General features: G+C 39.7%; 1 protein-coding gene across 3 annotated transcripts; it reads right to left on the bottom strand.

Moving 5' to 3' along the window:
• Nucleotides 1-7,120: 7,120 nt before the first annotated feature.
• Nucleotides 7,121-53,118, bottom strand: CXADR (CXADR Ig-like cell adhesion molecule). Of its 3 annotated transcripts, XM_067466693.1 has the most exons (8): nt 52,341-52,556; nt 32,010-32,170; nt 31,610-31,808; nt 28,816-28,983; nt 25,054-25,176; nt 24,802-24,940; nt 23,593-23,779; nt 7,121-7,607 (listed from the first exon to the last, which is right to left on the bottom strand). In XM_067466693.1, exons 1-8 carry the CDS (start codon nt 52,543-52,545, stop codon nt 7,566-7,568), a joined length of 1,224 nt encoding a protein of 407 aa, XP_067322794.1. In that variant the 5' UTR covers nt 52,546-52,556; the 3' UTR covers nt 7,121-7,565. The 3 variants fall into 3 exon arrangements, with proteins under 3 accessions (XP_067322794.1, XP_060626477.1, XP_060626480.2); XM_060770494.2 differs by lacking the exons at nt 7,121-7,607; nt 52,341-52,556 and adding an exon at nt 52,678-53,118 and having other exon boundaries at nt 19,255-23,779; XM_060770497.2 differs by lacking the exon at nt 7,121-7,607 and having other exon boundaries at nt 19,255-23,779; nt 52,341-52,554.
• Nucleotides 53,119-62,694: the final 9,576 nt, after the last annotated feature.

Here is a 62,694-nt window from a genome sequence, read left to right as displayed (position 1 = left end):
TTGTAAAGTGAGAAGGGGAAAAGGTGCCAAGCTAACTGAAAGACTTTCTAAGTCTAAGAAATGCATGCACAATTGGTCACTCTCGAGTGTGCCTCTGTATTTTCCTGATATTGCCTACATAGGTTCTGCTGTTAAACCAATTACTGTTTCTGACAATGTTGAAATTCTTACCTCATTGGATAAAAATTGGGTTTTGTGCACAGAATTCCTGTATTGTGCATAGAATAGTACAACACAGATAGCCTTTTCTCTTGCAACCTCTTCACCTACAAATTGGAGGACTTTCACTTCAAAGTGAACTTGATAGTAAATAACATCATCATTATCATCACATATAGGAAAACCCATGGAACTAGCTCTCTCTTTTTTTCAGTAAAATGACAAGGAAAGAGAAAGTGGGAAAATACTTCAATGTGATGTGATGTTCAACTCCTGCCATAGTCGACCCAGGAAAATATCATCCTGACAGTGAATACACTGTAGAAGAAGAACCTCTAGGAGAGACCAACAATGAGCAACACAGGGATAGGGCTCCTAACAAGAAATATCAAGTTTAAGCCAGAACTGTGTTCGGATCCAAAGGAATATTTCTACAGATAGAATGAAAAGGTTATCTTTAGAGATTCCATCTTCTATCTATTGTTCCCATAACAATAGATAGAAGATGGAATCTCTAAAGATAACCTTTTCATTCTATCTGTGAAAAATGTGGAGAGAAAAAAAGATTTGGGAGAGGTTGTGAGAGGCTGAAGGAGATGGGGGAAAGTCACTATTCAGAGCATTCTAGACAGAAGCACTTTCACTATGAAGATAAAATACTGAATCACCTAGCAATCATTTGCAATTTTTTCTGTTTGAACTAAACCTGGCCACAACGTTATTGAAATTAATACCAGTGATTGCTAGCTCAAGCATGTGTGTGTGTGTGTGTTGTGCATTCCCATCTCTTTTGCTCTTTCACTAGGCCTGGGTAACAACGCAAAAATTTGTTTCTAAAATCGATTTGTAATTGGGGTTTTTTTTTGTTTCGATATTTAAAATAATTACAAAATTTTCCAAAAAAAAAAGTTCGGTATTTACGAAATTTCGTAAATATTTACAAAACATTTTGTAAAGATGGCGCCCTTTTTTTTTTCAATATTTTTAAAATATTTTTTAATTTAATTATTAATTTAGTAGAATTAAATTATTATTAAGGAGGGAAGGCAGGCACTCACTCTGGCGGGCCCTCTCGCGAGCCGCTCGCTCACCCCTCTCGCGAGCCGCTCGCTCGCCCCTCTCCCTTCCAAGGAAAAGTAAGCTCGCCCTCTCAGCAAGCATCGGCAGGCGGAGAGACCAATCCCGCACTTTCCTGGGGGGAGAGGGAGGAAGGAGTGGGGGGGGAGGTGACCCTGCTGAGACTCCCCAACGCCTTCCTCATGGGGAGGCTTCAATCCAAAAGGGACCCTGAAGGAGAGAAAGTGCTTGACAGGCGGCATCCCGGCCTCAAACTTCCCTCTGTATTTTATCTTGCAAATCAAATAAAATATGCAGACTGGTGGAAACTAAGGCCCCTCTCTCAAGCACCCTCCTTCCCTTCTTTATATTTAATTAGGAACTCCATTGCCTTGTCGCATTGGGAAACCTCTCTCCTTCCTTTCCTCATCTCTCTCTGCCTCCCAAAGTGAAAGGGAAGCTTGCCCCCTCTCGCGAGCCGCTCGCTCGCCCCTCTCCCTTCCAAGGAAAAGTAAGCTCACCCTCTCAGCAAGCATCGGCAGGCATCCATCTTACGTATTTCCGAAATGGACGGAAATACAAAAATTTTTGGCGCCTGCCATTTCGATATTTAAAAACACTTCCGGGTTAAAAAAAAGTTTTGTAATCGTTTCGTAATTACAAAAATAACGAATTTTTAACGAATTAACGAAACGAATGGCCCAGCCCTATCTTTCACTCCGTGACTTCATGGTCACTTTATAGTTTACTGAAATTTGACTTTGATAGGAAGCCTTGGAGTTTTCATATTTTCCACAACTCTTTGAAAAGACAGTTTCAAAACAGAAAATAAAAATAAAAAGCATTGATTCCCTTAGGAAGATAGAGTGCTTTTGATTTCCATTCCACGCATCACGTCATGACAAGTCAGGCAATGAATGCCTATCTACATGGATATCTTGGTTGCTGCTGCTGCTCAATTTCATTACATCAAAGAAGAGGGAAGGGAAGGTCCATTCACATCTACAGAAATCCAGACCTAGTTTCATTTTTACACTTCTTTCCCCCTCTTTTCATGAGCAGACTCTCTGAAGTATTCAGTTATAAATGCTAAATTACAAGCCTGCATTATTTAGCATTTGGCCTAATTTAATAATAGGTTTTCTTCTAAATGACCATTGTGCTGGTTCTTCTCAATGTTGATTGGTGTCTGACTGCTCTAAGTAGTCCTCTTATCTCATTAGATTATTGGTTAAATACTATTAATCAGGTTATTATCCTACATATTAGCACAGATCCTGAAGGATTAGCCATATGACACTCATTTAAGAACAAGATTCCAAATATTGAGTTGGACCATGCTGTCCTCACATTTCTGGACAGCATATTTAGTAAAATTCTTGATGTAAACTGTGCCATCTTGTGAAGATTTTAAATTGGCCACCCACTTTTTGTAAACCCCCTGCCACTATTGCATGCCACTAATTGGCTACTTGTAGTGTCATTCACTAACATGAAAACTTCTCAGATTTACAGTAATTGACAAATTATGTTGTCGTGGACTATCAACACTGCAACTACTCAGATTTGCATACCTCTTCACAGACACACCTCTATGTCTCTCTAAGTCAGTCTTGTGTCAAACCTTTCCTTTTCATGCCAGTGCCCATTCTTACCTTGTCACCCAGAACAGATATTGCAGAAAAGATACTAAGTCCCATAGTTCACTTCATATGAGATTATGCTATACTTAGTGAAAAGAGGGTCAAAATGACAATTCTAAATATTTCCTATTCAGCTATTTCAAGTTTCCATGTACTGTATATTTCTTTGACTATTTCTTGACACTTTTCAGTTACCTATCTCCTGATAAAAGCTTCTATTTTATTGCTTGCAAGCCAAACTAGATGCAAGATAGTTCCCACTAATTAATAATATTCTAATATTGTCATAGAAAGACAGTTAATAAAGTCATTTGGACATACATACAATTTCCCCTGCAATATACTATACGAAGTGTAGATATGGGAGGAAGACCCAGAAGGCTATAATTAAAAATGGCTTTGTCTTAATCCAGGATTAGGCATAGTGCAACCCATGAATCACATTTGACCACCATATCCACAGGACCAGGATCCAGTCTCATTTGGCCACATCTGACAAAATGTGTTCTCTCTGGGCATTTTAGAACCTTCAGCACAACTCTATTTTGGGGCCAGAAGGTTTTTATTTTCAATAGGATTAAGTATTACCCATGGTTTGGTGTATCCATGCAAAATCCAGAAATAATACCTCCCGTAGATTGGGGGGGGGGGGGGTGATACTGTATTTGCACAAGATTGTGATCATATAGTGGTTGTATTTATCTTGACACTCTCATTCAAACTCCTGAAGACATCCAGATAATTTTTTGACTTTGTCAGTTTTGTTTTTATAGGTGATCCCGAAATCTACTGGTTTAGAATCAGCATTGCAATGTGTATAAGCAGCACTACGGCACTTCCCCTCTGTAATACATCCATCCAGCAGTGCTTAATACTCTGCTAGTATACATTGCATAGTCCATTCTAAGAACTTCTTTAAGTAATAAATGTTACAGTCTTGTTGTGTCTTACATTGTCAGCTAGTCTCATCTTTTACTAAGAGTCACCACTATGAGGCACGTGTGCCTTATGGCTAGCAATGAACTTTCTATTCTTGGTGTGGTGCTTGATGCCTAGATCTATTTTTATTTCTAACTTCTCTCTGCAAGAGAGTACATGGAAAGCATCAATAGAAGAAATAAACACATTGGATCTAGTGGCTCCTTCCTTCATTGTTGTTCATTAGCTACAAAGATTTTATCTCTGCCCTCTCACAACACAAAGCGTCAGGGTAAATATCAATGTACTACACATACAATATTTATTTTTCTAATCACATATGCTTTAATTAACTATAAATGAACATTCACATCATCAATGCCTCTCTTGAAAGTCTATATAAAATTGTCTGTTCTAACTGGAGTTAAGTCCACTGAATCAATGGGAATTAGAAAACACTTTAGCAAATTCTATTTATTCAGTGGGATAACTCTAATAAGGATTAAATTCAATTGACTTTAGTCTTAAATATCTTTTTAACAATATTGAAGAAATATCTATAATTAGAAACTATTAATAACCACTAGAAGGAAGGAATACTTAAATTAGCTTTGACTAACTTCAAGGATTAATATATTGAATATTAGATAAAAACATAATAAACATGTCACTCTCCCGCTCCCTGCCATCACACTTACTTTGCTGGAGTATCTATATTTAAAACGAGGACTGAATAGAGTTCCAGCTAGACTGTTGTGTAGCAGTACACCAGGCTTCTCTCTTTCAACAAAGCAGCAATTAATGCCAGAATCTAATGGCAGCACTGTCTGGAAAATTTCTTTTTAAAGATAATTCATTCCTGTTACTTTTATAGTGTTGATGTAACAAATGTTTGCAATATTGGAAAAGCATCTTCTGTAATTAGTTGCACTCCTTGCTATTTTTTATTCCTTTTTGGGGAAACGAAAAATACAACCTTAGGATTGATCAGAGAATAGTATTAGAACTCAAAATATTCCTCCCATTAAAATGCTGGCAATGGTGGCAGCACAGCCCCCAGATCTGCAGTTTGATTTATCCAATTCCAACAAAATATGCCCCCTCTAGGCATTTTCACAGACCTCCAATATGACTGTATGGTAGTCCTGGGCCAGAAATTTTTCATTTCAATAAGGTTAACTATTATCCACAGTTTCATGTACCCACTTCAGGTGGGATCATATTCCACACGAAAAGAGAGGTCACGCTGTATCAGGTCAGCAGTCCAATTTTTGACATTTTTTCTTCCACAAGCGCAGTAGAAAAGTAGAGCCCCTGGTGGCGCAGTGCCGGCACCGGCACCCCTGTGCCGGCAGGACCGAAGACTGACAGGTCGCAGGTTCAAATCCTAGGAGAGGTGGATGAGCTCCTTCTATCAGCTCCAGCTCCTCATGCGGGGACATGAGAGAAATCTCCCACAAGGATGATAAAAACATCAAATCATCTGGGCGTCCCCTGGGCAACGTCCTTGCAGACGGCCAATTCTCTCACACCAGAAGCGACTTGAAGTCTCTCAAGTCGCTTCTCACACGACAAAAAAAAACGTAGAAAAGTAACTTTAAAAAGTAACATATTACACATAATTCTGGATTTTTTGTTATTTTCAGGATCTGACTTGAGAACATCTTTCCAGTATGTAAACTTTGTATTTGGCAGCAGTAAAACTGCTAGGAGCCTATATTGGGAAATTTAATAAGTTAATTGTAACCCATGTGTGAGCTTTCTTAAAGGTTTTCTCATTCACATAAGATTTTAACTGATACAAACCAAGTCAGACCAATACATGGCACTTTAAATCAGTTATGGATTGGACTAAAAAAAAAACTAACTGAAGCTTGACCTGGGCAAACCAGAATTGATCCTGGTTTGCTGACCACAACCTGGGTTTCAATATATTTATCTTTAAGAATTATTTTATCCTAAAAAATTAGGATTCACAATAAAGTTTCTTGGAATGCATTGCCACTGGTGTCTAAGCTTGCCAGAGTGAAAATGGTAGAGGCCTCCTTGTTGCTGTGTGCCTCCAGGATAAGGAATGCCTATTACAGGATTTCCTTGCCAAGGTTTTTCCAGAAGAGGTTTGACTTTGCCTTCCTCAGAGGCTGAGAGAATGTGACTTTCCCAAGATCACACAGTGGATTTCCATAACAAAGTATGGATTATAATCCTGGTCTCCAGAATCTTAGTCAAGTACTCTAGACCAGTGGTTCTCAACCTGTGGGTCCCCAGATGTTTTGGTCTTCAACTCCCAGAAATCCTAACAGCTGGTAAACTGGCTGGGATTTCTGGGAGTTGTAGGCCAAAACACTGCTCTAGAGGGATCTGTTGCTGTTTTTTTGTTCTTGTTGTATGCCTTAAAGCATATCAAACCCTTGACAACCCTAAGGTGGACTGATCATGGGGTTTTCTGGGGTTGAGAGCATGTGACTCGGCCAAATCCTGTGGGTTTTCATGGCTGAGTGGCAAATCAAACCCTAGTCTCCAGAGTTACAGTCCAATGCTCAAACCAATACATCATGATAGTTCCTAGAAATTCCGTTTTCTACATAAGGTTCTATGGGAGTCTACTATTAAAGGTTGTATAGGGGGTTCCTATACAACCATGAATATTTATTTATTTATTTATTTATTTATTTATTTATTTAGTATCCCACCCTCTCTCCCTCATCGGAGGACTCAGGGCGGCTAACATATGGGAATAATTCAATGCCATTTCACAAAGACCAGTTTTGCTGAATAATTTTGCTGAAGAGGAAATATCAGCAGGTGTTGCTTGTTGAACAACCGGGGATAAACAAAACATGCTGAAGTTTCCTCTTCTACATGATAACAAAAAGTATAGGTGCCTTCTTCGCTTTTCATTTTGGCACTTCAACAAGGTGTCTCAGCAGTGTGGTATCTCATCAATGTAATCTATCAGTTTTCTCTGGAAAGTCATCCATGATCATGACTTAGATAAGGATTTTGCGGTGAGACCAAAATCACCCTTTGATGATCTCAGCTTCAGCTACAACAGAACTGTTTGACTCATTTTCTGACAATGAAAGATTCTGGGAAGAGACTTCCTAAGTTGGTCAGAATTCCCTTTTGTTACTCAAGATGACATAGTGCCAACAGCCATAAGGAGACATAGCTTAAAAAGTTCTTAGGAGTGCCATTTATAGCCTTTGAATTAGGCAATATGTGTGTAAATTATACAGAATGCAATGATCTTACAAGAAGAAATTTCTAAACTTATACTCTCCTTTTAGTACGAACATTCAGTATAATATAAGACATCACATCTTAATGGGAAATTTTATTATTTTCCATAATATCTACAAAGTACAGTGTTTCAAAAAAGGCATGTTACTTAACAAAACATCATTTCAGAAAATAAGTAAGACAGTACCAATATGTGCAGCAATAAAGGCACAGATTGCTCAAAACATATAATTCAATCTAAGTGTAATTTATACTTTTACAGTTGATGCAATTAAAGCTGAATTAATTGAGCATCAAAATACAATCTATGTGCCGGGTTGACTGGTTCAATTTGCACTGCCTACTCAATGCCTGTGTTGCTTTCATATTTTCACCCTAGTAGTCTTAAAAAGCAAGAAGTATTAAATGACACATTTGTAAACATTTGAGAGGCAAAACCTCTAATAAATGCAAGTTCATTTATCATTGCAGGCTCTGAAAAACAATTGCTCACACAGTCCTTCATTTGCTCCATCACTTCATGTTTTACCTATTGTTTCTTCAAGTTTATACCACTGTTATGTCACCCATCCTGTATGCGTTGTCATACTACAATAGAGAAAATAGTAATAAGCATTAAAACTATGAATACATTGAGGATAAATAATCAATTGGAAAATGAAGGAAAACACTATGGGTTTATTCCTGAGTTCCTAACTGTTGAAGCATTTGGATGGATAGTTCATAACACTAATCAATGGAATATAAATTACATATGTGACCCAAGAGCCAAATTCAACTTGTTCCAAATGGAAATGGTCCATCTGGCTATTTTAAGATTCTAATTTTCACATGCAGCATATCTTTACTCAAGAGATGTCAGATGTTTTGAGCCCACATAAAGAATATGTATATGAATAATTTTGCATTTAACTTTTAAAACAATAAACAAATAACTGAAGCTGATGCATATTATAAAAATACAGATGTTACATAATTGCTTGAATCCTCATTTCTAAAGTGGCAAGCCTTTGGTAAGTTAAAATGTTCAGGTGCTATTGGAACCACAGAAACAATGACATCCACAAAACCCCATTTGAGATATTCTAGCTCCTGTCAACATTCATAAAGCGAAATGTTATGCAAGTCATGACTGCCCAGTTTCCTTGTGTTGTGTGATTCTTGGTTTCTTTCTATAATCATGTAAAAAAACATCCCTGTGCTGCTTTTTCCTCCCAGTTTATCAGAATTACCTACATTTTTCTATTTCTTATAGAATTTTACAGACAAGTTTGCAAGGACAGCTGCACTGCAGTACATATTAAAGTTCTTTGCAGAAATCTCTGTAGAAATTGTATTACCAGCATTTTCAGATGGCCTTTAGTTAAAGCATTATTTACAAAGTAATTTACTGGTAACTCTGGTTAATTCCATGTTTATACCTAAATCTTTTGCTATTTTACTTTACACAAGTCATTGTGTATTAAAAAAATCTTAGCATGTACGGTATGAGCTCTTGATATCCACTGGGGTTATAGACACACCATGTCCCATGAATACCAAAATCCACAGATGGTGAATTTCTGCTTCATACAATGGTGCTGTAAAATGGTAAGATTATAGTTTGCTTTTGGGGATTCTAAAAATATATATTTTCAAGCTGTGGATGGTTGAATCCATGGATGCAGAAACCATGGATACAGAGGGTCAACTGTATATTATAGGTTTCGTGTGAAAGAGTCAAGAACAATCTCTTATCACCTCTTTACAGCTTCAACACAATGGCTTGAGTCCAAAGTTCCATTTATGGAAAAAAATTCCTATAGTTGGAACACATCAAATTCTTGGGTGGAAAGGGGTTGTGAATGGAAAAAGTTTAAGAAGCAATGGCCTAGACCAGTGGTTCTCAATCTTCCTAATGCCGTGACCCCTTAATACAGTCCCTCATGTTGTGGTGACCCCCAACCATAACATTGTTTTTGTTGCTACTTCATAACAGTCATTTTACTACTGTTATAAATCATAATGTAAATATCAGATATGAAAGTTGTATTTTCATTCACTGGACCAAACTGGGCACAAATACCCAATGCACCCACATGTAAATGCTAGTGGAGTTGGGGGAGGATTGATTTTGTCATTTGGGAGTTATAGTTGCTGGGATTTATAGTTCACCTATAATCAAAGAGCATTCTGAACTCCACCAGCGATGGATTTGAACCTAACTTGCCACACAGAACTCCCATGACCAACGGAAAACACTGGAAGGGTTTGGTGGGTATTGACCTTGAGTTTGGGATTTGTAGTTCACCTACTTCCAGAGAGCACTGTGGACTCACGCAATGGTGGATCTGGACCAAACTTGGCACAAATACTCAATATGCACAAATGTGAACACTGGTGGAGCCTGGGGAAAATAGACCTTGACTTTTGGGAGTTGTAGTTGCTGTGATTTATAGTTCATTACAATCAAAGAACATTCTGAACTCCACCAACGATAGAATTGGCTCAAACTTCCCACATGGAATCCCCATGACCATCAGAAAATACTGTGTTTTCTGATGGTCTTTGGCGACCCTTCTGACACCCCTTCGTGACCCCCTCAGGGGTCCCGACGCCCAGGTTGAAAAACACTGGCCTAGAGGGTGTTTCAGGGCAAAACCAGACTTTTTATAAGGCTGCAGGGAGCTGCTCCGTTTAAACAGCAAGCCTCAATACTGTAATTATTTTAATCTAACACTCACCTTTTTTTGGATAAATCACCTTGCTAAAATTAGGGTGCACATTAGATTTGCGTAATATGGTAATCTTAGTGCTGAGCCAATGCAATAGGGGAAGCTGCTTCAGGAGCATCTGGAACTCTTATTTAAGGGATGTCATCTCTAATTTAATGGTCAGGGCTCAATGCTGTTTGTCAAACTGGCATTGAATGTTTGCCATATATGTGTTTACTGTAATCCGCCCTGAGTCCCCTGCGGGGTGAGAAGGGCGGAATATAAGAACTGTAAATAAATAAATAAATAAATAAATAAATAAATAAATGCTATGTAATCTTGGGATGTGTAGTTTGATGCGGTATCCATACTCTTTGGTAAAGAAGGCTCAAGGCCTTGTAAAACTACATCCTCCATGACCCCATAGCATTGCACCATCACAATTAAAGGGGATTCATTATACATACATGCACCCCAAGGTTTTATTTTCCATTGCTGGAAGCTTTGGTGCTCTTCTAAGCAGGCAGCAACTGTAATGGCCATATTACAAAGAGTGTACCTTTTGCTGCTGTGCATTACATTCATCAGCAAATACTTTTTTTGGTTTCAGGGTTTTGAAAACTGAGGTGCACGTTAGATTCAAAGGTGCATTAGGATCTAGTAACTACAAGTAGTTGGTTGGGGCAAACAGAGCTTTCCATGGCCTGCTTACAATTTCGATTTTGAACTGGATTGGGCAAGGGGCAGCAGGCAAACATATGAGGCTCTTCTGGGCTGTTTTGTGGCCCGCAGTAGTGAAACATTTTTCCTTCTGTCACACTGTAGGAAGCAGGGGGACAATTTTGCTATGCATCCCCACCCTGGTGGACATTTAATGTAAATGACCTTGGGTCCTCTTGTAATGGTACAATGGGTATGTGTGATCCCAGTCAAAATTCCTGATGTGTTTTCCTATCCATTGGCAGTTACGCACCTACTAAGTAATACAAGGCAGGACTTGATGACTTGAGTGCAAACAATACTCTGATGGGTTTTGCTCTACAAGAGGAAAGAGCATATATCTTTGCACAGGCTTATAACTTCATGATCCCTTTCTACATTGTGATATAGCTCCAGGTACATTGTGGGGTGATGTCTTTTATAAGTGACTTGCTAAATAATGGTTCTTTGGATCAAAATAAACAAAGCTGGATCATGACACATTAGTCACATACAATTGCTGGGTTAAAACTCATCTGCAGTGTGCGGCATTTCAGGGTTGCTTTATTTCACCGTAGGCATATAACTTGCTTTAGCCACTCAACTTCTAACTAAAAATTGAGGTGAAATCAGGACAATAATAAGTACTGAACCTCTAAAGCAAAAGAAAGCAATTTTATAAGTGATAGCAATTACATAAATATAAACAAATGCTAGAAAAAAGATCAAATATTCAGTAAACATTCATATTTACTTAGTACAGAAGCTACAAAGTGAAAGAGGCACTGAGCATGAAAAACAGCCAGCTTAAACCTATTCAAGGACATTCGTGTTACAAGTATTCAGTTACACTCACTGTAAAAAGCCAAGTGCTGGAAACAAATTAAGCAGAACACACTGGTTAGCTTGATTTGGGTTTTCTAAAAGATTACCTGACACAAGGAATTTTACGTAACAGCTAACAAAACCATCTTTCCTTTATAAACATAGCACTGCTGAAAACATGGAACAGTCAATGACTTAAACTTTTTGGTATCATCAAAATCTGTGTTCCATGCAAAAGAAGAGTAAAATCTTGTCATCTGATGCATTAGGATCTGTCTCAGGAGTTTATATCTTCCTACAAGAGCAGTGAACCAAGAAACGTTATTTCTAAGAGCCTTAGTTTGTGGCTCTAAGCTTGGCATTAGAAAAAGAAAAAAGAAACCACAGGTCAGTGATTTCTTCTTGCACATATTAAGTGGATTGCTGGGGTTTTATGGCTCAGGCAAAGAGTACAATACACCAGTTTCCATCTGAAGTATTCATTTCCCTTATTTCACACATTTTAGATGGTCTATCGCTTCTGGCCACTCTAATTATCCCTCCATCAAAGACTGGGATATTAGGCAGTACTTACATTTTCCATAAATGTCTTTCCATTCCATTTTGATGTGTTTTATTAAAAGAATTACATACTAAAGCTTTTTCATAAGACAACATATGGAAAACATTATTACTAATATTTCATTAACTGAAGATGATATATTTTCAATACATACAAGTTTTTAAAATTAGCTAACTAGTGTTTACATGAACTCTACAAGGGATTGAAAGGAAATTGATCATTAAATAATTGAATGGAACCAATGAAGTTTTTAGCTGGATCAGCTCGCATGATCTAATCATCCAAAAATTGAAAATAAAACTTAATAATGGCAAGTCAGAATAAAATACTTGAGGCTGTGTATTATGACTTAATGATGGAAGTATTTCCTAAGCCCAGATCCTTACGAGTGAAATAGAATACTTCAGGTATGGGATACAATGGCTAAAACATACATTTGTAACACAGAGAGACATATATTGTCCCCCACCCCCCTGTCTTGACAACTACAGAAAGTATACCTGCAATAACATCATAAAAATGTAAACATATAAAATGGTTGTGTTGTTGGCGTGTGAAGAAATGTTTTGCATTTACTTACATTTTTAATAATATGACAACACTACCACTCAAAGAATCAAACTCTGTCCTAAATTTTATTTTCCAGGATTCATGGTGCTACAAGCAATATTTTTTCCTAAATGTATTCCAGAAGCTTCTGTATGTATTTCTGTTTTTAAGAATGCTATTACTATTCTACTTTCTGCCTTTGCACAAAAACAGCAAAAGATGTCACGAGACTCACTTTGAAAATGATTGATGAATATTGTATAGGAAGAAGATTACTTTTACAACTTAATGGCTCCTCTGTTTCAAGAGGCCTTAAACAAATCTCACTAAAAAGAAGTCTTCCTGAGTTCACTAAAAGCAAAAGCCATCAAGACATGTGAACACATGGTCACATTGCAAGAAACAAGGAACAGTGAGCAACATCAGGAGGCTATGATTAAAACATTATTTTCACAAGGGTTGTAAGAACTTTTACATTAGTGTGGTCTACTTTCCAGAACCGGTTTAGTCCCTGGTCCTAAACATCTTCATTGCCGGAGTTGTTCTTCAATCTTATGGTTTGGATGCTGCAATATATTCTCTACACTCTGAGGTACAATGTTGACTGACATCTTTAATGAGTGACTTACTAAGCCACAGTTCTTTCGATCTAGATGAAATGTACATTTTCCTGCTGCCTTATGGATAGAAAAGTTGAATAGCTGGCTAATGAGACACTAGTAGCATAAAACTGCTGGATTAAAACTCCTCTACTATGGTGCAACATCTCAGGGTTTGGCTACCTCTGAAGGCTTTGAAAACCAGGTCTATCTAAATATGGCAAACATTGATACAAAGCTTACTGACAGGATAGCCCAAGTAGGTGTCTCTGCATATCTTCCAACACTTCACAGAAAACCAAGCCACATAATGAGGCCAAATTTAGAATGTGATCAAGGTGGCAAAAAAGAAAGAAAGAAAAGAAAAGAAAGAAAGGAAATAAAGAAAGAAAGAAAGAAAAAGGAGGGAGGCACACAGAAACCAGAAGAGGTTGAACCAGTTTGCTTTGCCCGAGTCAAGAGCAAGATCCAGTCCTTGCTCAATTAATGCCGACTGTTGAGTTCATTTAGAACAAACAATTTTTTGCACTTTAGTGTCTTCAGGATAAGAAGGAAACTGATAACAACGGAAGAAATTGAAAGAAACTGGAGCATTTTAAAAGCAGCTGGTGGAAAAAGGGTCATAGAAAATTACTTAGGACTGACCCAGCCAGTTGTAGTGCATGTATTTGTTACCAACAGAGATCAGCTTATTAAAATACCCTGCTGATTCTGATTACAAAGTGTAAGTCTCAGTTCCACTTATATAGAACTACAGATAAACTTTGGGATTAGTTGCAAATAAAGAACAAAAATATATAAACAAACCAAAATGGAAATCACAAGAATAAAGACAGCTGCCATACCATAACTTAAGACTCAATATATTTCTGAACCACAATTCCAGTTCCCAGTGGGTCATGCTCACTTGAGTTGGTGGGGAGTAGCACTACAAAAAGTATCCAAGCTATGCTCACTATTTAGCATTTGAGTTCCCCAGGACAATGTCTCTCACAAAACTTGATCCTAACATAGACATGTAAGTATTTTAAATGCTGATTATATGAGTATCACCTAATCCTATGATTTTGCTAGGAAGCTCACTGTCTGAAGTATCTTCCCTCACTCCTTAAACACGAATATGGAGCTTTTATGTATTCAGATTTAATACACAGAATTCAAAAATCTAAGTTTAAAATATTCAGAGAATTGCTTCATACACATGTATTTCTCACATTTTAGCTTACAGAATACTGAACATCCAGTTCAGTTGTTTCCAAAAACTAAAATCAATATTAAAGCATTTTCTAGCCAGTGTTAAGCAAACAACATTCCCTACAGACCATGAAGAACTACTCACTTTATCAGAGAGGTTAAGTTTCTGGTTAATATTTTATTTAAGCCACGCCATTCTAAAAGCAACAACCTGTCACCTAGTATTTTTTGAAGCTATGCAGGAGAGCTTATTTGTTTTCCTGTTTCCAAGGAAAGATTATTTTAGTAGTGCAGTGTTGTCAACTTTAGACCCAAGCTCAGCTTGAAACATATCTCATGATATTAAGAGACTGTGCCCAGAAGAGAAACAAACAAGTTATTCACAAGGAAAGTAACCAGATTTTTTTCTTTCTACTGGTATTTATCCATCCTTCCATCCATTCATATAAATCATTTTTGTCCACTGTTTTAATATTTAAAAAGCAATTTAGGCTATATCCAGCACTGTTGCTATTCTTGAAGCAGCAGTTTTTGTAACCACTAGCAGGGGGGCTACAGAGCCCACCTTGTTGTTATGTCCATTCAGGTTGATTCTTGAACATTAGCCTTGGGGTTTTCTTGGGGGGGGGGGGATTATTCAGAGGCGTCAGAGAGCGTCAGAGAGACCAAGGTCAGCCAATAGCTTTCTATGACTGGACAGGGTTTTGGACTCGTGTGTCAGAGTTCTATCAATCAAAACCACGACTGTAAACTAAAATTCTGCTGTGGACGACTGGAAAAGCCCTAAAGCACATTTGCAAGTGGCATGGGCAGTGGTTGTGGGAAAGAACTTGTAGTTATCCTTCTGTATCCATGGATTCTGTATCCATTTATTCAACCATCTACATTTTACTGCTTGGAAAACTACTGAAAAAAAAATCAAAAAACCAGGTCTTGAATTTGTCATTTTATATAAGTGACACCATTGCACCACACCAGTGGTTCTCAACCTATGGGTCCCCAGACGTTTTGGCCTTCAACTCCCAGAAATCCTAACAGCTGGTAAACTGGCTGGGATTTCTGGGAGTTGTAGGCCAAAACACCTGGGGACCCACAGGCTGAGAACCACTGGTTGTTGAGAAACATTGAACCACACCACTGTATATAGTGGGTTTGGTATCCATAAGTGGTCTTGTAACTAAATTCCAGGAGAAACCAAGGGATCACTTTATATTGTTTAGCTGCTTTTTCATCAGGATCTCAGGTACAACCATTTTTTATCATCTACTAGTATTTTTTCTTTTTAGACTGGAGGTAACATTCAGAGGTATCTTCAATAAACTCTCCCTCCCACTTTTGATTATAGTAACATACTTGGAAACACAGTGACTGTTTATTAGAACCAGTATGTTTAATCAATTCTAACTAATGGATGCTCTATTTGGTAGCTTAGCTGGTGCAATTGTAATTTGCAGTATTCATCACTCCTACACTACTTGTGCTTCTTAAAACTTGCAAATGCCCTTTGAACCAGAGAAAACTAACTGCACCACAGAGACTGCCAAAAATGCCTCACCACCATCAAAATCAGAAGAAAATGAAGTTCACATCTGATTTAGAAAAATGCCTGTTTAAAAATAGGAACAGTGCAAACTATTTAAAAGGTGCAAAAATGTCCCCAGCTTCGCAGAAAGTTCCCAGAACTTCCTCACACCACTGAAAAACCCTAAGTAAATTACAGGCAGGGATTGGACATTATTACTCTAGGCACAGAAAACATTATTTTCTTCACAGAAAGGTTGGTTTCCGTTGACAAAACACTGCATTCATCACAACCTGCTTATGTTAGTACACGCACACAGAGACACACAATTTTGTAACTGTAAGAGCTTGATGATTACAGAAAAAGCAATGGAAAAAGACAGCCTATTCACTTTCATAAAGCAGCAGCTAACATAGTGAAGACTGGCAGTTTTAACGCAGGCTCTCAGCGATGTTCCAGAAATTACCAGCTGTGCCCAGAGATGTCACCTTGCTTATAGCTCAAGAATAGATTTTTGTCATCTTTGCAGTCTCAAATAGTTTTTCAATTATATCTATCTAGCACCCATGTGATGTAATATAGACTAAATAAAAGCCATTGGTGGAAGATAAAACAGAAAGGGAAGACCCTTTCTTTACAGAGGACAATAGTATACATTTTTTTTAATTTAGGAAAATGGCCAGACTATAGATGGATTGATTCAATCAAGAAAGGCGGAACCTGATTTTGCAAGATGGGTTAATTGATGTCCAGGGAGATCTCTCAGACAGAATCACAATTAAAGCCTTAAAATCAATGTCAAATAATAACAATAATGCCTTTCCAATATCTAAAGTCTGGGTGAACAACCTGTTGAACTGCAACTCTCATCAGCTCCAGGTAGTGTAGCCAGAGGTGAAGAATAATGTCTGGGATACTTGCCCACTCCAAATCTGTAATCTAAATCTAATTTAAAGTTCATGATTTAAAATGATTTTAGAAAATAAAGACTGATCAACATGTTTAAATAAAAAATTAAGAACTATAGATTTAATCATAATCATTATCATCGCAATCTTCAAACATTTACATCTTCTTCAAATCAAAATCCCTGATACTATTTTAAGGTTTGTCAAAGCCCTGAGAAAGTTTAGGGAGATGCAAAATTACTACATAGGTGTAGAAATTTTGTGTCTGATTCTTTACAGAGGACAATAGTATAGACTTTTAAAATTAGTAATATAAGGCTGTGATTGCTTCCAAGTTTCAGTTCTATTCCCAAAGTGCAGTTCTTCCAGATCCCAAGTTTCGCAGTCCACATAGAGTAAAACAAGCTTTTCACTCTCGTTTGGACCCTAGTCTTGAGTCTTCCATCACAATTATCATTTGAATTCTTGGTACTCTTTATATATTAATCTGAATTGCATTTTGATTGAGATCACAAGCCAAAGATACAGTACAGTGCTTAGCTGTAGTGAAATTGGATTTAATATTAAGATATGGATCAGCATCCTTCCTATGCAGTATTGGCAGATAGAGAAGGTTTTGATTTGTCACAGTTGCAACATATATCCCTGAAATTAACTACAGATACCCACAAATTATCGACAAAATTGTATCTCTTGACAACACTGAGGAGCGGAGAGTTTAATTTCTTGTATTTCAGGTTTTGTTCTAATAACTTCTCACCGTTAGCTTAAAGGGTTTTACTTTTACCCATCTGACCTTGCCTCGGGTTTTGCATTGCTTTCCAAGTGGCCTGCTTTGGCCTAATTATTCTTAGTGCGTACCCTGAGAGGTTCTGACAACATGTAACAACCACTCTTTTTCTCATGTCTATACCTTTGACAAGTATTGGATATAATGTATGATTGTCTTCAAAGTTTTGGTAAATTCAAACGAGGCTGATACAGGGTGTCGCAGCATAACTTCCTTTTTTCAAAACTTAATAAATCCCATTGTATGAATCAGAATTTTTTTTATAATGTAGGCGCATACCTAAAGTTTTGTTTTTTGTAGTTTTGAAGATCAAATTAGGTAGGTGATGTCCCCCATTCTCCATACACTGAGTAAACCGATTTCTGCCGTTTGTCCTGACTCTTACCAGCATAGCAGGCGTTATGTTGGCAATTTCTTCCTGGATGTTGGTCTTCAAATCTTGTAGGGTCCTTGGACAGTTCACATAAACACGGAATTAAAAAAAAAACCCATACAAGATTTGAAGACCAACATCCAGGAAGAAATTGTCAACATAACTCCTGCTATGCTGGCAAGAGTCATGACAAACGCCAGAAATCGGTTTACTCAGTGTGTGGAGAATGGAGAATGGGGGACATCACCTACCTAATTTGATCTTCAAAATTACGTAAAACAAAACTTTAGGTATGCACCTACATTATATATATATTTTCCTTATTCATACAATGGGTTTTATTAAGTTTTGAAAAAAGGAAGTTATGCTGCTGCACCCTGTATTTTTACTATCCTACTATTTACCGATAGCTGTTTTTAAGCCTGACATCAGTCGATCAAATTATCTTGAATCAAGGGTAAAGCTGTATACAAGTATGCATAAATTCATCAATATATTTTTAAAACATGCATGGTGAACTTTGGCCCTCCAGGTGTTTTGGACTTCAATTCCCAGAAATCCAAACCAGCTTATTGAATGTTAAGATGTGTGGGGGAGTTGAAGTCCAAAACACATGGAGGACTGAAGTTTGCCTATGCCTACTTTAAAAGATCGTTTTTATGAATATTTAAATGTCTACAGTGCCACACATGCTATTTCTAGGTCCCGAGTTAATGTTATTTGCACTTTTATTTTTTAATTATGTTAAACTCAAATGTACCATTATTTGAATAAATAAAATAACAAACCCACTTTGATGGTAGCTTGACTATATTCAGGGTATTAACATGGAGAAGAGAGAGTAACTTTTGTCTCCTCTATGCAGTCAGGCTATGCTACTTTAATTTCCCTTTTTAGAATAAATACAATGTTTCTGTAATGTAGTTGTTTTGGCTATTTTTTGTGTTTACACGTGAAAGAAGCACAAGGATAACTTCACTCAGGTGTCAAATGAGAAGAGAGTGGAGGGAAGCAGAGCTCAACACTATGTTTTGCCCCCTTTATTATAGTAGGATACTATTTAAAGACTTCAGGTTCTTTAAAATTGTGAGACAAATATGATAGAACATCTGAAGACAATTTCAGATTCCTTCTACTGTCTGCCTTAATGTTAGAATACTTCTGCAAAGTATAATTTGAGTCATTATACATGATAATGGTGAACACCATGCATGTTCACCATTATCCTGTATAATGACTCAAATTACATGTGATTTATTCATTAAACACCAATACCCATAGCAATTGCCTATCTCCAATATAATACATGGAATTAGTGTGTTTCTCATAGTCCCATTATGTTAAGAACTGTTCCAGGTATGTCTTACCTTTTTTGATTTAACCAGATTTAAAAAAGAGACAAGCAGAAAATGAAGAATAATTAAGATTCATAACAAGAAATCATTCTTTTGAAATAAGTATAGAGGACAGAAGGAAGACAAAAAGAAAAACAGACACACTACACAAGTAAGATCAAAATAGTTGTTTTTGCTAATAACTTTATTTCAAGTAGTACATAAGTTATGAAACTACAACGGTTTAACTTGTCCTACAAACATCAGTGCTTGTATTTCAAATATCTGAAAACTGCATTCACTACCAAATTCAAACATCATCATGATGTCTCATGAATGCCCTCTATTACTGATCCAATTGCTGAGTTTGCATGAACACAGCCAGGTTCTAAGACGCCCAATAATGAATACGAAGTAGGAAGGTCTCAATGGTCTGAGGGCCTTTATTTTCAGCTCTAAGAAATTCATCAGTATTGTCAGGAAGAGGGTTTCAAGTACTAAGAAAAGAAGTAGCTTCATAATAGCTACAATATAGACAGTATCATCATAACTAGAAAAGCTAGTTTTAAAACGCAGTTGGCTTTGTCCTATAATGAATAGTTTATGATAGTTCCAATTTTGAAAAAAACAAACAAACCCCTTTTAAAGTCATTATTAATAAAATAAAATGTCACAGTGATGTGTTCTTTTAGCTACTATTAAATATCTACACATTCACATTAGATTCCATTTTTGGTAAGCCATAAAGATGTTAAGATTGTGATTTGTATGTAAGATAGAAGATCAGTAATATTAAGAACATATTAAACTAATGAACATGCACTACCTGATCGTGCATGGACCTGATTTTCATTGGCTTTCTTAAGAAGAGATTTTTTACTTGGGTATTAATGCTGTATGAGGTCTTTTATTTCCAATAAGTACTGCTTATGTTTTTATGCTCTCTTCCCAATTGGATGTTATTAATACTTGCAATTGGATGTTATTAATACTTCTAAATAAACTAACAACTTCACTCATACGGTGCTTATTTTAAAAAATCAGTAATTTTAACAAAATACCATAGCACTTTCACACTGAGCAAATCCTTCCCTATCAGTTGAACCTTGTCCAGCAACCCCATGAGCAACTGTTGAACAATCTCTCCCTGAATCAGAGGCATAATTCTGAATTGGAGAAGATACAGATGGCAGGGGGTGTACCAATGATTTGTTCATGCTACTTCTACCACCATGTTGGGTAAGGAATGTCCAGCAGTTTCAACACAGTGCCATCTAAGGTCACAACCTCTCTCGTTTTACTAATGCACGACAATTGCATTTTCCAGCTTCCTGCTTTATCAAAGCAATAGCAGCAGGTGGGGGCACCCTCAGCCTGAAGAAAATCTGACATTTTTCCAAAAATGACATTTTGGAATCTTATTGAGTTGTCCTTCAGACTGGTATTTAGTCATTCTGTTGGGTCTGCAAGTTAAATGCTTGAAGCAGAGTCTGTCCAAAGTGAGTTCTTACTTAAAATATACAGATCTGTTATGCCAGTTCCTATTACTACAAAAACCACGCAATTTTATAAACAAGTAGACATTGTCAAAGTTCCAAAGCCCAAGAGCTGTTTTTCGAAGGCACACTGGGTTATCCTTCATTCTATCCATTTATTATTTTCATGTGAAGTGACAAGCTTTAAACATTTTGGACATTTTCCTGACTGCTGTACTTGACACAACTGGGTATATTATCCACTTTTACTAGATGCAGAGAGCACTGGGGCAATGCCACATAGATACACTTCATCTTCATAAAGCACAAAACATACTACTTCTGAAAAGTTGTTCAGTGAGAGTCACTCTACCCTTTATGAAATGTGGTAGGATTTTGAACCGTACCACTTAAGAGTACAGGTATTTTCTCACTTTAAATTCTCTCTCATCTATAGGAAATTTAGCATCATAGTGTGAGATAAAGCTGGGTTTAACACAGGGCTCTCCTAGATATCAGTAAGGGATTATTTGGGTAGGTGAATATACAGAGATGTAAGACCTCAACCTGAAATTTGAAATGCATAATGGAACCACCCAATTCTATGTAATGTTTGGAAGTGGTTCCAAGTACCAGTATGTGTGTGAAAAAAGTAGAGATAGAGCAAATCTGCTATGTTAAATGTTTAGGGAAATTTTTCTTACATACAGCACATTTAATCTTTATTATCTACCTACTATCTTCTTTTCAAGAGTCATCAGCCACTAGGCAAATATAATCTAATTTGTATAGCATTCCAGTACTGTGGAAGCCGGCTGTGGGGGAGGGGGAGATAAATACATTTTACAGAGAATATTTATCAAGCCTCATGAAAAAATTAGGAACAAACACAAAAAGGAGTCATTTTGAAATACAGGACATTATGCACTCACTTAAACAGCATCCAAAACATCAGTAAGAAAAATTAAACATCACGTAAAAAAGGGATAAGTCACAGTGTTGTATTGAAAACTATAATTTCAATTTGTAGCACCATTAAGAAAAGTAAAGCCAGGCACCAAGATATTTCATAGTTGTAACATAATGTACAATCAGGTGTAAAGTTTATTCAAAAGGCACAGATGAAAAAAAGAAAAAAAAGGTAGAACTTATATCCAACAGCATCAGATACCTAGAACATCTCAATAAGTGAAAACTTTTTACACAGTTAATATTGAATATATTATCTACATTAGCAGTATGGGTCTATACACTCTATATAACTGACCTGATCTGAAATTAAGCACTATTCTAACATGTGAAAATATTGGATTGGACAATTTAAGAAAATCAAACGTATTTACAGTCAACACTTTCATACTTATACACTCGCAGCTAACCCAAGTGTCTTCAAAGTATAGGAATGAGCAGTGCAGCTTTACTAATATGGGAGGAAATTTTACAAACTAATATTTAATTACAATGGAGGTATAAATATCTACAACTGATATTCTACTTTTGTGAAATGGGGAAAAGATGAGACACTTTCATACAAATTAATTGTAAACAACTTCCTAGAAGTTTGATTATTTATAAAATGAACAGGTTAGATCAGGCATCCTCAAACTGCAGCTCTCCAGCTGTTTGGGCCTCCAACTCCCAGAAGCCCTTGCCAACTTCTTCAATGGTCAGGAATTCCAGGAGTTGGAGGCAGAAACATCTGGAGGGCAGTAGTTTGAGGATACCTGGGTTAGATGATAATCTTAAATTCAGTTGACATTTCATTTTATAATATTCCAGATATCATTCTCTCATATATATATATATGTGTGTGTGTGTGTGTATACATATACATAAACTATGTAAGAATACAAATGGGAAGAACTAATTATTTTAAAAAGTCTTCAAGAAGCTTTGAAGGGAGCCACTGAGGATACAGCTCCATTCAGGAAGCGGTGGATTTCCCCCTACCTCACTTTCTCACTCAACCAAAAATGGTACAACATTAAAATATTAAACATTCCTTCCAGCGAATAGTGCTAATATTTTATCAATCAATGCCCAATCCAGACTATCTATATACATGGATGCCAAATTAACTCAAGATATCTGAAAGGCAGAAATTTCAAAGTGATCAAAATTGTTTATAAAATGCTAGGAGCAAAATCTAATGTCAATCACATTTCAGGTTTGAGACACAGAAGTGAATGAGACTCAATACCGCAACCAAGTTGATTCCAATCAGTCTGTCTAGGCAGGACTGATGTTGGGTTTAATCCCAAATGTTAATTTAGGGAAATGATTTTAAGTTTTCTTCCTCTGTTTATTTCTTTTCTTTTGGTCAGATGGACAATTAAAATATCTATATTCTGTTTTTCTTTGTGCACACAACATTATCTACTGAAACGGAAATGTTATGCTCCCAGAAAAAGCACAAGTAAATTGTTGCATGGTTATATTAAACTATAGTTGTCATATAAGAGGGAGACCACTGGTAGAAAATTATCAAACAATTAAGTCCAAATTCGACTGTGCTTAATCAGCATGCTTAACTATAACTGATAATTTGTTTAAAAATTCAGATGTTGAGGAAAATTAATCCAGAATCTTTATGACAAGAATTCCATGTTTTCAGACTCTTTACACAAAACATTTCTTCTACTGTAACAGGCATTAAATATACTTCATTCATTCTAAAAACGTAATGACAAACACTTCATATCATACTTTAGTATCACCTAATATTTAAAACAAAACAAAACAAAACAAATCTACATGGAATTTAAATATTGCCACTGTTTTATGTTTTGTCAACAATGACAATTCTTTCTTTCAAAAGCTTCAGTTTTTAGTGTATGTAGTCAAAAATTAATACAAAGGTGGTGAACCAAGCATACTTCTTTATGCTCAAAATCAATTCCATGTAGACATAAAAGTGTAGAAAGGGAACAATGCTGTACTAAACTGCCGAGGTATAAATTACTGCCACACTATACTATGGAACCATCTTTGCTTTGTGCTGGAATCATCACAGGAATAGCTCCCATTCTACTTAGATTAGGTGCTGCTACCTTTGGAGGGTCATAATTTGGATTTTGAGGAGCAGGACGTTCAAAGTCTTCACTCGGCACCTTGTTGTACTGAGTCTTGGCATATCCATCCATATTAGAAGGAGACATTGAACCCAAAGATGATCGATTACTCCCTATATAGCTACGGGCAGTTGAAGCACGACTCTTTGGAGGGGGAACATCCTCTCTGTAAAGACAAGCATATTGAAGAATTTACAAAAAGAGCCTTAGAAACCTTAGAAACATCCTACAACTAATCTTCCAGTGCTTCTGATACATCTCTGTATATTAGTTGTTGGAGGCATAAGGGAGAGGGTACTGTTGCACTTACGTCATATTTGTCAACTTCCTGTAGACTGCTATGAGAAAAAGCATGTTGAAGTATATAAGATTTTTAGCTGATTCAACATAATTGGTTTCTTCATAGGAATTAGGAATTGCTAGACAACGTTACTGGATACATTTTTTACAAGATGACACTGATGATTAGATGTTTTAATGATTTTATATATGTTTTTATATTGTTATGTTGATGGTTTTTAATTGTACCTTTATGTGTGGCATCGAATTGAGCTAACCTGTAACCTGCCTTGAGTCGCTGTAAGGCTGAGAAAGGCAGGCTATAAATATCGTAAATAAATAAATAATTTTAATAATATATGTTCCTGAACAATGTACTTGGAAATCTTCATCAGAAGCACTATGTATTACTATAACTGCCATGTTTATGCCAGCCTTAATCTACTACCAATAAGAATAAGCTATATATCCTCACATGTTAAAAGGGAGATCTTACTGAAAAGGGAGAGTAGTTAAGTCTTCTCTCTACCCTATTTAAAAGGAAAGCCCTGGAACGAGGGTGCAAGGATAAACTGCTTTCACAAGGAGATGAAGAAAGAGTGACAAAGAAGCAAACTAGCATTGTTCCAGTTCATTTGCTTATCTGCTTTGTAAGGCAGACTCTGTCAGTTTCCTATTGGTGACGTACACAACTCTCACTGATCTATGTATGCACACTCTTGGGACTTTCAAAAAGAAGCACGCAGAAGGAGGTATCTTTCTATAAAATACCTTCCAATTCTTGTCATTATAATTCCAAGTGTCTCACATTCCACAGAATATGTACTTGACTTGCTGCATACAATGTTTATACAACTTAAAAACAACACCCAGCTTTTAATTTGGGAAGTGAAAAATAAAATTACATACCTGATATCATGGTGTACCTCTTTTTCATACTTCTTTTCTCTTTGTTTCTTGAAACAACAGAAGATGATTAACGCAACTAATACAATGGCTAGAAGAGATCCTATAATAGCTCCAGCAATTCTACCACCTCTGTTCACAGCTAAAACAAAGAACACAAGTTATACGAGATGGGAGATTTGACTTAGATCTTTAAAACAGAGTAAAGTAATGATTAACTACATATATTATTTCACTCTAACAAGTCATACTTACGGGGAGTGACATTCAGTATAATAGAACACTCATCTGATCCAACTCTATTTGAAGCTACACATTTGTATGTGCCAGAGTGGAGGTGAGAAGCATTTTTCATCAAAAGAATGCCTGTATCTGGATCTGAAAATACAACCTTCTGTTAGAATTTTTCAAAACAAGCCAACCAGATTGAGAAGGGAAGATTATGATAGTGGCAAAAGTGGCAAAATTGTGGCTAAACAGCAATCCAGGGTTCAATTCTGTCCCTGATGTTATTTAACATCTACATGAAGCCGCTGGGGGAGATCATCCAGAGTTTCGGAATGAGATGTTATCTCTATGCAGATGATGTCCAAATCTGTCACTCCTTTCCACCTGTCACCAAGGAGGCTATCCAGACCTTGAACCGGTGCTTGGCTGCTGTGTTGGACTGGATGAGAGCTAACAAATTGAAATTGAATCCAGACAAGACAGAGGTCCTACTGGTCAGTCGTAAGGCCGAACAGGGTATAGGGTTACAGCCTGTGTTAGACGGGGTTACACTCCCCGTGAAGACGCAGGTTCGCAGCTTGGGAGTGATCCTGGACTCATCGCTGAGCCTGGAGCCCCAGGTCTCGGCGGTGGCCAGGAGAGTTTTTGCACAATTAAAACTTGTGCGCCAGCTGCGCCCGTACCTTGGGAAGTCGGATCTGGCCACGGTGGTCCACGCTCTTGTCACATCCTGATTGGATTACCGCACTCTACGTGGGGTTGCCTTTGAAAACTGCTCGGAAACTCCAACTAGTCCAGCGGGAGGCAGCAATATTGCTCACCGGAGCGGCATACAGGGAGCATACCACCCCCCTGTTGTGTCAGCTCCACTGGCTGCCGATCCAATTCCGAGCACAATTCAAAGTGCTGGTTTTGACCTACAAAACCCTATACGGTTCCGGCCCAGTGTATCTGTCCGAACGGATCTCCCTCTACGTCCCACCTCGGAGTCTAAGATCTTCTGGGGAGGCCCTGCTCTCGACCCCGCCTCTATCACAAGTGAGGCTGGCGGGGATGAGGAACAGGGCCTTCTCGGTAGTGGCCCCTCACCTGTGGAACTCACTCCCTGGGGAGATTAGATCAGCGACTTCCCTTTTGTCATTCAGAAAAAAATTGAAGACCTGGATGTGGGACCAGGCTTTTGGACATTCTGGCAGCTAAAGGAAGGACCTTGATGATGGGCAGGAATTGACAGAACGGAATGGATTTATGGAACTCTGAACACTGACCATGAGATTGTTTACTATTGTGTTATGTACTGATGTTTTTAACCTGTTAACTGTTTAATTGCTTTTATGTATGTATGTATTTTTGACATAGGCATTGAATTGTGCCTTCCTTTGTAAGCCACCCTGAGTCCCCCCTTGGGGGTGAGAAGGGCGGGGTATAAGTAACTGAAATAAATAAATAAATCCTGAATACAGCTAGGCAGGCCCGTAGCCAGGTTTTTGATTCGGGGGGGGGGGGGGGCGCTGACTCTGATGGGGGGGCTGAAGCCCCTCAACCCCCCCCCCCCCGGCTACATGCCTGCAGCTAGGTATTATTTATTTATTTATTTACTTCACTTGTATACCGCTCTTCTCAGCCCTCAGGCGACTCAGAGCAGTTAACAACCAATTCAACAGTACAAAACAGATCATTAATCAATTAAAACAGCAATATCAATTAATTCACATCAAAACATCAATCCAACAATACAACAAAATAATAATTCATCACGTCTCATCAACAGAATCAGAATCCACTCTCATTGTCCATTAATCCATATTCCAATAATCAATCAATTGCACTGCTTAGTTGAAAGCCTGTTCGAAGAGCCAGGTCTTCACTCTCTTCCGGAATGCCAGATAGGAGAGGGCCGATCTGATGTCTGTAGGAAGGGCGTTCCAGCTGCGCCTGTACCACAGTCGAGGGGCCACTACTGAGAAGGCCCTGTCTCTCGTCCCCGCCAGGCGTGCTTGTGAGGCCGGCGGGACCGAGAGCAGGGCCTCCCCAGACGATCTTAACATCCTAACTGGTTCATAGGAGGAAATGCGTTCGGACAGATAGGTCAGGCCAGAACCATTTAGGGCTTTAAAGGCTAAAGCCAGCACTTTGAATTGTGCCCGGTAGCAAATTGGCAGCCAGTGGAGCTGGTGCAACAAAGGAGTTGTATGCTCCCTGAGTGCCGCTCCTGTTAGCAACCTGGCTGCCGATCGTTGGACCATTTGAAGCTTCCGAGCAGTCTTCAGAGGCAACCCCATGTAGAGAGAGTTGCAGTAGTCTATACGGGATGTAACTAGAGCATGGACTACCGTGGCCAAGTCAGACTTCCCAAGGTACGAGCGCAGCTGGTGCACAAGTTTTAGCTGTGCGAATGCTCCCCTGGTCACCGCTGAAACCTGGGGTTCCAGGCTCAGCAATGAGTCCAAGATCACACCCAAACTGCGAACCTGCGTCTTCAGGGGAAGTGTAACCCCGTCCAACACAGGCTGTAGCCCTATGCCCTGTTCGGCCTTGCGACTGACCAGGAGTACCTCTGTCTTGCCTGGATTCAATTTCAATTTGTTTGCCCTCATCCAGACTGTTACAGCGGCCAAGCACCGGTTCAGGACCTGAACAGCCTCCTTAGAAGTAGGTGGAAAGGAGTAACAGAAATGGACATCATCCGCGTACAGATGACATCGTATCCCGAAACTCCAGATGATCTCTCCCAGCGGCTTCATGTAGATGTTAAACAACAAGGGAGACAATATTGAACCCTGAGGAACCCCACAATGTATTCTTACATACTCATAATATAATTCTTACATACTCATAACAGCTTAATAATTACAGGTTGAGCATCCCTTAGCCAGAATTCCAAAATCAGAAATGCTCTCAAAATTCCAAGCTATTCACTTGGATGGCTGAGAGTGTGACACCTTCGCTTCCTGATGGCTCATTATACACAAATTTTGTTTCATGCACAAAATTACTTAAAACATTGCATACAATTACTTTCAGGTTCTACATATAAGGTGTATGTGAAATTTCATTTTTCATTATGTGCCTATATGTAAATCTAGGTATTTTTTTAAAAAAAAAACCCTGCAAAGCCCAGTATTGGTCCCAAGCATTTCAGATGAGGGATATTCAACCTATATTGCAACACTATTGCTACAATCCTAATTCCCTTTCCCAACCCACATTACTGGGCTTTAAATACTGGAGAATGGGTGACTGACCTGTCTATCCGTTAGAGGGTTTGGACAGGAGAGGTTATTTATTACATATACTGAATTAATATCTGATGTAGAATACTGGACAACATATTTTGTTACAGAAGATTTGACTTTTTTTACTGTGTATACAATAAAGATACAACAAACTTGATAAAGTGATGGAAGAGTAAAATAGAAAAACTGAACTTTTAATTATTTTTTGTGACAGCAGCAAAAGAAATCTGGGAACAAATTCAGTCTTCCCATTTCTTAGAAAACAAGTTTGGAGCGCTCTAAATCAAGATATTGCATACATATTTGTTGCTGCTTTTTGTAGTAACATCTTGATATATCTGAATTATGTCCCCCCAAAAGTCTGAAACTCACATCCACACACTCACTTCATCTCTTTAACATGAGATCAGCTTAACTTGGGGATCTGGGATACTCCGACTTGTTAGTTTTTGCATTTTGAAGTTTTGCTTCAATTTATTTTAGTACTTGAAGGTAGGAAGATATATACCATTTATGCCCTTATCTAAGCCAAAGACAGAAAGGTGCAACATACTCTGTGATGATGTGGCTGGAAGTTCTGCACCAGTAGTTCTTGTATCAGTAGTTTTTGTCCAGTAGTAGTTTATGACAGGAGTGCCTTCTTGGGATTTACATTTCAAAGTAACATCTGTTCCAATCTCCTGGGATCCTTCAATATAGCATCTAGTCTTTGTGGGCTTTTCTAACAAATGAAAATTGATCTATGATTGAAAAGTCTTCAGCACAATCTTATTTACCATTATATACACATATATATCCACATTAGAAACTGTGGTGTAGTTCATAAGCCCCTTTGTCTAATATTTATTGTTCTTAAAAGTAGTTATTTTCACCTGTAAAAATGTGAAATCAACTTTAAGGCCTATGTTTAGGATAATAAATGTCACATCTGGCTCCCCACAAAATATTCTTCACAGCTTTGATTAGCAATACAACTGTCATAATAATTATTATGCTTAGTTTGAACTCCAGCTTACAAGCAACCATATTCATAACAACTCAGATAACAGAACGACAATATCTTCCAACAATACAATTCATCTTTATGAAAGTACGGATATTATATTGAAAAGCTTCATAGTATATCCAACATGTATGATAATTCCAGCACCATCTGTTCCCAGTAAGAAAGGTATTAGCACATTCCCCACCTCACCCCCTGGGGTTAGAAAAGCGGTATACAAATGAAATAAATAAATAGCACAAGATTACTAAAAATTATATGTGCCTATCCGTGTATACATTATTCTGAGAGAATAACACAGTAAAATGAACAAATAGGAATACAAGAATATGTGTTTGCATTGTATTTTTACTAGAATAACTGTGAATATTTTCATTCACTTATCAAAAGCCAAATATCTCTTCTGGGGGATGTTAAGCTTTATCTCATTCATGTTTGGAGTCTCCCTGCATGCTCCTAAGAGGCAAAGGTTTTGTAAAAACTTTCAAAAAACCTTTTGCCTCAAAGTGATCCAAATGGTATCATGTACCCTACATCTTGGGGTGAAACAATGTTGGTTTGTGTATCTGTGCATAAGATAGGGATGGGTACAGTTGGAGAATGAAGCCCTCTTAGGTCTTCTGGGGGAGGAGAGGGGCTTATGCATTAACCACAGCATGCATGAGTTAAGTTATAATTAAGCAACCTACAGCAACCAGTAGGTGTGGTATGATGATCCTTTAACACATGTTCATACACACACACTTCCTCAGCCAATATCCTAAATAAGGTTGCTAAATGAGCCTCTACCACTGAGTCAATAATCCTGCTATACCTCCAATCTGACTGATTAATGAGGGTTTAGCTGTGCCATCTCCAAACTCCTTTCCCATATGACTTTTTCTGTTGCTTTCCTTAGCAGGATTTACTTTCTCTCTAACTGTATTCAATGTTCACATTTGCTCTCAGCAGCTCTCCCAACTATGAACAACATTACTTTTTACAAGACATTTCAGGAGCAGTGTTTCATTTCTCAGAAGGGAAAAAAATCGTGGGAGCCTTCCCATCTACCTAGCAATCCCTTCTTTCATGATGACCAATGTCTGTATAGACACACTGAATCGCTGGGTTAAGACTGTACTTTTTCAATGGAACAAGATAGCTTAGTTATATTCAGAAACATCTTTTTAGTATCTGCTGACTATTTTTTTTTGTTATCTATTGCTTTCACTATAATATGTTGATCTCTACATCTCTGCACAAATTTGCTTCACCTGTTGAACACTTGCTTATAACCCAAATTTATCAAAATGGTGGATGCCTGGAACATATTCAGTCTCTTAATAACTATTACAAACTTCACCAAGAAGGATACCACAACATGCTCAAACAGGCTTCATGCTAGAGTCCCTTCTACACTGCCATATAAAATCCAGATTATTTGCTTTGAACTGGATTATATGGCAATGTAGATTTATATAATCCAGTTCAAAGCAGATAATGTGGATTATCTGCTTTGATAATCTGGATTGTATGACAGTGTAGAAGGGGCCTATGAAGAACAAGTGTACCTTTACTAATAAGCCCACACGAAGCGACAACACACAATGACATGGGCAGAACCAGATGGCTGCAAAGGGTAAAATGTATATTTGTCAGGGTTCTTCACCCAGATTTAGGAGGAAAAATCTATTTATTTAAATCAGTGGTTCCCAATGTGTGGTCTGTGGACTACCAGTGGTCTGCAAGAACAAACGTATAGTCCGCGGCCTCACCATTGCTACACTGTTGCCTCGAAACCACGCAGTAACAAGAGCGACTGGTCTTGCGAAACCCTCTTATAGTGTCAAGGTAATGGGGATGTTGGGAGGGGAGAGGTTGACTACCCACAAAAGGTTACTACTACCACTTCAGCTCTAGATTATTAAATATGGTTTTCTGTGGGCAAGCAGATGATGACTACTGGGTGGCATATGTTCTGTATAAGAAACTACGGCTGATGTGATCTATTCAATGCAATTTTCTGAATCAGCACCCCAAATAACCAAACCGAATCTAAAGTTGACTAAAAACTGATTTGCAATCCTTTTGGTACTAATGCTGGAGAGTGGTCCCTGGTCAACAAATGTTGGGAACCACTTATTTAAATAGCGCATGCTGTAAGAAATTATTCTAAAAAGGTAGTATATTCCATTTTTTTCTGAACATGACATAAAATAGTCATAATATTCCAAGAAATATATCCACCACTGCTCATTATTCACCAATTAAATATTATTTGTTGCAACCAAATATAGAAATAACCGTATATGCACCCACACTGACAACAGTACTATGCACAAAGGTAAAACAGGAAATACCTTACCAAGTACCGTTAGCTGAACTCTATGAGTTTGAACACCAGGAGGTTTTTTCACTTTACACTGATATGTGCCAGTATCCGCTGGTTTTAAATTCAGGATATCAATGCTAGCATCTCCAGAGGCTGGGTTCTGACTGACAAACTGTACTCGTCCAGTCATTTGATACTGATCGTAAACCCTGTCCATAGTGTACATGATTACCTAAAAGGAAAAAGAATAAAAAGCCAGTATGTATTATCTCAGCTAGGTAAATTCTATTTAATAACATTTCTATTATTGCTATAGTAAATAAAATAATTGTCTTAAAACTTTTTCAGTTCAATGTTAAGAGATGCTAACTGTTTTAATTCACATTTCTGTGAATTAATATGTAAAACTAAGATTTTCAAAGATTTTACTTACTGGTTGCTCCTCATTTGGTTGTAATATAACCCATTCGATATCAAGTGAGCCTTCATCTGCTGCTGCAAGAGCATAAGTGCACAATAGTGTAACTTTCTCTCCTTGGGCCGTTGTTACCATGGTCTGATCTGTTGAAGTTATTGTTACACCACTGGCTAGATCTGAAAAAGTTGAAAACAAAATAAATGTTTTAAATAAAAATGCACATAAACATATACATTTTGATACAAACCAGCACAGGTTGGATTACAAAAGTGTGATTGCACCAGAACACATGTGTTGCACTCTGAAATACCTAGTCCAGTACTGTGTACAGTAGCGCAAATCAATTTCCAATTGTAACACAAGATGAATGCCTACGAATCACAAGAATGCTGCTAATTACACAAGTGAAAAATAACTGAACATTTGCAGTTTTCTCCATTAACATAATATTGGATTTAGGCTATAACTTCTAAATAAATCACATCATTTGGAACCATCTACTGGTAATGTATTGTCTTTATAAAGCAGAAGGGAGCAAACAGTGATTATTAGAACTTCAAAGATAAAATTTTAGTATTTTCTTTCTAACAACACCTTACCTTGCTCATTTGTGGGGTTTTGGGACCCAGGAGCACTGTGAAAGTGGAAGTCTCTCCCAACAGGACTCTTTTTTCCACCGCGCTCCCACCCCACCACTCCCTTTCCTACTTTTCTACTACAAAGTTTGAGCTAGATTTTAAACCCATTTCTCAATAACCAGCCTCCATACCTCTCCATCTACTGCCAGATTTTAAAGTACTTTTTGGAGTGAAAGCAATTTAAAATCTGGCAGCAGAATGACAGTGGAGAGGTTGTTGTTGTGTTATTATTATAATATTTTTACCTGCCAGTCCTTATGACTTGAGGCGAATTATATCATCGCTAAAAACACATAATCATGAATTATCAGGAAATTGACTTAAAATCTGACAGCACTAGTATTTTATATTTCTACCTTTTAAAACATATAGTGTTGTGATTTCAAATGGCATAATAATTAAGACACAAAATAGTACAGCCCAGTTTCTTTGCCAAAGTTCTTTCAAAGACAAAGATTGAGAAGCTCTGGCAACTGAAATTGAGGAGAGAATATCATGGCAATGCTCATTTCCGTATCTCATGGAAATATTGGTTTTTGATATGTTCGGAAATGATAATCTTGAAAGCTAGAAGTCTTAGACAAGAGATATCTGTTCAGTAACTACATAATTATCTCAATGGTCAGTTTGTTTCATCTGAATTTTACTTGTGCCAATCCAGAAAGCTGAACCTCATTATTACACCACTACTTGCAGACTGTAACATGAATGTAAGAAGACTGCATCATCATCCCAAAATGAATAACCATACTTGCATTAAATTCAAAATACATTATTCAGCAAAAGATTATGAGAGTATATACCTGGCTATTTTTAAAAGTTTATTAGTACACAAGATTGTCACAGAAAAGCTCTGTTTGGACAGCCTAGTCTGTTGCAACCTTCATAAAGGATGCAACAGTATCTGCAGTTTTGGGACTGTACTTTGTCTGATCACAAACAAGATAATCTTCTTTTATACAAAAAGGATAACATTGGATTTCCTCTGACAAAGGTGAATACAACTTAAGGGAAGAGTACTTAATCTTTAACTCAGCAAATTTAGACTAAAGTAGGCTTCATATAATACAATGTTAACTTTACCCTTCCCCCTGGAGCTTTTCCTCAGGAATTTGGTGTCAGTTAAGTACAGAAGATTTTGGCTTGCTCACCTCCTTGGCATCATTTGTGCAGTTGACCAGGTTGCACTGCTTCTAGTGACAAAGCACAAGGTTTCTCCCTTTCCTGCCTCTTGGTTAGCTTTAGTCAAGTGGAGAAGGACCCCTAACTTCCTCAGCATGCTGTTCGAACAGAATCAGCACCTCAATTCCCAAGGACATCAGGCATGCCCCAACTCTGGCAGTCTTTAGGAGGAGCCTGAAAACGTGTTTGTTCCAGTGTGCCTTCCCAGAATAAGGAATTTCTCAGCAACATGTCCTCACAATGCGCAATACTGACCCAGGATTGTCTGCATGCCCCACCCCGCTGAAACTTTATCCCATTTATATCTTACCTGTTTCATACCCAGCATTATTTTAAAATTGTAATTATTAAATTTGGCCCAGCCATAGTTTTTAAACGTTCTTGTGTTAATGTTTATTGCTTTTTTGTTTACGACATTTATTTTAACTGTTTTATATTGCTTGTTTGTTATTGCTTTTTAATTGATGCGCTGTGGGCTCGGCCTCATGTAAGCCGCACCGAGTCCCTTGGATGGTAGCGGGGTATAAATAAAGTATTATTATGATTATGATTATGATTTTTCCATCACCACCACCGTCTTCTTTTTCTTCCCTCCAAGCCCATCTCCCTTGTTTAATTCTCCTTTGTCCTTTCAAACTTCCCAACGTCTCACTGTTCCTCTCAACTTTAGCATAAAAAGATATCAAGAAAACCAGTAACACCATTGAGACTAACTGGAAAGAAGGAGTATCTATCATAAGCTCGTGTGGACAGTTTTACCTCATCAGGTGCAGAGTTTCAGAGTGTCCAGGTCTCCTTTGTCTCCTCCCCCTTCAACCCCCAAAACCCCACATATACAGTAGGATCTAGCAAGGCAATCTTTCCTTGTTTTCCCAAGAAAGCTTTATAGTCCATGCCTTGGTCACCTCTAGATTGGACTACTGTAATGCACTCTACGTGGGGCTGCCCTTGAAAACGGCTCGGAAATTCCAACTGGTCCGACGGGCAGCGGCCAGGATGTTAACTGGTGCTCCTTACAGAGAGAGGTCAACCCTCCTGTTCAAGGAACTCCACTGCCTGCCGTTTATTTTCTGAGCCCAATTTAAGGTGCAGGTGCTTACCTACAAAGCCCTAAACGGTTTGGGACCATCCTACCTGCGTGACCGCATCTCCATTTATGAACCCACGTGCTCACTTCGTTCCTTGACTACTGCCATTGTTAATAATGCTTTTTGAAGCAAGGTGTCTGGCCAGCATCAGACATTTTAAAGGAAACATTTTATATGAATCCATTTCATGCTGATGTCAGACTAGTCCTGAAATTTTCCTGACTGCTGGCTTTCCCCAAGTACAAAGTTCATCCGGAGAGGCCCTGCTCGCGATTCCGCCTGCGTTGCAGGCGCGTCTGGTGGGGACGTGAGACAGGGCCTTTTCTGTGGTGGCCCCCCGACTCTGAAACACCCTCCCCAAAGATCTTAGACAGGCCCCTAAGTTGGTAGTCTTTAGAAAAAACTTGAAGACCTGGCTGTTCCGATGTGCCTTTCCAGAATAGGAAAACTCCAACAAGTCCCAGAAGCACTTTATTAGAAATTAAGATTATTGGCACACTGCACACTGCACTTACCCTGTAATCCCTATATACCACCTGTCACATCAGCACTTTTAATCTGTACCCATTACTCTGGCCCGGCCCAGTTTTATTGTGTCCTGGTGTATTGTTTTATTGCTTGTTGTTTAATATTGCTTTAACTGTTTTTAATTTGCTTTAGGTTGTGTATTGTTATGTTGTGTTTTGAGGCCTTGGCCTTTGTAAGCCGCATTGAGGTACAAATAAAGTTAATAATAATAATAATAATAATAATAATAATAATAATAGTCTTTAAGGTAATTGTAATAAAAATCTGACAGATTACTTTTCAACAAAACACATTATACACTTCACAAAAGCAAAAGGTGAGACGACACCAACGGCTTAAACAGGGGTTAGGTGAGGCCTGACAAGGCAATCTCAAGGTTCCATACAGGAACTGGTGGAGTAAAAGGGGGACAGGGATTCTTATATCCCTGCAAAAACAATTTTATACATGGATCAGTAAAGCAGGTTGATAGGCCCAATTTCCTTCTATCGGCAGAGATAGCTGCTAGGTAACACATTAGAGATGACAGTGATAGTCCAGTATCTGTGAGGGACATCAGGAAGTGACGGGCCACAGACAATGGTGCTGTAAGAAGGTCAACCCCCTTGTGTTGTAGAAAAGCGCAAAAGTGATTCATTCCACTTAGTGCAATATGATCGCTAGGTGCTGTAAGGTCTCTGAGTTGCATCAATGATGTCCATTGCCCACTGTGACTGGGGGCTGGCTGGACACTCCATGTCTTGAGGTGAAGCTGACGCACATCCGGGTGGAGCACTTGACCTTGTTGGGCCATCAGCAGATCGGTCCTGACTTGCGGGACATCTACACTGACCACTTAATCAGAGGTGAAATCAGAATAGAAGCAAGTGGTTTCACTATAGGGATGACTGCAAGCTCATGGAGTCAGTTTAGGCCTGGATGATACTCTCTCGCCTATGGACTGAGAAAGGCGGTATACAAATACAGTAAATAAATACTTACACACACCTTAGAGGCTGGCCTCGAACCGACTCTAGGATCCAAAGAAATGACAGCAATGGAAAATGAAGGGTTTTTTTTTTTCAACTCCCCTGTTAGAATGTGCATATACAGAGCAGCAGACTGCTTCAGGTATCCACACAGCAATTTGCATTCTGTGAAGCTGATTTTGCCATGTGATGTGGTTTCCACTAGAGTGTGCTGATGGAAATTAAGAGCACTATTTGGGATTATCACCTAATTTTGCTTCTCTCTATTTAAAGGTCTGAAAGCTCTCTGCAGTGTGTTCACATTGTACATTAATTGCTTAGTGTAGATATGCCCTTAGTTTTGTCCACCTAATGTGGCACCCGAGCATTGTGGAATGCTGTGTGTGTATGTGTGTGTGTATGTTGGAGAAGGAGACATCACCATGATTCAAACAACCTCTACTTTTGCTATCCTATTTTGAAAATGAAGGTGTTCATTTGGTCTTCAATAACAGAGAAAGAACAAGAACACTGGTGTTTGATTATCCTTACAGCTGCCCAGTTGCTTTTTTGGCTCAGCTGGTCTCAAATGTACTGCTGAAGGAGCATAATTATAGCATATGTAGTTTGAGTACTGCAATATTAGGGCATATAATAACATCTCAAGTAGGAAAATTAATGTTTTACGAACATTTCGTAAGAATAATTTTAAATGCAAAAGATTTACATGGATACCTTTTTAAAAGGGCAGATGTGTTTACAGTATTTTCTAAACAAATCCTGGCACTCTGGTTTTTGAATAAAAAGTTAAATGACAAGGTTTCTTAGCAACAGCAGCTGACACCCTCACTCAACTGAGACATCATTATAGAGCTTGCTTATCTTTTACGCCATTAACAACATACTGAAAATGACTTTCAACAGAAATAGAAAAGAAAACCATTGCCCATAGTTTCTCTGTTGTAACAAATGGCCTCTGTTATCTATACTCTGTTTTATTCAATATATGTCTTCCAAAAACCATTGCCCTTTTAAAATTACGAATGCAGCACACTGAAACCTCTGGAAGGTAAGGTACTGGGAGATTCAGATAATGTAGACATTCACGTTTTTAAAATTGCCTGAACATTATAAATACTGTATCTGTATGGTCATTGGGGTGGGTGGATGATTAAGAAGAAAACATGGAGGAGAATTTGGGCAAGTAGGGGCTTTGGGGAGGGGACCATGGTGGGAAGGGAAGCACAACGTTAGAAGAGATCCCTTTCAGCAAGGCAGGAAGACAATCAAAGCCCTCCCACAAACAGCCATCCAGCCTTGGTTCAAAAACCTCCAGAGATGAAGACCCCACTAGAAGAAACCCCCCAAAGGGAATCTAGTCCAACCCTCTTCAGCCAGCCTTTTTTTACCCCTCCCCCTCCAAAAAAAGAGGTTTTGTCACTGAACAATTGGGGTGCAGGTGCTATTCATATATAGGTACTGTTGTGACTTTGAAAATTTAAACAATTTATTGATTGAGTTTCAGTAATTACCACTAAAATGGGCAAGTTTCTAATTCAGAAAATACAATCTGTTGAAAAGGATGTTGGTTTAACCTTGGTTTGCTAGGAAATTTGAGTTACCATGTTGCAAAAGGATGCATGTCTAAAAAACGTGTCACCAACATGAAAAATTTAGATAGCTTTGCACTATATCATGAACTGAAGTCTAACTGAAGAGTAAATGTTTACTTTCTAGATAATTTTGGGTGTTAGCTTCCTTTACGCATTAACGCTAAACTGCTCCCTTAAGCTTATTTCCAACAGACATTCTGAAAGCTTTAAACAACCATCCCACAGCTACATGATTCATAAATACTTTTATTTTGAAACTTCTGCAAATGTTTTTGATTCCACTAAGCCACTATAAATACATAAAACTATAGTTATTTACATATTTAGCTAATACTATATTAAAATGGAATACATTTCGGATTAATAAATGCAAAGTATGAATATCTGGTGACTGCTATCCTGTCAACAGACTATAGTATCAACCATTTACATTTTGCCCAGCAGTGTGGAAATGTTTTCTCCCTTAAGAGGATTATTAAATAAGACACATATTATCATATTTCAAGATTTGATTGCATTAGGACAGCTATCATATAACCAAAACGACAAATTGCTAAGACTATTTGGCATTCTATGTGGAACCGTGCAAGATACATGTTGAGTTATCTCTTATCCAGAATTCTGCAATACTGCAAAATTATCCACTCAGATTAGTGACACCTTTGCTTTCTGAAGATTCACTGTACAGAAATGTTGTTTTATGTACCAGATAATGAAAAAGATTGTATATAAAATTACCTTCAGGCTATTTATGCAAGGTATATATGAAACATACATGAATTCCTTGTTTAGACTTGCTTCTCATTTCCAGGGTATCACATTATGTATTTGCAAAATATTCCAAAATAAAAAAATCCCTTAAAAATCCAAAATAGGGATCTAGTCCGAAGCATTTCAGAGAAGGGATACCCAATTTGTACCAGAAAACTGTAGTATACAAATATTCAGACTACAAGACATCCTCTTTTCAGATCAGCCAAATTGCTAAGCTTTGGAGAACATAAAGTGAACAAGAAGATATCAATGGAGGGAACAAAACATAATTAAAGCATTTATGCTATTTATAAGTCTATATTTGAAAAGTACATTACAGTCTTGTAAGACTGTACATCCAAATTCAGGAAATTTCTTTTCACTGCACTTTTAAAGGAGGATAAGATTACTTCTAAACTATCACCTCAGGCATGGTACAGGTGCTAACAACAGATACACAACTTCTCCTGCTACTGCCAGTTGACAGCCAGTTAGTGGGAGAATGAAAAAGCAGTTGTGGTTCTCTTTATTTGTTATGCATAAGCCAAATCAGGATCTACATTAAAACAAACACCCTTCCAGAGATTGTAGGATTGAGATGTATGTGAAATTGCATACTGGAACAGCTTAGACGATGTTTTTGGACGACAAGGCTAATTGTGAAGGTAGTGGTTTTATGTTTTTAAAGGTTTTAATGTATGTATTTTATAATTCTGCTTTAAATGTTTATTGTAATTTTTACATTGTTTTAATGGCAAGGTGGTTGTAAAGCCACCTTGAGTTACCTATGGGTTCAAGAAAGGTGCGTTAGAAATATAGTAAATAAATAAATAATGCCTTTTCCAAAAGGACTGCATTTCAAGAAGTGTCCTCCTCTGCCAGCTACCTATTTCACGGTTGTACTTTGTGCTATTGCTTTTATATTGAAGATGGCAAAAAAGAGCTGGTACTGTATGATGCTCAAGTTATATTGATTTGATCAGGCGAGACTATACTATGCAAAATATTGAAATTATATTATTGGGGGACAAGCAATATATTTATATGGAAAAGGTCTGCAGTGTATATTCCTGGTGGCTCTCACATCAGTGTCCAGTCTGTCCATTTGACTAGGCACACATGCTAAAAATCTTGCAAAGCTTGCAGTTGCTAAACAAAAATGTCTTGAAGTGGGCTTAAAACCATTAGCTGGCCTTTAAAGGTAAAGGTTTCCCCTGACATTAAGTCTAGTTGTGTCTGACTCTCAGGGGTGGTGCTCGTCTCCATTTCTAAGCCATAGAGCCAGCAATGTATGTAAACACTTCCAAGGTCATGTGGCCAGCATGACTGCATGGAGCACTGTTACCTTTCTGCAGAAGCGCTACCTCATGCAGAAGCAGTACCTATTTATCTACTCATATTTGCATATTTGCTAGGTTGGCAGAAGAACTGGCCTGTACTTGCAGATTTATTTTGGTAAGTATCATTCTGTAGTAGCCAAGTAATAAGGCAGGAAAAGTAGACACTTCTCTAATTATTTTGTGAAAGATTCAATATTCAGTCAATAAATGAAGATACAGCTATGATGAACAATGTATTTTACAATATTAGATAAGTAAGAAATATATTTCTGTACACACATTACACAGCTGTCCTAAGCGACATTGTTGTCAATCATGCAGGCTCAAAACAGTGTTCAAGGAATGTCATAAACCATAAGTGACCATCCCTTCTTTGAATGGGCAGCATCATTTATATCTCATAATGACACTTTTCATTTTGTCTCCATTAGGAGAAGAGAAAGGGAAAGTTATGTGCATATAGAATAAAGGGGCAAGCAGGTAGGAATACTCTTTCAGGCTATAGCCTATTCAACATCCCTATATCCAGGAGCAAGTCCCATTTAACTAAGGAGAATTGGAGTAAAGCAAACAAGTAAGACTGTGCTATTAAGTGATGTTTTAAAAAGGAAGTAATTTAATATTTATGGTGAGAAGTCTTCTTTTTATTTTCATGCCCAGGTTCACTTTTGAAAATAAGGTAGTTTTGTTTTCATATAACATGTATGTTAGAAAGGCATTATTTCTGTTACAGACATTCATTTTATAGTTTGATTGCTAAGTATAACTATCATTTAAAAGTATTTTAGGCATTCGTAACCATTTCTTTGCATTAGCACAATTATTTCTACAGCAGCCCTTGCCCTAAGTATGATTGTTTCAATTTTGCAGATAAAGTATGTTCTAAGCACATGTGTAATCAGGTAATTGAGACTTTGTATGACATTCTGGGGGTCAGCGAACTGAAATGGACTGGAATGGGCCACTTCACATCAGATGACCACCAGATCTACTACTGCGGACAAGAGGAACATCGAAGAAATGGAGTAGCCTTCATAATTAATAAGAAATTCGCTAAAGCAGTGCTTGGATACAACCCAAAAAATGACAGAATGATCTCAATTCGAGTGCAAGGAAAGCCTTTCAACATCACAGTGATCCAAATATACGCCCCAACCACAGCTGCTGAAGAAGCAGAAGTAGATCAGTTCTATGAGGATCTGCAGGACCTACTGGATAATACACCAAAAAGAGACATTATTTTCATTACAGGAGACTGGAATGCCAAGGTGGGAAGTCAAATGACAACTGGGATCACAGGCAAGCATGGTCTGGGAGAACAAAATGAAGCGGGACGCAGGCTGATAGAATTTTGCCAGGAAAACTCGCTGTGTATAACAAACACTCTCTTCCAACAACCTAAAAGACGGCTTTATACATGGACTTCACCAGATGGTCAGCACTGAAATCAGATTGACTACATTCTTTGCAGCCAAAGGTGGCGGACATCCATCCAGTCGGTGAAAACAAGACCTGGGGCTGACTGTAGCTCAGATCACGAACTTCTTATTGCTCTGTTTAGAATAAAACTAAAGAGATCAGGGAAAATACACAGACCAGTTAGATATGATCTCACTAACATTCCTAGCGAATATACAGTGGAAGTGAAGAACAGATTTGAAGGACTAGATTTAGTAAACAGAGTCCCAGAAGAACTATGGACAGAAGTCCGAGACATTGTTCAGGAGGCGGCAACAAAGTACGTCCCAAAGAAAAAGAAAACCAAGAAGGCAAAATGGTTGTCTGCTGAGACACTGGAAGTAGCCCAAGAAAGGAGGAAAGCAAAAGGAAACAGTGATAAGGGGAGATATACCCAGTTAAATGCGCAATTCCAGAGGTTAGCCAGAAGAGATAAGGAACTATTTTTAAACAAGCAATGCTTGGAAGTGGAAGAAGACAGCAGAATAGGAAGGACAAGAGACCTCTTCCAGAAAATTAGAAACATTGGAGGTAAATTTCAGGCAAAAATTGGTATGATAAGAAACAAAGATGGCAGGGACTTAACAGAAGCTGAAGAGATCAAGAGAAGGTGGCGAGACTATACAAAAGATCTGTATAGGAAGGATAATAATATCGAGGATAGCTTTGACGGTGTGGTGAATGAATTAGAACCAGACATCCTGAGGAGTGAGGTTGAATGGGCCTTAAGAAGCATTGCTAACAACAAGGCAGCAGGAGACGACGAGATCCCAGCTGAACTGTTTAAAATCTTAAAAGATGATGCTGTCAAGGTGATGCATGCCATATGCCAGCAAATATGGAAAACACAAGAATGGCCATCAGACTGGAAAAAATCAACTTATATTCCCATACCAAAAAAGGGAAATGCGAAAGACTGCTCAAACTTCCGTACAGTGGCCCTTATTTCTCATGCCAGTAAGGTAATGCTCAAGATCCTGCAAGGAAGACTCCAGCAATACATGGAGCGAGAGTTGCCAGATGTTCAAGCTGGGTTTAGAAAAGGCAGAGGAACAAGAGACCAGATTGCCAATATCCGCTGGATAATGGAGAAAGGCAGGGAGTTTCAGAAAAACGTCTATTTTTGCTTCATTGACTATTCTAAAGCCTTTGACTGTGTGGATCATAATAAACTGTGGCAAGTTCTTGGTGGGATGGGTATACCAAGCCACCTTGTCTCTCTCCTGAGGAATCTGTACAAGGACCAAGTAGCAACAGTCAGAACTGACCACGGAACAACAGACTGGTTCAAGATTGGGAAAGGCGTACGGCAAGGCTGCATACTCTCACCCAACCTTTTTAACTTGTATGCAGAACACATCATGCGATGTGCGGGGCTTGATGAATGCAAAGCTGGGGTAAAAATTGCTGGAAGAAACATTAACAACCTCAGATATGCAGATGACACCACTCTGATGGCCGAAAGCGAGGAGGAGCTGAGGAGCCTTCTAATCAAGGTGAAAGAAGGAAGTGCAAAAGCTGGGTTGCAGCTAAACATCAAAAAAACCAAGATTATGGCAACAAGAATGATTGACAACTGGGAAATAGAGGGAGAAAACGTGGAGGCCGTGACAGACTTTGTATTTCTAGGCGCAAAGATTACTGCAGATGCAGACTGTGGCCAGGAAATCAGAAGACGCTTACTTCTTGGGAGAAGAGCAATGTCCAGTCTCGATAAAATAATAAAGAGTAGAGACATCAGACTGGCAACAAAGATCTGCCTAGTCAAAGCCATGGTATTCCCTGTAGTAACCTACGGATGTGAGAGCTGGACCTTAGGGAAGGCTGAGTGAAGGAAGATCGATGCTTTTGAGCTGTGGTGTTGGAGGAAGGTTCTGAGAGTGCCTTGGACTGCGAGAAGATCCAAACGGTCCATCCTCCAGGAAATAAAGCCCGGCTGCTCACTGGAGGGAAGGATACTAGAGACAAAGTTGAAGTACTTTGGCCACATCATGAGGAGACAGCAAAGCCTAGAGAAGACAATGATGCTGGGGAAAGTGGAAGGCAAAAGGAAGAGGGGCCGACCAAGGACAAGATGGATGGATGGCATCCTTGAAGTGACTGGACTGACCTTATGATCATTTTTGGCCTTCAATCTATTTTAAAGAGTTGTCAAAGTATGGAGATAATTGTCAAAGTATGGAGATCAGTTCAAATTCCAACTCAGACATGGAACCAACTGAAAAGACCTTAGGCAAGTCATATTCTCTCAACATCCAAGGATAGCAGAGTAAAAAACAAAACAAAAAACAAACAAAAAAAAAACCATCCCTCTGGAGACATCTTGCCAAGAAACCCCATGATAGGTTCACTTGTCACCTTAGTCAAAAATAACTTGAAAGCACCTAACAGCACACAATGACAAATATGAGTAACTAAACAGCCTCTAAAACTCCACCCGAACAGAATCAACTTGAAAACACTCATAAACTACAGTATAAGGCACCTTGCCAGGAAGAGGAAGGAAGCTCCTTCTTTGTAGGCTTTTAGACAGAGGCTGGATAGGTACTTTGTGTTTTTCCTGCATGGCAGGGGCTTGGACTGGATGGCCCATGTGGTCTCTTCCAACTCTATGATTTTACCACTACTGAAGACTGTAAAAAAGACCACCTTGTTTTATATGACCACACCTGGTATAGACTCAATGCTACTGGTGGCAATCTGCAGTTTATTGGTATTAATTGTCATCATGTTGTATGGGACTTATGGTAACCCTGGATACATCTAAACTCTAGAATTAATGCAGTTTGACAAAACTTTTATCTGTTTTCACTCAAAGCTATGGAATTATGGAAGTTGTAGTTTTAGAAACTCTTTAGTCTTCCCTTCCAAAGAGTGCCGGAGCATCACCAAACCAAAAATCCCAGGATTCCATAGCACTGACCAAGACAATTATAGGTGTCAAACTGCATTAATTCTATAGTATAGGTACATCTTCTGTTGCCTTAACAGCTGTCTTAAGAACTTGCAAACTCAGACCTGTGGTTTCCTTGATCAAATACATCCTCTTGAAAGCTTCCCCCCCCCCCCCCCCTACATTTTATCATCAGTGATGACGCCATTTCATTACACAGTCAAAGTATGATAGGCTGAGTTGGCTTCTAAGGAAAGTTTAGGCTTAATTGGTTCCCTGCTGTTGTTTGTACCTTTTAGTTGTTTCCAACTTATGGTGACCTTAATAGAAAACTATACTGGGATTTTCTACAGGATTTGTTCGGAGGGAGCTTGCCTTTGCCTTCCTCTGAGGCTGAGAGAGTGTAATTTACTCAAAATTATTTAATGGGTTTTCATGGCTGAGCAGGATTCAAACCCTTATCTCCAGAGTCGCAGTTCAACATTTAAATCATTACATCACACTGGCTCATGGGTAATGGTAAAGGTTTTCCCCTGACATGGAGTCCAGTCGTGTCTGACTCTGGGGTGTGGTGCTCATCTCCATTTCTAAGTCGAAGAGCCGGTGTTACCCGTAGACACCTCCTAGGTCATGTGGCTGGCATGACTTCATGGAGCACCGTTAGCTTCCTGCCGGAGTGGTGCCTATTGATCTACTCACATTTGCATGTTTTCGAACTGCTAGGTTGGCAGAAGCTGGGGCTGACAGTGGAAGCTCATGCCGCTCCCCGGATTTGAACCTGCGACCTTTCGGTCAACAAGCTCATCAGCTCAGCGCTTTAACCCACTGTGCCACCGGGGGCTCCCACACTGGCTCATACTATCCATTTATTTTGCAGGCAGGGGGAGGGAACTGACAGTCCATGGTATTCACAGAACCACATTTCAAATAACTTGGTTTTATTTCTGTTACGTTCTTTGCTGTCCTTCTTTCACAACCATGCATAGAAATTGGAAATACTACAGCATGGAAGAGCCAGACTTCAGTATTCAGTGATGTACACTGCAGATGCCAGTATACTTTGTGCCATACATTACATAAATGCTCAAAAGTGATTTATACAATACTTACTACAGTTGAGTGAAGAAGTATTCTGAGGATAAGTAGAAATGTCGTACACTGAAGCTTATCACATGCTGCACTATCTCTTAGCCAGACAACAGCCCATAGGAAAAGCTTTGCTGCTTTTTCTTAACCTTCTTGACATAATACTGGGTCAACCAAGGTTTGTTCATTCTTAATCAAACAACACTTCCTGAAAACAGAATAGGCCATCTGCCTTTTTGAAGGCATTGAAAAAAATGCAAGAGCATGCCTAGATGTTAACAAGAAATCTTTATCCACATCTAGCACATATGTCAAAGATTTACATTAATGCCCTCCTAAAGATGAGGTTTGTAAATAACTGAAGAAAGAGGTGTTTTTTTTTCCTTTCGCCTCAACCAATTTTCAATTTTTCAAATAGGAGAATGAGAAACTTTGAGGAGGGAAAATCAAAGACTGGATGGGATATTTTGCACTTTTTACATTAGTAAAATGTTTCAAGACAAAGTTTCAATCATTCAGAATGTAGAAATCCTGTTCATATACAAAACTTGGATCCAAGATGCATTTCTGCACACAGCTAATGTCATGTTTCTCATGGGTGAAGCATACTGAAGCTTTCATTGCTTCACAAAATAAGGCAAAGGTAGGATGGATTCAGGAATTGTAGTTTTTGCCTTTTTTTTGCCTTCTTTGCAAAAAAGTGCTGATGCCTCAGGAGACTACAGATCCCAGAGCACTGAGCCAGTGTCAGACTGTATTAATTCTACAGTGTAGATGCGCTCTTCGTTAAGGAAACTGTAGCCCTGAATATCTGAACAGAGATGTTAATAACAGGATCTTATGAAGGTTTCTCATTCATGTCACTATAAACTGGGAGCTTTTCTGTTTCTGGTGATATGGGAAAGTTAATAATAGCATAACTAGGTTCTTCTTTATTGAAGGTTTTAATCATTACTTTTATTTCTACAAGCAGTTAAATAGTAGCACTAGATTCTAATTTGATGTTTAAAGGCTGTAATAGTTTTCCAGTTCAGTGCACTCTAAGAAAACTCAATTTGATGACCAGACAGATTTTATATCCCACGGGTAACATTCAAAAATAAGAGTGACATCAACAATGGCATGAAGTATTTCAACAGGAAACAAAAAGCTGAAAAGTGTTGAAAAGCATTTTATTTCGTATAACTTTTAACCTCACAGGTGTTTCAGGCACTGAATCCTGGTTGTATTCACTTTGATAGCTATATTTTCAAAGAGGGATTAGTTACTAAGAGAAACAGCATCCAACATTAAATAAATCACACTCTTACAATTTTTGTTAAAATTATAAAGGTATTTCTTTTTATAAAAAATCTCACTGTAAACCTGCCTGCTGTAAAGATTGGACAGTTGTAAACCGAGATATAATGTGGTCTGTTATCAACAAGTTAGCTCCTAAAAAGATACATGCATGATTGAGGACACCTGCAGAAGTAATACAGCATCACAAGAAAACATCATAATACCTTCACTCAGTACATGTACTAAGAATGACACAACTTACCACCTTCCAACATTATTTCTAGGCAATCTACTAATAAAGCTACTAAAGCATAGTTTTGCTATACAGGTCTGTTTTCCATTTACAAAAACTGTATATGTACCACATGACCTATGTACCATAATATAACACTTGATGTATTTGAGACAACTTACTTACTTAGGGGATCCCTTGTTGGACGAGTAGGATAGTCCTCCAAGGTCAGTATTCTTGTGGATCCGTGTAGGTGACTGTGGAGCCCTATTCTTGACCTGCATCTTCTCCCATAGTAAGGGCATTGGTTTCCAGGTGGAAGGCAGTCTCGGTTGGGGTTGGATTGACACACCTTCCTCTTTCTCTTTCACCCTCCATTTGTGCCTCTTCAAATTCTGCAGCACTGCTGGTCACAGCTGACCTCCAGCTGGAGCGCTCAAGAGCCAGGGCTTCCCAGTTCTCAGTGTCTATACCAGAGTTTTAAAGGTTGGCTTTGAGCCCATCTTTAAATCTCTTTTCCTGTCCACCAACATTCCGTTTTCCGTTCTTGAGTTCGGAGTAGAGCAACTGCTTTGGGAGACGGTGGTCGGGCACCCGGACAACATGGCCGTTCCAGCGAAGTTGATGGCGGAGGACCATCGCTTCAATGCTTGTGATCTTTGCTTCTTCCAGCACACTGACGTTTGTCCGCTTGTCTTCCCAAGAGATTTGCAGGATTTTCCAGAGGCAGCGCTGATGGAATAGTTCCAGGAGTTGCATGTGACATCTGTAGACAGTACACTTTTCGCAGGCATATAGCAGGATTGGGAGGACAATAGCTTTATAAACAAGCACCGTGGTATCCCTACGGATGTACCGGTCCTCAAACACTCTCTGCTTCATTCGGAAAAATGCTGCACTTGCAGAGCTCAGGCAGTGTTGTATTTCAGTATTGATGTTGACTTTGGTGGAGAGGTGGCTACCAAGGTAGCGGAAATGGTCAACATTTTCTACACTTGATCTTAGCCAAAAGGCCGAGAAGCGATAACATTTTCTAATGTTACACCATTAAGCTGTATCTCTGGCATTGGGGAGGAAAAATCAGCAATCAGCCAACAAAAAAATAACAAAGTCAGCGGACCTGATGGGATCCCTGCTGAAATCTTTAAAGAGGGAGGACCTGAGCTGACACAACAACTCCACTGGCTCATAGAAAAAGTGTGGATGACCGAGAAAATCCCAGCAGATTTCAAGGATGCCACTATCATCACCCTCTTCAAAAAGGGGGAAAGAACAGACTGCGGAAACTATCGAGGTATCTCCCTTCTAACCTCAGCTGGGAAAATCCTCACAGAAATCCTTGCAAACCGCCTTCTACCCCTCTCAGAAGACACCCTCCCAGAATCCCAGAACGGCTTCCGCCCCTCCAGAGGAACAGTGGATATGATCTTCACTGCACGACAGCTCGAAGAAAAAAGCAGGGAACAAAATCAACCTCTGTACATGGCATTCAACACAGTGAATCACAGTGCTCTCTGGACCATCCTCCAAAAAATCAGGTGCCCTAACAAATTTGTGAACATCCTGTGACTTCGACATGATGGCAACAGTCTTGGACAGCAATTGCTCCCAAAGTGACCTATTTAAGGTGGAATCAGATGTCAAACAGGGATGTGTTATTGCCCCAATCTTATTCTCCATCTTCGCTATGATACTTCACCTTGTTGATGGGAAGCTTCCCACCGGAGTGGAAATCATCTATCGGACAGATGGCAAGCTGTTTAACCTCAGCAGACTGAAAGCCAAAACCAAGGTTACTACAACATCTTTTATAGAACTCCAGTATGCTGATGACAATGTCATCTGTGAGCATTCAGAAGAAGATCTACAAGCCACTCTAAACACCTTCACAGAAGCATACGAGAAGCTCGACCTGTCATTGAACATCGAGAAAACCAAAGTGCTGTTCCAGCATTTGAGACAAGCACACAGAACAGAACACAACTGTTACAACTCTTTTTTTTCACATAGTCTGTATTATCTTTTCAACTAGCAAACAAAATACTAAAGACTCCAGGATTTGAACCTCCAACTTGTAATACTTATCATTTACTTCTGAGTATTTTTTTCCTGCCAGTGTTGCCAATTGTGTCAAAGTATATTTCAACCACATGGTGCTTGGTTTCATTTGCTTGGCATCAGAGGTATTTCTATCTAGAAACAACACTCAAGCAAAAAGTCATTTTCTATTAAATAAAAAAAGTGGCTTTAGAGGGCTGAAATGTAATTAGGCCTAGATTTTAGATCAGTTTATGTCTACTTAGAAATAGGCATAAAACAGCACCTTTAAATCCTTCCATCTGGATTATAAACTGCCAATAAGTTTCTAGTCCCAATTCAAAGTGCAGGTTATTACCTACAAAGCCCTTAATGGTTCGGGTCCTGCTATCTTCATGACCGTAAACCCACCCCCCCCCCCCCAATGAACTGACATGGGCTCTAAGATCTGCAAGGGAGGCCCTCCTCCCAGTCTCCCCACCGTCACCAGCGCGGTTGGTGAGGACAAGGGAGAGGACCTTCTCGGTGGTGACCCCCATGTTTTGGAATGCCCTCCCCAGTGAGATTAGGCAAGCCCCCACACTGTCTGCCTTCCGTAAGGACATGAAAACCTGGATGTTCAAACAAGCTTTTGAGAACGCCTAGTCCCTAGTTGTTCTACGCGATTGTTATGCAGTCTTGCACTACATCTCATGCCCTCATCCCATTACAGCCTGGTCATGTTTACAACAGCTTACTGCCAGATGATCGCTGTTTCAATTGAATTTTAATTGTTGTTTTATATGCCTATTTGTTTTATCTAATTGCATTTTATATTGTTTTTATTTTATGCTCTGTGCTATGTGTAAGCCGCCCCGAGACCCTTTGGGGAGATGGTGACAGGATACAATAATAAAGTATTATTATTATTATTATTATTATTATTATATCTTAAGTAGCTTCTCCTTTTTGAAAAAAAGTTATGAAGAGAACGTAAAATGGGCCCTAAGCCTAAGGATTATTTTTTTAAAATGCTGAAATTCTCAGTAACAGCCCCCCGCCTCCCAGTGTGATGCAGTGGTTTGAGTGTTGGTCTACTACACTGGAAACCAGGGTTTGAATCCCAGCCCAGCTGTGGAAACACACTGGGTGACCTTGGGCAAGTCACATTCTCTCAGCCTCAGAAGAAGGCAAATATCCTCTGAAACAGACTTTGCTAAGAAAATCTTATTTTATACTTTAAGAGTCACCATAGGTCAGAAGTGAGTTAAGATGCGCCCACACTGTAAAAGTAATGCTATTTGGTACTACTTTGGCTCCCATTGCTAAATGCTGTGGAATCCTAGGATTTGTAGTTTGGTGCCGCACCAGTACATTTTGCCAGAGAAGGCTTAAAAGCTTGTAAAACTATAACTCCCATGATTTCACAGCCATGGCAGTTAAAGTAGTTTCGAATTGCATTTATTCTTCAGTTTAGATGCACACAATGGCAGAGTACCTCCCTTTGGCACTGAGACCCTGAGAGATGGGACCACGCTGCTTACTCTGTTGGCACGCACTGCCCCTCCTCCCTCTTGCTTTTGCAGTCTTTCTGGCTTTACTACTATGGAAGATCCATCACAAACAATCCATTTACAGCCTTTAGTCCACATGTTTCAATACAGGGCGTTTATCTGGAACCGTGTGTTAAGTCATAGCTTCATTAGATGAAGGAAAGAGAATACTTTCTGAAGCTTAACAAACCTGCAATTCCTCCCGCCTCCTAAAAATGGGGATCTATGCCACTGTTTATTTTCTGTAGTCCACTTTAGGATGTAAAACCTACACTGAATGGTGAGAGGAGGACTTTGCTGTGGGGCCACACAAAACAAAGCCTTCGACCTCCGCCTGGGTGAATCACCAGAGCAAACTCCCTTTCTCTCTGTGTATACACACACACACACACACACACACACACATATTTTAGATTGCAAGCCTTGAGCAGGACCCACTGTTTTTGCTCGTTTTGCTACCATATACATATGATTCACTGTATAAATAAAAGTAGCAATAATATTATTTTTTTAAAAACCAAACATAAACAAACACACACAAAATGTGGTCCAAGAGGCCTCCTGTCCTCCCCACACAAAGGAGGGGTGTGCGATGAAGAGAGACCCAGAGAGGGACTGAGCGGCCCCTCATGGATGAAGAGGCTGCTCTCTAGAAAAACCGCCCACAGAAGAAAGAAACTTGGTACCAGGCAGAGGCGCTCGCCTTGCGTCACGACCCCCACCCCCTCCCCCATTGAAAAAAAATCATTAAACTGAGTAACTTTTTGGGTATATCACTTGGGAGGGATAATAGAACAGGCCGCCTCAGAGCCAGGCAGCCAAGTCACCTTCTTTTGTTTCCCTCCCCACCCCCTTCTGCATAAGACAGAAAGAAAGAAAGAAAGAAAGAAAGAAAGGCGAAGGGCAGGAAGGAAAGCAAGAAAGGAGGAAAGAGGGAAAAGGAGAGAAAGAGAAAGAAAGAAAGAACGAAAGAAAGGGAAGGAAGGAAGGAAGGAAAGGAAAGAAAGAAAAGGAAGGAAGATGGAGAGAGAGAGAAAAGAAAGAAGAGAGAGAGAAAGGAAGAAAGAAGATAAAGAAAGTAGAGAGGGAAGGAAGGAGAGGGAGAAAAGAAGAAAAGGAAGAAGAGAATGAAAGGAAGGAAAGGAAGGAAGCGAAGGAAGGAAAAAGGAAGGAAGGAGAAAGAGAAAGAATGGAGGAAGGAAAGGAAGGAAGGTGAGGGAGGGAGAAAGGAAGAGAAGGAAGTAAGGAGAGAGAGAGAGAGAAGGAAGGAGAGGGAGAAAAGAAAAGGAAGAAGAGAATGAAAGGAAGGAAAGGAAGGAAGCGAAGGAAGGAAAAAGGAAGGAAGGAGAAAGAGAAAGAAGGGAGGAAGGAAAGGAAGGAAGGAAGGGAGAAAGGAAGGAGAGATATGAAGAAGGAAGGAAGGAAGGAAAGAAAGAAGGAAAAAAGGATGAGAGAGAAAGGAAAGAAAGATGGGGAAGGGAAGGGAGGAAAGGGAAGAAGAAAGGAAGGAGAAAGAAAGAAAAGCAGGCACTGCAGGGGGCATGGAGAGGGTAGTGGAGGGGTGTCTAATGGGGGAAGCCTTCTCGGGTCTGTAGAGTAGGTGGGGTCTCTTTAGTCCCTTTATTCCCCCTTATGTTCTCTTCAGCGACTCCATTTCGCTTCGTATTCGCACCAGCAGTCTTTCCCCCTTTGCCTTCTCCCCAGGAGCCCCATTACCCTCCCCCCATATTCTCCTCACCAAACCCTTTTCGCCTCAGGATCCCCATTCTGCTGTATATTCTCCTCAGGAGTCCTTTGTCAGGAGACCTTCCATTCTCCTCAGGAGCCCCATTTCGCCTCAGGAGCCCCATGTCGCTGTATCTTCTCCTCAGGAGTCGTCTTCCTCCGTGCATTCCCACGAGCCCCTTTCCCCTTCGCGCGAGGAGCCCCCTTTTGCCTTCCATTCTCCTCAGAGAAGCCCCATCCCGCCTTATAGTCTGCTCAAGAGGGCTCTTCGACTCACATTTCCCTCAGGAACCCCATTAACAACCCCCACCCCCATTCTCTCCAGCAGCCCCCTTCCGCCTCCCTTTTACCTGCCAACAGGAGCAGAAAGAGGCTCCATAGCGACTCCATGGCAGGGGCAGCAACGACTCCAAGCTGAGACTCCGCGCGGAGCGAGAGGCGCTTCTTCCTCTTCCCCTCCTCCTCCTCCTCCTCCTCCTCTGTTTCTTTCTCTCTCTCTCTCCCCCTGGAGCCCAGCAGGTGAAAGGGGCGTCACTTCCGCCTCTGCCACAGCCCTCTCGGCCCCTTCTTCCAAAGACACAGAGAGAGAGAGAGGAGGCAGGCAGAGGAGCGGGACCCTCTCTTTCTCTGCTTCACTTCTCGGGCGCGAGGAGACTCTCCCTGGCGCTGCCCTCCGAGGCCCAGGCGAGCCTTTCTCTCTCCCTCGCCCAGCAACACGCCCTCCCGGCGCAATGGCTGCGGAAGCCCAGGAGAGAGATCACCTTCTCAACGCCTGGGAGGGAACGACACGCACACTGGAGCCCTAGGCCAGGGAGGGGGAGGGGAGCACCCATGCCTCAATGGAGGAGGGTTGAGGCTTAGTTACAAGGTCTGCAACGTGTCACCCAGGCACACAACTCTTGAGAGAGACTCCCTCCCAGGCACACAATCTCCACTTTTCAGGAGCTCCTTCTGAACGAGAAGAGAGGGGCGTCATTGGGCCCACATGAAGCCTTGGGTGCACCTAGAACTGTAAAGCAGTTTGATACCACTTTCAGCTGCGATGGGATCCTGGGAGTTGTAGCTTTTCAAGGCCTTTGGACACCTCTGCTAAAGAGGTTAGAATCATAGAGTTGCCATCCAGCCCAACCCCCTTCTAAGAAGCAGGAAAATTGCATTCAAAGCACCCCCGACAGATGGCCATCCAGCCTCTGTTTAAAAGCTTCCAAAGAAGGAGCCGCCACCACACTTCAAGGCAGAGAGTTCCACTGCTGAATGGCTCTCACAGTCAGGAAGTTCATTCTAATGTTCAGATGGAATCTCCTTTCCTGTAGTTTGAAGCCATTGTTCCACGTCTAGGCAGCAAAAAACAAGCTTGCTCCCTCCTCCCTGTGGCTTCCTCTCACATATTTATACATGGCTATCATGTCTCCTCTCAGCCTTCTCTTCTTCAGGCTAAACATGCCCAGCTCTTTAAGCCACTCCTGATAGGGCTTGTTCTCGAGACCCTTGGTCATTTTAGCCACCTCCCTCTGGACACATTCCAGCTTGTCAACATCTCTCTTCAATTGTGGTGCCCAGAACTTGCCACAATATTCCAGGCATGGTCTAACCAAGGTGGAATAGAGGGGTAGCATTACTTCCCTGGATCTAGACACTATACTCCTATTGATGCAGGCCAAAATCCCATTGCCTTTTTTTGCCGCCACATCACATTGTTGGCTTATGTTTAACTTGTTGTCCACAAGGACCACAAGATCTTTTTCACACATACTGCTCTTGAGCCAGTTTCCCCCATTCTGTATCTTTGCATTTTATTTTTTCTGCCTAAGTCAAGTATCTTGCATTTGTCACTGTTGAACTTCATTTTGTTAGTTTTGGCCCATCTCTCTAATCTGTTAATATCGTTTTTGAATTGTGCTCCTGTCTTCTGGAGTACTGGCTATCCCTCCCAGTTTGGTGTCGTCTGTAAACCTGATGATCATGCCTTCTAAGCCATCTAAGTCATTTATAAAGATGTTGAACAGGACAGGTTGGTGCAGGCATGGGCAAACCTTGGCCCTCCAGGTGTTTTGTACTACAACTCCCACAATACCTAACAGCCTCGGGTCCTTTCCTTTTTCTCCCTCACCAAACTACAAATGCCAAGCTTAAGCGGCTGAGCGGGAAAAGGAATGGACCCGAGGCTGTTGGGAATTGTGGGAGTTGAAGTCCAAAACACCAAACTACAATTGCCAGGATTCCATAAAACTGCACCTCCTTTGAAAATAGGCAAAATTGTCGGAAATGTTGTTTTCCATCAATACTAGGGGATTCAAAACCTTTCATGTTGCTTATTATTATTATTTCGTGCTTTTGGTTGAAAAGCTTTGCCGTTGACAAGAAACGCTGCCCAGGGGATGCCTGACTGCATTTACTCATTCTTTGAGGGGGCTCTTTCCATGTCCCTCATTACTGTCACACCTTTTTTTGACATGCATCATTTTGCCACACAGTAATCTAGTTTTACTAGCAAACTGGAAGTTAAACCCACCACTTCTCAGAGATAGGGACAAATGAAATGCACAACCTATTTCATTAAAACCGTCCATTTATTTATTTATTTGAAACATTTATATTCCACCCTTCTCACCCCAAAGGGGACTCAGGGTGGAGCACAGCATATATACGGCATGCATTCCATGCCGGAACATAAAATAACTATAGATCTACACAAACACTAACATCAGTTACCTCTACTTTAAAATCAGTTGATTAAAACCATCTCAAAACACCATGCTGGCTCTGGTCAGTGGAGTGGGTTTTCTAATATTGCCGCTTGGTTCCACAGCCAGGTTTTTACCAACTTTATGAAGGACAGGAGGGAGGGTGCTTATCTAGTCTTGTCAGAAAGGGAATTCCATATCCGCCGGGGGGGGGGGGGATAACTGAGAAGGCCCTCTCTTCCCTGCCAAATGTGCCTGTGATGATGGCGGGAACGAGAGCAGGGCCTCCCCAGAACATTTTAGTCTTTGTGGTGGTTCGTAAAGGGAGATGCATTCAGACTGGTACAATGGGCCAGGATCATTTAGGGCTTATAGGCCAAAGCCAGCACTTTAAATTGTGTCCAGTAGCACACAGGCAACCAGTGGAGCTGATGTAACATGGGAGTTGTGTACTCCCTGTATGCTGCTCCAGTTATTAGCCCGGCTGCCTCTCGTTGGACTATTTAAAGCTTGCGGACAGTCTTCAAATGCAACCCCCACATAGAGAGCATTGCAGTAGACTATCCTGGATGTAACAAGAGCGTGGACCACCGTGGCCAGGTCTGACTTCCCAAGGTACGGGCACAACTGGCGCACAAGTGTTAATTGTGCGAATGCCCCCCTAGCCACTGCTGCAACCTGAGGCTCCAGTCTCAGTGATATATGATTTAAACATATTATTTATTGGTTTTTATATAGAATTGGAGGTTTCTCATTATGTTTGCACATCACACCTACACACTGCAGCCAACACACTAATGTCTCACTACACAATGGAAAGCTCTGACGTATAGACGCTTACATCCTCTGAGGTTTGGTTCCAGGATCCCCATGGATAACCTAATCTGTGGATACTCAAACCTATCTTGTCCCCAAGTTACGGACAAGATAGGTTCTGTAGGTTTGTTGAATTTGTATGTAAGTCAGTACAGGTACATTTTCAAGTGTAACTGCACATATCTTGTTTGATAGCACAGGGAAGAGGTAACACCCCTGTGGTGTTTGTTTTGCTGTCTGTGCCCCTGTTCAGTAGATCTCACCTCACGTTCTGTCCCTATGATCATTGGAGTTTTGAAAAATGTGGCTTGTTGTGGAAACAGAGATTGGTGACAAAACTTGAGTTGGGACACCTATTCCCCATGATAACTCTTTCAGGAGTGAATTTCCCTTCTGAGGGGTAGATTCCTTCTACGTCTTGTTGTCCTACCCCCGTTCTTAACTTTGAGTTCTTTATAAGCCAGATGTTTGTAACTCGGGAACTGCCCGTATGGTAGTGTAGAAAGTTGCACAGTGGGTTAAATTACTGAGTTGCTGAATTTGCAGACTGAAAGGTTGATGGTTTGAATCCAGAGAGCGGGATGAGCTCACACTGTTAGACCCAGCTTTTGCCACCCTAGCAGTTCGAAAACATGCAAGTGTGAGTAGATCAATAGGTACCGCTCTGGTGGGAAGGTAAAGCCGCTCCATGCAGTCATGCTGGCCACATGACCTTGGAGGCATCTACAGAAAATGCCGGCTCTTCAGTTTAGAAATGGAGATGAGCACCCCCCCCCCCCCCCAAGAGTCAGACACAACTAGATTTAATGTCAAGGGGAAACCTTTACCTTAACATGGCGTCTGTTATATAAAGTGGGATCTATCTAGCTATATGATAAAATTTTCAGGCCGTGGATAGTTGAATCCATATACACGGAAGGCTGACAATACTGACTACAGGGAGCAAGGTGCAGCACACAGTGGCCAGGGATATCGGCATGCATACACTATAAGTCTCTAAGCACATAGCCTTTAGCAAAAATGCAGCCAGGAGTATTCTGTCACTCCTAATTTTTTCCTCCCTGAAAGCTGACACAGTTGGGAAAACTGTCCTCTGGCTCTATGGCTAACGGAGACACAAGCTATACTCCCCCCCCCCCCCCCCCGAGCCACACTGTTAGCAAAAAGGATGATTTTCATCTTCCCAGAGAACAAGAGAAATGTGCCTTGGAAAAAAGGCTCCTAAGGAATGCTCCAACATGCCTAAAGAATACATAACAGAGTTTCAGAAAGCTACTATCCATGTGACTTTCCATATTATTTTAAATAGAACCTTTTTACATTTTCACAATATATACAGTATTACAGTGCAGCAATAAATAATTATTCTGTATACCCCAAGCTTAAATTGATTATATTTATCTTCCTGTTTAAATAAGGAGCATTCTAGAAAAGGACAGCAAAGCTGCTGATGCTAGGAACCTTTTGTATTCCAAACTACACACTAAGCAACTTTTCTGTGAATGGAGTTTTCTTGTGACTTCTTAATTTTACTGATTTATTCATTTACCACACTATATCCCACCCTTCTCAAGCCCCAAGGGGACTCAGGGCAGCCTTACAAAGGCAACAATTTGATGCCACGTGTATGCATATCATTGATAAATAAACAACACGTTTAATACATTTAAAAACTTTTTAAAAATTAACTTTATTTGGAAAAATGTTTTCAACACTATGATTCCCATAGATGGATCTGCTAGGACTATATGGTCATTGGAAGTACAGGTGGCTGTCTATATCCACAAATTCTGTATCCACAACTTAAAAATATATGTTTAAAATAATCTCAAAAGCCAATTTTGCCATTTGATATAAGGGGCACTACGATTTCAGCATCCATGGATTTTGGTTTCCTTGGGGGTGTGGAAACAAAACCTCAGCAGATACCAAAATCCCACTGCATCATAATTAAATCTAGAACCCATAATCAGTCCCTGTGAAGCCTGGGGATGACACTTAACACATAGTCGAAGGAGTTGAGCACTTTTATAGAAAAAGAAGTTTCAGAGCTAAGCTACACGCCGACATATGGTTGCCAAAGGGACTTAAGACACAGTGAAGTCAATTTGCTTGGGCAACAATCAGGTGAGAGAAGATAGTATATCAATAATTTAAAATAATAACATACAGCAAGAAGAAAACTGACTTGTCCAAAGTTATCTAGTAAATTTAACAATTGAATTCAAGGTCAACAGAAGTACACACGTTTTCTTCTGTCTTTTTAAATATTATTTTAAAAACTGCTTGCTCAGCTTATGAGGTCATTAGGGTGTGTTGAACAGAACAGAGATTGACTGGCGAAGATAATTTTGCTGATAATACTGTTTTGTTGTTGACACTATAAACTAAGTCCTGAACAATGCTTGGAGCATAACTACATTTGTGAAATGTTATCAGTGAAGTTCAATAATCATATACATGAGGTTTTGTGCTAATATTGATTGTAGAGAGTGTAGGAAATCCAAATTTACAGTTCAATTATAACTCAAAAAATATGCAGGCTATAGAAGATTGTATCCAAAAGGCATCAAATCCTGGTTGATCTTGAAAGCAAAGCAGGATCAGCTCTGGTTACTTTTTGAATGGGAGACATCCAACAAAAACCAGATGCTATCAGCTATGTTTCAGAAAAAGGAATTTACATTTCCTGAGAACACTATAAAATTCACCATAAATCACAGGTTATTTGAAGGCGCACACACACACACTGGAGTAGATTAAGTACAGACCTCCAGCAATAGAAAAAATCCCCTTCTGGTAGAGCAGTATGCTGACGGAATTGTACTGCAGCTAGAGATAACATTTAAAATAACTACAGGCCTCCATATCTACAGGCTCAGAATCCACCAATTCAATCAACCATAGATCAAAAATATTCAGAGAGGGGGAGGGGGAGGGGGGAGATCCAAAAAGAAAACCTGAATTCGCTGAATGCCGAATACTACACTGATATGTATAATCTTCTGCATTCACTTGCCATTCCATATATCATCAGTCTCCCTCCGGCACTCGATTGAGTTGTTTTCTATTTTATATGAGGGAAAACATTTACTATACCATTGTACTTTTTTTTCATGTCAGGATTGACTTCAGAAACTGCAAGTCGCTTATGGTGTGAGAGAATTGGCCGTCTGCAAGGGCATTGCCCAGGGGATGCCCAGATGTTTTGATGTTTTACCATCCTTGTGGGATGCTTCTCTCATGGCCCCGCATGGGGAGCTGGAGCTCACAGAGGGAGCTTATCCATGTTCTCCCTGGATTCGAACCTCCAGCCTGTCAGTCTTCAATCCAGCTGGCACAAGAGTTTAACCCATTGCGCCACCAGGGGTTCCCAACCATTGTACTTGAGTGTGCTGGAACTAGACTCATGGATATCGAGGACTCACTATATATATCACATATTCATGAAGCTGACCCATTTGGTCTAATAAGAAAAAGAGATTGGCAGGAAAATGTAAAACCAACCTACTATTTGTACATCATCTGGAGTCATTCTGCGTAAACAACACTTGGTCTTTTCTTTTGGCACTCCACCTTGCTTGATTCTTACCCCTTTCATTTATATTACTGTACTAGCTTGGGTACCCGGTGTTGCCCAGGTTATTTGAAAAAGTCAATTCTTAATTCTACAAAATTCATAAAGTTGTGGGTAAACTACAACTCACATCATGCCAGGTTAACCCCAAAAAACTTAATCAGTACTTAAAGTTTGTTATATTGGGCAAGTCTGCTCTAGATGCCTCATTGGTGGGATTCAGTGTGCTCTCTGGCTGTAGGGTAAACCACAATTCCACTATGGTGAGTCAGTACCCTCAAACCCCAACAGTAGGTTGAGTTAGTCATGGGGGTTCTGTGTGCCAAGTTTGGTCCATCATCGATGGAAGTCACACTTTCTCTGGTTGTGGGTGAACTACAACTCCCAGAATAGAAGGTCAGTTTTCCCCAAACCCCTCCAGTAATCAAATTTCAGCATATCAGGTATGTGTGCCATGTTTGGTCCAGATCCATAGGTGTTTGGGTTCACAGTGCTCTCTGGATGTAGGTGAACTACAACTCCCACAAATCAAGGTGATTTTCCCCCAAATACCTCCAGTATTTTTTTGCGGGTCATGGGGGCTTTGTGTGCCAAATTTGGTCCAATTCCTTCTTTGGTGGAGTTCAGAGTTGATTGCAGGTGAATTATACATCCCAGTACCTACAGCTCCAAACTTTCCATGACAATTCCCCTAAAAATCTATCAGTATTCAAATTTGGACATATTGGGTGTGCATGCCAAGTTTGGTCCAGACCCATTGTTGTTTGGGTTCATAGTGCTTTCTGTATGTAAGTGAACTACAATTCCTATAAATTCCTCCCAAGACCTACAGTATGTTTTGTTGGTTATGGGGGTTTTGTGTGCCAAGTTAGTTCCAGGTCTATCACTGGTGTTCCGAGTTCTCTTACATTGCAGGTGAACTATGCATCCTAGTACCCACAACTCTTATAAATCATAGTGAATTCTCCCCGAATCTCTCTAGTATGTTCAGTTGCGGATAAATTCCTCTTCTTTGTGCCATAGAAAATAATAGGAAAGGGTTAAGGGTGAATCAGTGGGCAAGGTCATGCAAATTCCACACCAATGGAGAGAGTAAGAAACACTGGGATGTCTGTGGTGGAGGGGGAAAAAAAGGATGAAATTGTCCCCGAATGAAAGCCTTCCCTTTGCTGGTGGGCAGCATGGTGTTTGTGGACAATGGCATGACTCTTGGACATGTTCATGGCACTCGCTATAACCTGCAATGTAATTGGAGGGAGGGCTATTGGTATCTCCTGAGTGTTTGTGGCTATAGCTATTTGCGGAGGCAGTAGCCTGTCTATGTAAGTGGACACTCCCGCCACATTTTCACATACACATTTTCACTTTTACTATGTGTATAGATTTAGCAGTAGCAGTAGCCTCATCTGATGTAGAAATGCTTTAATCCGCTTTACTGCCCTGCCCAGCAAATTCCCTTTCCTTCTTCCTCTCCTTTTTGACTCTTTTTTTCCCCCACTGGGTTTTCTTCTTCTTCTTCTACCCTCTGTGCTCATTTAGCTTACATTTATCTTCTTTCTAGGTACCAAGCTGTACATTCTTCCTTTGAAGAGACCTGGGCCTTGCCAAAGGAAGCACAGGATGGATTGTGCAGAGGCCCTAAGAAGAAACAAATTGTCCAGGCTTCTCTGCAACTTGGGATACCTGCTACTTAAAAATGGTCCTGCAGGCTACAGACAGTTTTTAATTAGCTGAAATGAATAAAACCTTTAAAAAACAAAATAGCTCTGAAAAGCATATCTTCGGGTTCTCTTAATAGTCATGCCAATTTCCTGGTGTTTAAGTTCATGACTTTGGAGCGGTCCTAGACACTTACACTTTTATTTCATTTTCCATAGGTTATTGTTTGGAGATTAAATGAAACTGCTTACATAGCATCTTTCCCCTATATGATTCATAACCAGCAACATCAGCCTTCCTTCTATATTTTCTGCTCTAAATACCTATAATTCCAGATGTGCCTTATTGAAAGATGAGAACTGAAGATTGAAATACCCTCTATTCTGGCATATAAGACGACTGGGCGTATAAGACGACCCCTAACTTTTCCAGTTAAAATATAGAGTTTGGGATATACTCGCCGTATAAGACTACCCCTCTTCCAACACTCACCAAATAAAAAATTTAAAAGCATCAGATTTGATTTCAATATGGTAATTTTCTTATTACTGTACCTCCTTCTCTGCCTCTCAGATCTTGCACATGCGCACCTGCACCACTTCACTGCAGTCTTCAGGAGCGAGATCTGAGAGGCAGAGGAGGAGGTACGGTAATAGGATACAAGGGCAGGCCAGACAGGTAAAAGAGTTGTGTTTTTCTGGGCCCAGAGTCACTCTCTCTTTTTTCCATACCCCGTGCACTCAGACGCCTGCAGCTTGCTCTGCCCTTCACTTACACCTTCCCAGTGAGGCGCCTCTTCACCTCACCATCGGGACCGCATTAACTCCCTGAATCCTGATGAATGGATTTTCTTCTACCATACTTGTACAGCATCACCCTTAATGCTTTCATACAGTTGCTACATATGGCAGGGGCGCTGCCCCTGCCATTTTTGAGCTCCCCCACAATATGCAGCAACCACAGATTCTCCAATCCAGATTGGAAGTTTCAGCACACGCTCTGTAAGACGACTGACTGTAAGGCGTATGCTTACTCCCGCATATAAGACAACTCCCATGCATAAGGCTACTCCTGTGTATAAGACGACTCCCGCGTATAAAACAACTCCCATGTATAAGACGACCCCTGACTTTTGAGAAGATTTTCTTGGGTTAAAAAGTAGTCTTATATGCCAGAATATACGGTAATCTAAATTGATTTCACAGTTAACTCATTAGTAATTTCATATTTTAAAATGATCTCTCATGAGCACAATTTTGTTATATTTGTCCTGGAAGGATTAGGGGCATGGCTAGTGCAACCGTACAGGTATGAATAGGGCTCTGCTTGAAAAATATTGATCATAAGATGTCATTCTGTTTAAAATACAGTGATGAGGAAATCAGCACTGGAGAAAAATATTTACTCACTTGGGAAGGTCTAAGGTTTTTATTTCCTTTTTCAATCTTATGTAATGAAACCAAGATTCTTTCTGCGTGTTGTGGACTTTGATACAGTCAATGGGTTGAGCTGTAACTTACAAGGGTGTGTTTTTCTCCTGTTAATTAAAAGGTAATATTAGTCATTGCTTGTGGTAAATGGCTGCGGCAGATGGGAACCAAGATGCTTCCATTTCTGCTGAACTAATGAAT

The sequence above is a fragment of the Anolis sagrei genome, chromosome 3 (genome assembly GCF_037176765.1).
Source record: "Anolis sagrei isolate rAnoSag1 chromosome 3, rAnoSag1.mat, whole genome shotgun sequence".
Taxonomy (NCBI): domain Eukaryota; kingdom Metazoa; phylum Chordata; class Lepidosauria; order Squamata; family Dactyloidae; genus Anolis; species Anolis sagrei.
The sequence above is the reverse complement of the archived record's forward strand: the minus strand, read 5'-3'. Positions and strand labels throughout refer to the sequence as shown.

Coding starts and splice junctions, on each gene's coding strand:
- CXADR (XM_060770497.2), bottom strand. CDS start 52,545: ATGGAAGGCAAAAGGGGGCTCCTCGCGCGAAGGGGAAAGGGGCTCGTG. Junction 25,177..28,815: donor TCCAGCCACATCATCACAGA/GTATGTTGCACC, acceptor TTGTATTTTCAG/ATCCAGATACAGGCATTCTT. Junction 24,941..25,053: donor TATACTGAATGTCACTCCCC/GTAAGTATGACT, acceptor TCTTTGTTTTAG/CTGTGAACAGAGGTGGTAGA.